Source organism: Dermacentor albipictus, chromosome 1 (assembly GCF_038994185.2).
Source record: "Dermacentor albipictus isolate Rhodes 1998 colony chromosome 1, USDA_Dalb.pri_finalv2, whole genome shotgun sequence".
NCBI classification, from domain to species: domain Eukaryota; kingdom Metazoa; phylum Arthropoda; class Arachnida; order Ixodida; family Ixodidae; genus Dermacentor; species Dermacentor albipictus.
In genome coordinates, this window is record NC_091821.1 from 128,853,282 (window position 1) to 128,906,305 (window position 53,024).

Here is a 53,024-nt window from a genome sequence, read left to right on the forward strand (position 1 = left end):
CCTTAGATTCTTAGACACCTTAGAAGAAGCGGGGCCTTATTGACAAAACTGCTTTTACGTAACAAAATTGGCTCATTGGACGGCGTTCGAGCGTCCACCATTGTTGATGGCGATCGATATGATGACAAGACGGTCGCCGCGACGATAGCCAGTAGTGGACTACGCAAATGTTAGTGAAGATTCGTGAAGACAGCTCTAGGACGCATACTTGCAAAGCAGCTGGGGGCCAAATTCACAACAGTTTGGGTTCATAAGAACATGTAATACCTGGCCGTCTGCCTTCACTTCAAATATGTTTACTGTCACTATTCGCCGGCACATGTTTTTTTATGAACCGCTCTTCTGTACAAACCGAGAGAAAAAAAAAGCAAACTCGACTAGTCGAGAACGGAAGATATCCGCAGCGGTGATTCAATGGCCTTCGCGCGTGCTGCTGGGCACCAGGTTGCGAGTTCAATTCTCGGGTGCAGTGGCCGAATTTAGATGGGCGCAGAATGCAAGCAGGCTCGTACACTCTGCTTTACGTGCACGTTAAAGAACCTCCAGGTGCTCAACATATGTATATGCTGTTCGTTGTCCTGTCATTGGTTACGACCATTTGGTGCTCATAATATTGTAAATAGTTCCTGTACATATACTATTTGATTCATTGTAACAAATGACATGTCAGAAAGAAAAAAAGTGATTGCGACCTAGATTCAAATCTAGGAGCCGGACCCACTTATTTTGTCGTCGTCGCTGTTGTTGTTGTTGTTGTTGTTGTTGTTGTTGTTGTTGTTGTTGTTGTTGTTGTTGTTGTTGTTGTTGTTGTTGTTGTTGTTGTTGTTGTTGTTGTTGTTGTTGTTGTTGTTGTTGTTGTTGTTGTTAAGGGTGAGGAGGAATCGGCGAGAACATGACCAGCTACCGATCGACCGATGTACTGGGAATCGGTTTGAGCGAAGGTTTCATTGGTGTGAAGGGTAGAGATTTGGGCATGTTGGCAGTTCATGTTAAAATAAGAACAGCGCGAGAGAGAGGGACAAACGAAGAAAGAGACACACACAACGCTATGTGTTTTGGTTTCAGAGTTTATAAATATTTCCAGGTGGGATCTTGAAAACGACTCATCGACCCCGAAAAGCAAGAAGCATTAAACACAGCAGTTGCGTCATCACCTGCGCCCTAAGTATTAATTTACACAAACACTGAATTTGCAGAAATGGTGCAAGGCGATTTCAAATTTGAAGGTAATCTCAAATGTCACGCTGCCGACACGTCGGGCATGTAGGTGCTTAGACGTTGTTCCACTGAACTATGGGAATAGAAAAGTGACTGTATTGCACAATTTCTCGAAACTTGTTACACTGACCACAACCAAACTCACCTTGATAACACACAAAAGAAACCAAAATAAACATGCTGCACCAGCATAATCTGAATCAAACATATTCGAATGGTAGAATGTTGAACCGTCTCGAACAAAGAAAAGGAATTACCGTAAGCCTTTGAGCAATCGCTCCATAAGCTGTATACCAAGCTTAAGTATACTATGCTCCATAAAGCTATACATATCTAATAAATAAATCTATCCTATTTCAACATGGTGAGTCTGAGAGCGCTAAAGTATATTTATGTACGTAGTTCAAATTCCACAACATGTATTACTAAGTCATAGAGACAGAAATCATCGCACGTCAAAAGTAAGAGCATGTCAAAAGTTAACCCTCCAATCTAAAGTATTCTTTCTTACTATCACACAGTTATAATTACCGCCTAAATGTGATAACAGATATCACTCTTTTTTTCTTACTTTCAATTAATAAATATTTGTACGACCACACCCTCCCCCATAGCCAACTGCCCTATAACCACTGGTATCTTGTCCAGTTCTTCGTACTAGGTGAACCCACTCATTTAAGAAACATGTAGGCAAGAAAAAAAATAAGATGGTGTTCGTCAATGTGGGAGAATGCTGATGTCGCAGTGCATGAATTCAGTGCCAAAGGTGTCACTGAAGCCCGCTGTTACACCCTGTTCCGTTTTCCTTTATTTGTTTGTTTTGTGTTTGGAATAGAATGCTATAGGAATATAAGCTGAATGTACGTATTAATGATTTCCAACCTTATGAGAAGGTGCCTGGTTGTGTGCACATCTGGTAAACCGTAAATTAAGCGAAGAAGTATTTTCTATACGAAATATATTCTGAATGGGTTTATCTCTAGTCGTGGTGGCCAGCACAAGCGTGCAATAGTTTATATGAGAGCAGAACAATGAATTGTATTTAACCAATAACGATGACGCAGCCTCAAACAGCGAGGCTTCGCGCGCTCTGGCAGTCTGCGTTGCTCAGACCTGCAGCACCAACTCTGGCCCGTCCGGCGAGCCGAGAAAGCCGCCAAGGGCCAACAGCCCTTGGCCGAAACCTAGGCGAGGTCCAGGCCCATCCCACCAAATCGCAGGGCACTCAGTAAAGTTATTTGAATGAATGAACTTTGTCTCAACTTTGTGGTAAAATACTCTCGTGGCGCAAGAGCAATCCTATTGTTCCAGATGCTTTTAATCAAATGTGAGTTACATGCTCGTCCAGCTGCATTGTTTACAAAATGTACACCAAGTGAGCTGAATAATGTGACGATTTCAACAGGTTCGGATTTATGTGAAATAGTAATGACCGCATCACGTGTTTTTTTTTTTTAGGATGAAAAAGTGTTGCTTCAGATTTTGAAGTACTTTAATCCAAAGCAAATTTGCGTCAGGCCACTTTTCGAGTTTTTTTTAAGACGAACCCTCTCGGGCATAAACCCAATAATATGAATTTTGATATCGGAACAGTGGACTGATCTGAAAAACATTATGCTGATAGAACTCGCCCACTCTATGTTAACATTTCGTCACATTCGTTGGTGCTTGGGAAAAACGTATTACCAATATATGCAGGTATTCTCCAATAGTTCGATTGATATAGTACGTGGAGCAAGTGCAGCAGCGTTTCCGATTCCAATCACTTTCCCCAACAGAGAGGGGGAAAAAACTTCCTCTCAGGATCTCGCTCTTCGAGATCTTCGAAGGCCAATTATGTTGTGTCGTGAGGTACAGAGCCCTCACCATACATTCCAACCATAGCTTCGGTTCCGCGCATAAGGCTCTCACGAAGGCAGCTTACATATAGAAGAAAATCTTGTGCCAGAAATGGACATCTGCGCGTATGCTCCGTTGCGAAGCTTCAAATGGTATGCGTTGTTTTCCCACACACAACGAACTGTTTACACAGACCTGCGATTCTCACGCCTCTTTTTCGAATCCCCCAATCCATGCGATATTTCTGTTTGCACATGTATGCGCAAAACAACAGTTGAGAAGCAGCATCGAATAAAACTAGGGAACAAAGGAGTGGGCGTTGAGAAACGCCACGCTCATCACGCCGAGGTGAAAATAATATATATATATATATATATATATATATATATATATATATATATATATATATATATATATATATATATATATATATATATATATATATATATATATATACATACATATATATATATATATATATATATATATATATATATATCTATATATATATATATATATATATATATATATATATATATATATATTAAGGTAGCTACAGCTTACGTTCGTCGACCTCCAAAGCTGCAAACTAAGACCCGGGTTACATCGACCTGGATGTATGTTCATTCGCGAAACCGCCGTGGGGCCACCAACAGACTGAAAACAATTGCTTTTGGAGGGCGGACAGGTTTCGCAGCTGGGTCAATGTTGTAGTAAAAAATTTAGTAAAAAAAAATAAGAACAAGTGCGCACGAGGTCAACACCGCGAACATGTGTCAACGCTCTGACAGCGCGCGGCTAGAGATACTCTCTTAACGCGGAGGAGAGTACGACGACCCTGCCCGGACATTTTAGGCTGTTGCTCAAATAGTCGTGCATTGAACCGCTTTCCTTCTCATTTTCGGGGTAAGCCGCTAAGCCTCGGCCCGCCTGTCGTATCACGAAAGCACCTCCGTGTGGTTTGGATCATGAAGACCTACTGTCAGCATTCGTTCCCTCTTAGGAAGAATTTCCAAGTTCACATTCTTAACACAACGCATTCCGAAGGGTGTGCAACATAAAGATGGAAATTTACCGAACTTCTGCTGCACGTTAAATAACCCCAGCTGAACAAAAGTTATGCAACGGCGTCTCTCACGGCATCTGTGCTGCCTTCAGTGCTTACATCCCATCACTCACCAATGTGTCCCTTTTCTTTATTCCCTGTCGAGGTTTGAAAGCACCGAGCATAACGGTTTTTTTTTTCTTCCGCAAAGTTCGGCGGTGTCTGCTACAATAGCTATTAAAGTATTTCATCTAGTTCGCGACTGTCTGTTGCAGCACATATATATATATATATAGCCAGGCTCCTGCTGCGGTTCAGTAAGCAGAAACAAAATTTTCACCGATTCGCTGAATAAATGAGCTTTAGTTAGGTTGTTATTTCTTAACCTAAGTTCACATATTCTAACTGCGAAATTGCAGTCGAGGAATTGTGAAGAGTATATATATATAGTCATATAATAAGAAGCCAACAAACACTGACACCAAGGACAACATAGGGGAAATTACTTGCGCTTAATAAATCAAATAAAGAAACTATAAATATTTGGAAATTAAAGTGGATGAAAAAACTTGCCGCAGGTGAGAACCGCACCCACAACCTTCGCATTTCGCGTGCAATGCTCTACCAATTGAGCTACCGCAGCGCCGTTTTACCATCCACTTTATTGGATGTGTCCTAGTAGAACGCTTGGGTGTGTTAGCCAGCGCCATCACTCACAGACCTTGGCGGCGGGCGTGGATCGTCCTTTTTGCCGTAAGCGTCACGAGGACGTGATCATTTTGGGTGAAGGCAACTGGTCAATAAACCCACATATGCTATCTGAAGGCATCAATGTTGCCGGATTCGAGACCTTCGTTATGTAAAGTTTATTCAATAAATTCAATAATTTATAGTTTATTTCATTTATTAAGCACAAGTAATTTCCGCTATATATGTTGTCCTTGGTGTCAGTGTTTGTTGGCTTCTTGTGATATGACTACTAAAAATCGGGCCCCTCGGTTAACCCCCTTTCTTCTTGTTGATATATATATATATATATATATATATATATATATATATATATATATATATATATATATATATATATATATATATATATATATATATATATAGAGAGAGAGAGAGAGAGAGAGAGAGAGAGAGAGAGGGGAGAGTTTTTTAGCTGCACCAAATTTTTATAATTGTGGCAAACAGCCCAATTACAGCCTTTGAGTGAAATTATTCGCTGAGTTTGCCATTACTTCTACGAGAAATCAAAATACTTAACTGAATAATTACCATAATTGCAATAATTATCTTCTTAACTTTACGGCACATATTTCAGCCTATGAATTGTAGCTATAGTGAGTTTGCAAGGCATGTCGACATGGAATGAATCCTGAGGATGACACCAGTTTCGAGATAGTCACCGTCAAACTTGCGGCAAGAAATTCACTCTTGTTCCACTTACCTTTTTAAAGAAAATGCTGATTTGTTCATTGAACCACAAAAGTAACTCGAACGTTAATGCATTTCGCCGTACACATTGAAAAGTAGTATCTCAGAACTGCTATAGCCCCAAAAATCCATCCCAAGTAAATATGCCTTGCGAACTCACTGGCTACAATTCGTAGATTGAAATATGGACCGTAACGTAATTATTTTAAAGTTAATTCGTTCGATTATGTTACTTATTCAATAAGGCATCTTTAATTTTCCCTAGAAGTAATGACCGCCTCATTGCGCAAATCTAGCTGTAGGTTTAAAATCCTGCTATCTGTCACGGGTCATTTTTAAAACTTTAGTGCAGCTAAACAAAAAGAAACGCCTGGTATGCGGCAGGAATAAGAACAACTTTATTGATGAACAGAACGCTGAATGGCTGGAGCCCCTAGAGAGGCAGGAGAACTGCAAGTTGACCTAAGTACTGCGATGCAGCACACCTCTCTCGTGCGTAATCAAGCAATAAATCATGACGTACAGCATCTACCTATATGATGTCGCCTCATAGATATACCTAATGCGCACAGGCCTCTTGATGGAATGGCGGATGATATCCAACAGCTTCGTTGAAATTACGCGCATTTGAGCTACCCCTATCCCTACTCTGCGGCCAGTGTGCATTGTGTCACTGTCACAAAAGGGGCATAGGAGTCTTAAATGCACTTTCATATCTGTACCGGGACACGTGCGTCGTTCTTCTCCCTACACGCACCTGCCCTCCCTATTTTTCCGACGACAAGGACCATGCATCGGCTGGGTCCACGTGGCATCGCTGTGTCGACGTCTCATAGTATGCGTCAGTCTGAATGTTAGCAATATTACAACTGCTGAACGGTGTAGCACATAGACATCAAAATTGAATAAGGTTACACGTTGCACAAAATGAAAATAAAGGCAATGTACCCATCGCATTTATTTCTACACCGTTTATGTACCGCTTCGCGGCAGCCTCCATTCACCTGCTATCATGGCTTGAAGATATGTAAATGCCTGAAGCGCCAATTAGACAAAATATAAGATAAACGCTGCCGCAGCGTCATTGGCCACTACCACCGAGCTCGTTTGCCGTTTAATGCGTGCGCACCCAGTACGATGCGTTGCAGGGAAATAAAGGACCTCCGCAACACACCCACTTACCCTCCCCTGAGCTTCGGGGCTTCGTGGTCTTTAGTCGCCTCCATTGCCCCGACAGGCTCCCAATCAATTAAAGTACAAAATTCGGAGGAATGGGTGGTCCGTTTCCGACCCAGATTTCAATATCCCTACTGGCGCACCCTAATGAGCCTCATTAGGGAGTTCCCAGCGCTAACTCTCAAAAACGAAAATGAACAAAGAGCCAAGTAGAGCTTCGCAACTGGTTCAGTAAGATATCTTCTTTCTGTCCCTTAAACGCTATTACCCGCCGCAGTGACTTAGTGACTATGGTGTTGCGCTCCTAAGCACGAGGTCGGGGGATCGAATCCCAGTGGTCGCCGCATTTCCAGAGTGTAGAAATGCAAGAACGCCCGTGTCCAGTGCATTAAAGGCACGTTAAAGGTCCCCTGGTGGTCGAAATTAATCCGGAGTACCCCACTACGGCGTGCCTCATAACCAAATCGTGGTTTTGGCACGTAAAACCAGACTATTCCTTCAAACTCCATTGCCTTAAAGTACATGCTATCAAACCATTGGACGTTTTTCGAGTGACTAAGCATAACGACAAAATTCGTTCACAGTCACACCATGTCACGCCTGCAAAAAAAGGTTGCGTATAGCTCGGCGTGTATCGCGGGCGCCGCATGCGCTGTATCGGGCGAGATCGAAAGGTGAAAAAATGTACGAAGAAAGCAAGTAAACGGTTACAACGCTGCATACCTAGATGTTTCAAGGTAGGCTAGGCTCTTGCATTACACATTTGAAAGCGTTTCCAGGGCTCGGCACTGACAAAAAATCCAAGTGATAAGCTGATTTTTTTCTTTATTGACTGACGGCTTCGCGACATGACTGCTTCAAGTGGCGGACCTCGTAGTCATGAGGCAAAATTGCATTATATTTCTGTACAAAAATCTGAGCTTTTGGCATGTTGAAATTTTCCGTGGCATGGCTGACACGCATACGCGCGACTCCTGTGGGACCGAAGAAACTACTGAGTACGGCCCGCGCTTTTGTTCCCGTTATGTCGTCCAGCGCCGCGCTCTTCGGACAGCATTAAACCGGCTGGACTCAAGAGCGCTTTCAGAAGCCAAGGTGCTCAGGCCATGGCCGTGCGCGTCGCGGACGCGGAAAGCAACAATGGCGTTGCTACAGTACTTGAAGTCGACAGACCTCTGCTACCGTTTACAGACTTGGTGGGCTTCTATTGCGCCCCCCCCCCCAACTAGTTGTTCTTTCTCTTTCATTCCTTTTTTTTTTCTCGCGTATGTTTACCCTTTCCCCGGGGCAAGGTAACCAGACGTGAGTCTGGTTAACCTGCCTGCCCCTTTCCTTGCTTCTCTCTCTCTCTCTCTCTCTCTCTCTACAGCACTAACTCTTACTGGCTCACTCCCCCGGTCGTGTTGCTGTCCGCCAGTGTCCGCCGCTGGAATGCTACAGTGCTTTGCCAGAACTACAAAAGAATAGTAAGTGCCCCACGAGGATTCAAACTCCGGACCCGCGAATTGCCTGTCAGAGATTCTACCTCTGAGCCACTACGCCTCTCTTTATTGCTTTACTCCTTTCCCATGCATCAAACAATATATCAGAGTAAAAAAGAAAAATTACATTGGAAAAACAAAGCACTACAAGACATGAAGATAACTAAGTACAGGCACCCAAAATTCTAGCGAGCTAATGCAACGTCCGGAGGTGGTCCTTCAGCTCCGTTACACACTACGAACATAAGCAGCAGTTTTCAGAAAGAACGACCGAGTGCTTCGTGGTTCTTGAGCGTGCCTGTCACGCATTATACTGCGCCAAAGGCAATGCTAACCGAGTAAAATAGATGTGCCATATGCTTTGAAGTGCACCGTGACAAGAAAACATGTCATCAAGGAAATGAGCTGAGTAAGCTTTTAGATATTCCTATAACACAGACACGGCTGTCAATGCCTACAGCAGATACTGCGCCTGACCTCTCGATCGCTCTGGAAATGATTGGTTGACGCCACACACTGCAACTTCCCTGTACACCAGCACCGAAGTGAACGAGCATAAATCTAGCCAGGTGCAAGAAGTGAAAGGTAACATACGAAAGCGGAGGAGGAAAAAGCCGTGTGTCTCCGCTTCTCAACCGCCAGATGTTCCACCTGCGCAAATTAATTTATGAAGCACTGAAGTAGTGGTGGAAAAAAAGTGTCGGAGATATTGATAGGACCGGATCCATTACAGACGAAGGTAAAGGTACAACGTACTGTGCGTTAATTGTACGCGCTGATAGTGACCGGCTGTGGTTGTATGTCAGTGCTTTGATATATATATATATATATATATATATATATATATATATATATATATATATATATATATATATATATATATATATATATATATATATCTGTCTCTACTTTCTCATCTCTTTACCTAACCCTCCCCTCTCTCCCCAGTGTAGGGTAGCAAACTGTTTTTTCCTTCTAGTTAACCGCCCTGCCTTTCCTCTCTCTCTCGCTCTCTCTCTCTCTCTCTCTCTCTCTCTAGATCTAAAAATTTAAGGAACATCAAAAATCCGCCCCCAATCCACCCTGTGAAAGTGTATGTACAATGAAGCTGTTGCCGACCTTAGACAAGCACAACCAACGTTAAACAAGTTTAATGGCCCCCGCCATCTGCTATTGAGTTGCGCTGATTGACGTCAATTCACAAGCCGGCAACTGCAGGTCCGCTCTGTCTAGTCACGTCAGCCCATGCACCCCCTTTTCCAGCTGTCGTCTGAGATGTGTCTGAGCGACCACGGCCGTTAGGGGGCGGTGCTGTTTTTGGACGGTGTTTGCCAAAATGTTGATCACTGTCGCAACACACGCTGTGCGACAGATGGAACGCGCAGAGCGTCCACGCATCAAGAACAGATACACTGAGTGCATGCATCTTCACGCACGCACGCACGTGTGCGGAAGTGCATCATACATCTTCATTCCTTTAGCCCCTCGATTCGCCAAGTGCAAATGCCTTACTGAAACAATTTAATTTTTCAGAGCAAATTGCGTCAGAAGATTTGTAAAGTACGACATAGACACACAAGATGTAGGAATGATAGCTTCGGATTGTGATTAGAATATGCGAGAAAACATAATTCTGTTACGCGGAATCTCAAGGAGCCCTTTTCCAGCTGTCGTTTGAGGTCCGTCTGGATGGCCGCTGCCGCTAAGGGGGCGCCACTGTTTCTGGCTGAGCACGAGCTGTCGTATAAATTCGGACCAATTAGAGGCCAACAGATCCGGCGTAAAAAAAAGAATGAGGATATGTGGGCAAAATGCTAAATTGAAAAGCACGTATAGCATAGCTGATCAGCTATGCAAGCTAGGTGAATATTTGTCATCGCCTCGTATCAAGGGGAATGCCAATAAACCCATCGTCAAGATGACTCGGACTAGAGCATCACTGAATAAAATTTTCTCCTTCTTCTAGAAAGGTAGTTTGCTCGCGCACACCAGCGAATGTTTACTCTAACCAACAGCCCCCGAAACTGTACATTACTTATTGCGCATTATATTGCGCCAGCTGTAACGTCACTGCTTCACACTAGGGGCGAAACTGCAACTTTGTTGTTTATTTCAGAATACTCAGCCACTTTTTTTAACCATCAGCGATAAACCAGCCTCCACCAGTCGCTTCCAAAATATGTGATGTCGCAGCTATCTGCCTCGCAAATTGCAAGCAGGTGCAAGCAGCCGACCATTCTTATTCTTACGCTGTTACGCAGTTTTCTGAAGTGCCATGCCCCTCGAAACTTAAGAGCACCTACCTGCTAATAGAGAAATGCAACCTAGCACTATTTCTTGAATCTGTTTAATGCTCCTTTAATCCCGATCGAGTTACCTTAGAAACCTACAGCTCCCCGCAGCTTCTTTGTTCTTTATTTTTTCTACCTTTCTTGCGCCTTCCTTATTTATCCGTAGGCTGTGTTTTGGGCGCGGTGGCCATCTCATGCTCCCCGAAAAAGCCTGAAAAAGGATTTATGCTGAGAAACTCCAAAACGCAGTGACCTTTGAAACAAATAGAGTATCTTCTACATGCGCCGCACCTTGTAATGCTCATTATACGTTCCTTTGGTTCTCTTTTTCTTTTCTCTTTTTTTTGTATTACTGTTCTTGATGTCAGCATCATGGAAAGCAGCACCGTCCAGCTGGAGCTTGCAAGACCAACTACGGCTGGTGACGCGGCGAGCGGTGGCAGCTTCTGGTTTTGTGGACTGAGGAGTCTGCTCACCGACGGGCGAAGACCACTTTCTCCAGCCGATCCCTTACCCCTTAACGGTGCAATAAAGTTTAATACTACCACTGTCAGCTTTATACAAGAAGCTGAAATGTTATTGCACGTACAGCCGACTTTACATGCGCGTTTGACGACAGCTCGTGGTCCGCAGGTCAGCTCGAACCCTGTCCAGACGGCGCCAATGCCATCTTGAGGTAAGAGACGATATGGAGCACATATTGGCGATCGGTGTTTCGGAACATACAGGAGAGATGGCGGCTGAGTCGGTCAACAAAGGGTCGCCTCCGCCTGTGCTCGCGCGCGTCGCGTCTCCCACCGTGCTTTTCTCTCTCTCTCTCTCTCTCTCTCTCTCTCTCTCTCTCTCTCTCTTTTTTTTTTTTTGCCTGGCTGCGCTTTCAATTGCATTTGCACCTTCGTAATAGAGCACAAATCACGATATATTTTTCCGTCGTGTGGGAAGATGAATTGACACGCATGAACGGGCACACACGTCTCTCCCACTGCAAAAAAGAAGGGGACTGAAGAACTCTAGGGCGATACTTCCCTTCCTTTCGTTTATTGTTTTAGGTAAACACTTGGGGCCTATTCACGCTGCGAAACAAATGTTCCACAACAGTGGGCCAACATGTTTGTCAACACTGTCACACTGAACAGCAGCGTTGGAAACAGCAACGATGTTGCCAGGAGAGGATGCCTCAGCAACAAAAACGAGCGACAGCGCTAACCAGAACGTGCGAATATTCTTTTCTTGCTATATTTTTTTCTTCTATCGCACACTTTGAGGCTATTATTACTATTATTATTATTATTATTATTATTATTATTATTATTATTATTATTATTATTATTATTATTATTATTATTTATCTACAGCTGCATAAAAATGGCCCTGCCGCAGCTTGTAGCAGTTCAGGATGAGCTGCGAGTTCCCGCTGTGGTACGCCTTGACTAACCTCGGCGGTATTAATTTGCGGCGAGTCCAGCAAGCTTCACAAAGCATCGCATACATGTCACTTCGTTGGGATGAGATCCATGTTACAGTCATACTTAATTGTCACGGTTACCATGGCAAAACGGAAGGAAACAGGAAAACCTCCCTGGTCAAGGAGAAACAGTGGTATCGAGTTTGTAAAAACCAAAAAGTCATAAAGCCACTAGCCCATATCTGTGACATTTTACTAAGAACAACCTCAAACGGTTGTTTAAGAAAACTAAATAAGACCTATCATTCCTGTGCGAGCGCTGAATTTCTTATTGTCTTTAACATGCTATACTGTTTCACCTGTAGAGGAAGAAGATATGATAGCAATTATGGACAAACGCCGGTTCGTACTGCTGGTGTGTATGCATCGAATAGAATACGAATAGAGTATTTGATTCGTATTCTCTTCAGTTTCACAAATTACTCTTCGAGCACCCATAATAACGTCCAACACTACATATTGAATGAAACAAACACCTCAGAGATCATTTCAAAGAGGCATCTAGCTTTGTTTATTTTAATTGTGCTAATAATGCACAAAAAACTGCACACATTCCCATGGGAGACAGAACATAACTTCTTTTTTCTTTTTGCACAATTTATTCATTTGGCCCTGGCGGCTAGCTTATTGGAGTGCCCGAAATTGGGAAGTTAGAACATGATGGAAATGGTCTTATTTTGGGAGCGCACACTTACCGTAAGACGCATAGAAGCCAAGTTTCCCGTCTGTCAAGCACTTCCGACACTCCAGAAAACCCATGCGAGAAGGGTAAGCGTTCGTGTGCGTGTGCGTGTGTGTGTGTGTGTGTGTGTGTGTGTGTGTGTGTGTGTGTGTGTGTGTGTGTGTGTGTGTGTGTGTGTGTGTGTGTGTGTGTGTGTGTGTGTGTGTGTGCGTGTGTGTGGGGAAGGGGGGGGGGGGCGAGCGTGATAATGCGCTAGTATAAGTCCCGGAAACTGCGAGCTGTAAGGAAGAAGAAGTGCGCCGTGCAGAGCTCCGCAGCCGGATCGCCAATGCTACTGAAGTGGGGCTCGGGCTAGACGCTGTTCCTGGTGTGACGGGCTAAGCCTACACTGTTGCGTCTTGTCCGCGTCCATCATGCCGTCCACAGCCGTGTCGTACTTCTTTGTCATAGAGTTTTTATTAGACCCCCAACGTCCTTATCAAAGCCATTCCATTCCCCCAAGTGGATTAAACCTGGGTGGTGTCCGTGCGGTGAGTGCGTCGTGTGGGAACCTCGTGTGCTGGTGTCTTCATGGACGGTGCCTTCTAAAACGACGCTGTCTGTTTCTGAGAGAAATCTCGGCGACCTTGGCCCGTAAAGGGGAAATGTCTTCCTATTCGACGAGTTGACAAATTCAGTCTTCCCATGGGCAAGTGTTTCCTGCGGAATTATATTAGCGACGTCCTCTCAAAGTATATTTCCTCTCGTTTACTATCAATCCGCGTCGTTCAGCCCCCCCCCCCCCCCCCCCCCCCCAATGAAGTATGATTTCGCAAGGGCAACCAGCTCGTCCGCTGGCCATTCTGCTACTGTGGACACGCCGCGAGCGCACTTAATGCGCCTTCCGTCTTTCGCGGACCACGTATCGATTTCGCGGAGTAAACTAACGGGAGCCGGAGAAAGAAAGAGAGAGAGATAAGGGAAGAAGAAAGAGAAAAAGCGTGAGCGCGTGGCAACCGCAGTCTTCATCAGCCATCTCGAACCATTGCGGGCGCCGCTATCGAACATTATTGGCAGCTCTCTTAATGCGCCAAGTAGCAGCAACACTGTCTTTCCAATTAATGCAAGCAGAAAGCTTTCATTCAATTAACAGGCGGTGCTGCTCGCAAACTATTACTAGATATACACAGTAGCCCTAAGCTGTCTTTTCTCTTCTTTTTTTTCTTTCTCCAACATAACAGTTATGTTCGCTGTTTGTTCATCGCCTATTCCTGAGTGGCCTCGTCACGCGTCAAACTTCAAGCAACTCGATAGAATGGTCACAACCGAGAGTATGGTAACACACAAACAACCAATGCGCACAAATCTTTATACACTCGCATGCTGTCTGATTTCGTTCTGGGTTTATTTACTTTTGACCAGTTCTACGCGCACAAAGACGTCTTTTTTTCTCGACTATACAGTTCGACGAACAGTGTGCTATACTCCGAAGGGATATGTACGCCCCAACAATTTCCTCCCCGGACACTTCCCGTAGCAAAGAATCCCACAAAATGCAAAGAACAAAGTGTACATCTGAAACACCCGGTTACTGAACCGCCACTCTTTACTAACTCGCCGCCTGCAATAAAACCAACGAGGAGAGGCACAACCCAAAGCAAGAAATAAATGGCTCTGTACCGTTGCACTTCCTCTTTTTTTTTCTCTCTCTCCGTTGATCTCGACGGTACTCAACAAATGTACTGCACTTTAGGCAATCAGTGTAAAGCATGCTCGTGTCACGACGTCTCCGCCCTTCTTCTCTCTTGGGGAGTGTTTTTTTTTTCTTGTCTCTCTCTTCCACTGTAATGTGGCAGTGTGCGGTGGAGCGTGAAATTTTTGCAGCGTGCCTCTTTGCTTTCGACAGAATTATCTAGACAGCTTGGTGCTGCGTGAATTTTATTTTTGCAACAACTATATACGGCGCGCGGTTCAGTTTGGCTAATAGCGGCGAAAAATACGTGGTAGCTTTCCTCTTTACCGTAATCTCCGGACTAGCTGGTTGTAATGATTATACAGCAGGTTGCGATAGTCGTAAGGGCCTCAAATTGCTAAGATGTTGATGATGACCACGAGACAAGTATTGAACGCCTCGTACAAACTCATGCAGATGCAGCCCTTGCATCTCACTGATCACTGTATAGTTTGTAACAAACAACGGCTACAGGTCTTCCTCGGGTTGTGAAGTCACAAAACCATTCGTACTTACATGCGCAACAAAAGCTCGTCAGGACGGACGCCGGACAACAACGACAGCCCGCGAGTTAAGAGCGTCCACAGTAGCCAAGTCACCATCCACGCTGTAAAAAAATAAATGAAAGAAAAGGAAGCTCTGCTTTGTTTTACTGCAGTAGCAATTTTATGGACACTTCAGGTGAATTTTCGCCGTCGCCGTGATGCTCCATATAAAGTCCAAGTGCGATAACATCGCAGCCGCGCGCTCTATGCTGTAGTTGCGAGCGAAAGCTTGCGAGGGTGAGCGCAAAGGGATGGTGGCTCGATCTCGCGCGCGCAAGAGAGGAAGTATCTTCCTTATCTTCCATCGCACGCAAGCCTGGAAGGGTTACCCCTTCGGTGGCTGCGCATGGCTCGGCTGAGCGCGGCCGTATGGGCCCCATCTTGGGAACTATTTGCGGTGGGTACAGAGTCTAGTGTTATCCCCGTCGCTTAGTTCGCAGTGAAGGTAGCCGCAGCAGGCAGGGCAATTCGCTCGCTGCTGCTGCCGTTCTTACTCGCGTCTACCACAGGTAAACAGAAAGAAAAATGCAGCAGAACCCATCTCGCGATGACTGTCGGTGGTAGTGCGATTAGCATTGAATCAATGCTACTACACACCATATTGCTGAAGTCACGTATATTTAAAATGTCTTGTCAAACTTATTTCGTTGCTTCGGTTATATGCATCATACAATGTATCCGGTATCGACCGACAGCTACGACACTCGCTTGTGAAGGTCGCCCATGAGCGTGGTGGCATGTCGGCGACAGAAAGAGTGTGAGGAATGCATGCAACTCAAAGCGCTTGTAGTTAAGCAAAATGAGCAAATCAGCGCGCTTCTTGCACGCATGGAGGCATTAGAAAAATCGAAAAACAGCGAGGATGTCACAAAACGCAAAATTGCCAAGAGGGACGCTCAACCGGAGCCCCCGGTAACAACAATGGAGGCAGAGAAAATTGAATCGAGTCCGTCTGAGGAACCGGCGTGGGCCAAGCCCATTGAAGCCCTCACCGAGATGGTCACACAGCTTGCCAGCCAAATCGGCCTGATAACTTCCAAGATGGCCAAGTTCGACGCGCTAGAAGCTAATGTCAACCAGCTTATACTAACCACTCAAAAAGCTAAAAAGGGAGCCCCGTATGGGAAACCGTGCATGGCGAGTAGTCTCACGACTACCAACCTGAGCCAAGATGGCGGCCAGGCGTAAAAATAGGAAGGAAGATACAACGATCTTAGCCCAATGGAACTGCCGAGGAATTAAAGACAAAATAGGCGAATTACAGCAATATATAGATAATGCGGAACACAAACCGGATATCCTTGCAATTCAAGAAACGAACTCGCGACCAAAACTCGCGGGGTACGTCACATACACCGATCCCAGTGAGAAAAGCACAGCCATCCTAGTCCGAAACAACATAGCTGCAACGCAGCACATTACCATTCAGAGAGGGTGTGAACACGTTCTCTTGGAAATTCACAGCAGAGGCATAGGAAGCAAAAACAACATCTTTATACTCAACGCATACTGTCGGCCCTCCAAGAAGAACCTCGACATAGAGGGCACATTACTAGACAGCAAGAGAGAGGCGGGCAGCCGACCCCTATTGATATTAGGAGATTTCAATGCGCCTCATACAATATGGGGTTACAAATTTTGCTCCAAGAGAGGCAGGGTGCTGGCGAACCTCATAGATCAGCACACATTAGCCCTACTTAACGAACCAGACACTCCCACCCGCATGGGCACAAGTACAACCCGGGACACCACTCCAGACCTTACCCTGCTGAGTGGAACCTTGGACGTGTCGTGGCAGAACACAGGCGCGAACCTGGGGTCGGACCACGATATCCTCAGTATTACGATCAGGGGGCCCGCCTTCAAGGCCCGAATGGGAACAACAAAGATAACTGACTGGGACAAACTTCGAAAAAGGCAAGCAGCCGATGAAGACGAGGACACGAACAGCACCAAATCGTATGGGGAATGGGCTAAGGAACAACTCGAGCTGGTAGACAAATACACCCAGAAAATTGCGACCACACTGCAGACACCCTGTGTGGACGCAAAGCTTGCCCACCTTTGGGAAGCACGACACAGCCTCACCAGACGCTGGAAGAAACAACGACACAACAAGAAACTTCGCAAACGCATCCATGATCTCAACAAGCAAGCAGCTGAATACGCGTCCAAGCTGTGCAGAGAGAACTGGCTGAGCGTGTGTGATGGACTACAGGACACCCTTTCTACCAGGAAGACGTGGTGCCTCCTTCGTCACCTGATCGATCCTCTCGGCAGCAAGAGCGCCACTAATCGAAGCCTCACACGCACCCTCAACAACTATACTGGGGGTGCCGACAAACTCATCAACGACCTGAAGGCCAAGTACCTGAAAACGGAGAAAGGTGATATCGCACCTCCCGACTACGCAGGACCTACCAATGAAGCGTTAGATAAGCCATTCACTGACACCGAGTTGATCTCGGCAATCTCCGAGAGCAACAGGGGCAGCGCGCCGGGACCCGATTCCATTACCTACAAGTTACTTAACAACCTCGAGCACAAAGCCCGCAGACAGCTGCTCGAGTATATGAACCGGGTCTGGGAGTCTGGCAATCTTCCACACGAATGGAAAGAGGCAGAAGTCCGCTTCATACCCAAGCCTGGGAAGACACCTCACATCGACAACATGCGACCGATATCCCTCACGTCCTGCGTGGGGAAGGTCATGGAACGTATGGTACTCAAGAGGTTGCAGCGACATCTTGATGCCACCGATCAGATGCCAGAGACAATGTATGGCTTTAGGCAACACCTGGGCACCCAGGATGTTCTCGTACAACTCAACGAACTGGTAATTAAGCGAGCAACGAAGCAGGCGCCGCGAGCGATACTAGCGCTAGACCTCACAGGGGCCTTTGATAACGTCACACATGAAAGTGTCCTCCGCAACCTGCGCAACACGGGTTGTGGAGTGAAAACTTACAACTACATCCGAGACTTCCTTCGTAACCGAACGGCAAGGATCAGAATAGGAGAGGAGACATCCCAACCGATCTACCTGGGGGATCGAGGAACGCCTCAAGGTTCGGTCCTTTCCCCCCTCTTATTTAACATGGCTCTCCTGCCGTTGCCCAAGCTTCTCGAATCAAGAGATGGTCTGGGCCATGCATTATATGCCGACGACATCACCCTCTGGACTGCGAGGGCAGGGTCGGATGGCTGGATAGAAAACACGCTCCAAAAAGCGGCTGACACGATCAACAGCTATGTGAAGACATGTGGCCTTTGCTGTTCGCCTCAAAAATCGGAGCTGACCATTGTCAGACCACGTGCATCACGTACACAAGCAGAAAATATAGAAATCACTTTGGAAGGGAACCGGATCCTCCCGGTACCACAACTCAGGATCCTGGGCCTCCTGATCCAGGCAGACGGCAAGGCAACAGCCATGATTAGAAAAATGAAGCTCACGTCAGACCAAATCTTGAACATGATCAGACGAGTGGCCAACAGGTGGAGGGGTCTGAAGGAATCGGACACCTTGCGCCTCGTTGAGGCCTTTGTTATATCACGAATCGTCTACGCGGCGCCGTACCTGCAGCTCCTCAAGAAGGACGTCTCACTACTTGACGCAATAATCAGGAAAGCCACGAAGCAGGCCCTGGGTATTCCCATAAATTCATCCACGACAAAATTACTTCAAATGGGAGTCCACAACACAGTAGCCGAGCTCATAGAAGCCCACCTATCCAATCAAAGGGTACGCCTTAGCCAGACCAAGGCGGGCAGAAGCGTCCTCCGCAAGCTAGGATGGCAAGAATCGCACTACACCCGCCACGACCAATTACCCGAAAAGTTGAGTGAGAAGTTGGAATGCAAACCACTACCACGCAACATGAACCCCACAAGGCATGCCGGACGACGCGACGCCCGCGCAAGAGCCATCTCCAGGACCCTGGAGGAAGACGACACTGTTTTATATACAGACGCCTCTCTATCGAAACGCTCCACGAGGGCAACAGTCGTGGTCACCGGGCTAGAAAAGCTGGTCACCTGCGCATCAATCTACACTCCGTCTTCGGAGGAAGCAGAAGAAGCAGCGATAGCTCTCGCACTCCTGCAACCAAACGTCACCAAGATCGTCACGGACTCACAAGCTGCATACAAGAACTACAGATCTGGCTGGGTGTCCCTTGGGGCACTAAAAATTCTTGGTAAAGCTACGCCTCCTAAACAAGCAATCGAATTAGTTTGGGTCCCAGCTCACTCCTTAGTTGAGGGCAATGAATATGCTCATCAACAGGCCCGAGCGCTAAACTCCCGGGCCAACGAGGAGGAGGCAAGGGGATGGCAACCCATCACAAATTACAGAGATATAGTCAGATATTACAGGGACGGCAGGAAGACATTCCCGCACCCCCACCACTCCTTGACCAGAGCCGAACAAACAATATACAGGCAAATCCAGGCAGGATCCTTTCCCCACCCCTGCCTCCAGAACAAAATGTACCCAGAGAGATATAAGAACACATGTCCTCACTGCAATGCATTAGGCACCCTTCGGCACGTCATAGGAGAGTGCAATTTTTCCATAGACCACCCCCCACCTATACCCATAACTAACCCCCCTGCTATCCCCACTCTTTCCGAGCGATGGGAGATCATGCTGTCCAGCTCCGCCCTGGAAGACCAGCTCCGACTGATCCACAGGGGCCAGGCGGCCCTGGAAGCATATGGAGCCCGCGAAGAGGGAGCCACCCCATCAGACGCTTAACGCGTTTCAGTTCATAATGCACCAGTAAAGTTGTTTCTCTCTCTCTCTCTCGGCGACTGTATGATGACGCAGCGACTACGATGGAATGACGTCAATGGAAGGACAAAGGCGCTATGACAACCACAATATGACAACAATAAGATGACGATTCTTAATGATGACGATTGCATAATGACGACAGCGTGACGACAACGGCGTGTGGACAATGCGTTGACGACGAGTGTACGACGATGGTGGCTGGACGACGACGGTATGACGACGGCCAGGCGACGAAGTTGGAATCACGACGAAGGCATGACCACGACGGCGCGACGACGACAGGATTACAACGAAAGCGTGACAGAGACTGTTTGACGACGGCTCCATGACGACGATGGCATGCCAACGGCGGCATAATCACAGTTGAATGATGATGACAGTGTAATTACGATAGCATCATGACGAAAGAATGACGTCGATGGAACGGCGAAGGCGGTATGACGATGAGGGCAGGACGATAAAGCTATGACGTTTCTGAAGTGACGACGATGGTAAAACGACAGCGCGACGACGAAGGCAATCACTAAATGGTATGACGACGACAATGGCGTGAAGACGACGACGGCATGATGAGAGTCGGGTGATGAAGTTACAATGACGACGACGAAATGATCATGACGGCATCACAACGACTGTATCACAACGAATACAGGACGAAGACGTATGACGACGACGACCGCACGACAACAATATGATGAAAATGAGAAGACGAGGAGCGTACGACGACGATGGCATGACGACGACTGTATCACGAAGACTGTATGACGACAAATGACCCATCCGCCATGGTTAGGCTTAGTGACTTTGTCGTTGCGCTGCTAAGCACGAGGCCGCGGGGTCAAATCCCGCCTGCGGCAACCGGCTTTCGATGGAGGCGAAATGCAAAAACGCCCGTGGTACCGTGCATTGGGTACACGTTAACAAAAAAACCCAGGTGGTCCAAATTAATCCGGAATATCCCACTACGGCGTTCCTCATTATCGGACCATCGTTTTGGCACGTATCGCAGAATTGTTTTTTTTTATTACGACAATGGCGTGACAACGACGGCATGACGTGAGTCGGATGACAAAGTTGGAGTGACGGCCATTAAATGATCACGACGGCATGACAATGAATGCATAAAGACTGTGTGACGACGACGGTGTGACCAGAGTCGGATGGCAAAGATGATGGAATGACGACGATGAAACTATAACGTCGGCATCCCTACCGCAAGCAGATATCTAGTGGCTCAAGCTATTAGGCAACTTGAGACATTGGGTCGGCCTAGAAGGCATGACGACGACGGTGAGAGACAGAGAGAATGAGGATCACCACGGCTGAGGATCAACGGAAGACACCTAAGCCTGAGATGGTCCCTTACGTACATAAACTTTCCCCCAATCTTAAGAAGGTGGCAAGTAGGCACGGCGTGCCAATTTGTTTCTCTGTCCCAAATATGCTGGGAAAATCGTGTCCACGCATCTGCGACGCCAGAAAACGCGGATGCCAGAAGAACCACCACCCGCCGTTTGTTAAATGTTCCATTGTAGTGGTGTATTTCATTCCCATGTCATGTGCATGTTGTACGTCGGCGAAACTGGTCGCTGTGTCAATGACCGTTTAGGGGAACATGCTCAAAAACTGAAAGAACTAGATGATAAATACGCACATTTAGTTGCGCACGTTAACAAGTGTACCGATTGTGTGGCCCGGCTGAAAGAAACGACGATTCTGGGAAAGAGCAGTGACAAGACCGCGCGCATCAGTTTAGAAGCCTACCACATTAGAAAGTTAGGTAGCAAGTGCTTTAGCACTCCTTCCCTTGCTCTCTTTGATGCTGAATTTGATCTTCTGGATGCGGTTGTCGGGGCGAGGGGGTGTTCTGATTGCAAAGAAAAAGAAAATAATTGTTTGCATTTTGTTGCGCATGTTTGGATGCATTGCGCTTGCGCTGTTGACACGCTATCACCCTTCACGTGTTTTTTCCCTTCATTTCCCTTGCTTCATTCCGGCATATATATATATAAGGTGTGCTACCCTTTCCACTAAAACCAGTTGTTAGCGCTTGTGTGTGCGTGTCTCCGTTCTTACGGTCGTCTGTTTGGGCTATTACCCATATGTTTCAAGATGAACCAACTCACCCAAAAAGAAGTATTGATGATGTGTGAGAGGCTGTGATAATAGGCGGTGATTCAAAAATGACAATGCGCAAGAAAGCAGTAATGGAAAGGCGATCACCAGGTGCAGGTTTGAGCGTTTTCCGGGCAGACAATTAATATAATGTATATCATGGAAGCGAAACGGAAAGAATCGTAGTGGGACCGCACACCTCAATGTCGTCTTTGTGGCGGGTGGCCTAAATGAAGCATTGAAGGTTAAAGGCCTCATCGTCAAAGAACTAGGCCACAACTTAGCACCGCCAACTCTCTAATGTGTGACGTCCCAATGGCGGCACGCATCACCTTGCACAATCTCATTTATGAAGGTGACGTTTCTATGCCTCGTAGAAAAGGAATTGGAAAAACAAAGGAACGAGCCTGACGCAGAAAAGGAATTGGTTGTGAATAACCTCGACTGGAAAAAGTTGGAAGGGTTAATGCCAAAGTGCACCGCGCCCCGGCTGGATAGGATACCCACGAGGCTAATTCATGAACTTGGACCAAAAAGGGCAAAGAAGCATTGTTGGAATCATAGGGGAGAAAACGTACAGAGGAAGCATATCTCAGATAGTTGGCGGCAGAGCAGAGGGACATTCATTTACAAATAAAAGTTAGGTAGGATCAAGAATTAGCCCTACAAATCCATTACTAGATCGTCAGTATATGCATATACAGTGTACCGAATAACAGTGCAAGTCATGAAATTCATTTGAATCATAGGCTACGGTCTAAGCTTGCAGTCGTGCTCACTGCCTATTCGTAATGGTCACGTTTGTTTTGCACTCTCTTTCTGGTTACTCCGAGGTGGGGGGGGGGGGGGGGGGGGGCTGGAATGGGGTTTTACAGGTGAAGAGGGAAACTAGAGGAATTCCGGATCAAGCTACAGAACAGGTATTCGGCTTTAACTCAGGAAGAGGACCTTAGTGTTGAAGCAATGAAAGACAATCTCATGGGCATCATTAAGGAGTGCGCAATAGAAGTCGGTGGTAACGCCCTTAGACAGGAAACGAGTAAGCTATCGCAAGAGACGAAAGATCTGATCAAGAAACGCCAATGTATGAAAGCCTCTAACCCTACAGCTAGAATAGAACAGGCAGAACTTTCTAAGTTAATCAACAAGCGTAAGACAGCGGACATCAGGAACTATAATATGGATAGAATTGAACAGGCTGTTAGAAACGGAGGAAGCCTAAAAACAATGAAGAAGAAACTAGGAATAGGCAAGGATCAGATGTGTGCGTTAAGAGACAAAGCCGGCAATATCGTTACTAATATGGATGAGATAGTTCAAGTGGCTGAGGAGTTCTATAGAGGTTTATACAGTACCAGTGGCACCCATTACGATAGTGGAAGAGAGCATAGCCTAGAGGAATTCGAAATCCCACAGGTAACGCCAGAAGAAGTAAAGAAAGCCTTAGGAGCTATGCAAAGGGGGAAGGCAGCTGGGGAGGATCAGGTAACAGCAGATTTGTTGAAGGATGGTGGTCAGATTGTTCTAGAGAAACTGGCCACCCTGTATACGCAATGCCTCATAACCTCGAGCGTACCGGAATCTTGGAAGAACGCTAACATAATCCTGCTAGTAACAGCGCAAAATGTAGACAAGGCACGAGACAAGAAGACACCACAAGCGCTGATTGTGGCAAGACGAGGCAATGACGAGGCAAGAAGGCACCAGCGCAGCGCTTGTGGTGTCTTCTTGTCTCGTCCCTTGTCTACATTTTGCGCTGTTACTAGCAGGATGGAAAACCAACAAGCCCAAGCTGCTATTCTAGCGAAATAACATAATCCTAATCCATAAGAAAGGGGACGCCAAAGACTTGAAAAATTATAGACCGATCAGCTTACTGTCCGTTGCTTACAAAGTATTTACTAAGGTAATCGCAAATAGAATCAGGAACACCTTAGCCTTCTGTGATCCAAAGGACCAGGCAGGATTCCGTAAAGGCTACTCAACAACATACCATATTCACACTATCAATCAAATGATAGAGAAATGTGCAGAATATAACCAACCCTTATATATAGCTTTCATTGATTACGAGAAAGCGTTTGATTCAGTCGAAACCTCAGCAGTCATGGAGGCATTACGGAATCAGGGTGTAGATGAGCCATATGTAAAAATACTGGAAGATATCTATAGCGGCTCCACAGCCACCGTAGTCCTCCACAAAGAAAGCAACAAAATCCCTATAAAGAAAGGCGTCAGGCACGGAGATACGATATCTCCAATGCTATTCACAGCATGTTTACAGGAGGTATTCAGAGGCCTGGAGTGGGAAGAATTGGGCATAAAAGTTGATGGAGAATACCTTAGCAACTTGAGATTCGCTGATGATATTGCCTTGCTTAGTAACTCAGGAGACCAATTGCAATGCATGCTCACTGACCTGGAGAGGCAAAGCAGAAGGGTGGGTCTGAAAATTAATCTGCAGAAAACTAAAGTAATGTTTAACAGTCTCGGAAGAGAACAGCAGTTTACGATAGGCAGCGAAGCACTGGAAGTGGTAAGGGAATACATCTACTTAGGGCAGGTAGTGACCACGGATCCGGATCATGAGACTGAAATAGCCAGAAGAATAAGAATGGGTTGGGGTGCGTTTGGCAGGCATTCTCAAATCATGAACAGCAGGTTGCCACTATCCCTCAAAAGGAAAGTGTATAACAGCTGTGTGTTACCAGTACTCACATATGCGGCAGAAACCTGGAGGTTTAAGAAAAGGGTTCTACTGAAATCGAGGACGACGCAACGAGCTATGGAAAGAAGAATGATGGGTGTAACGTTAAGGGATAAGAAAAGAGCAGATTGGGTGAGGCAAAAAACGCGCGTAAACGACATCTCAGTTGAAATCAAGAAAAAGAAATGGGCATGGGCCGGACATGTAATGAGGAGGGAAGATAACCGATGGTCACTAAGGGTTACGAACTGGATTCCAAGGGAAGGGGAGCGTAGCAGGGGGCGGCAGAAAGTTTGGTGGGCGGATGACATTAAGACGTTTGCAGGGACAACATGAGAGGCCTTTGCCCTGCAGTGGGCGTAACTAGGATGATGATGATGATGATGATGATGATGATGATGATGATAGCAAGTCCGGTAGCGACTGATGAATGACAGCGCGTTTCTGGAGCAGAAGTTTTTACCTTGTAGGATGCAGAAGATGAATCTACCCGCCCACTTTTAAATGGTTCAACTGTTTTGACAGGTTAACGTGGCAAGGATCGTATATAGGGCTTGGCTCATTCAACTTGGGCCCATGAAAGCTTCAAAACGAGGAGTTTCATGCGACAATTAAGTCACGCTCCTGAGCTACAATGACACTACATATATTTCTTGAAGCCAGCAACGTTCTCAGTTTCTGTTAATTATTAGAAGCTCAAATAATGGCATTGCCTATGTATATGCTAATCCAACTTTTGAATCTGTGCATATAAATAGTTGTACCTTGACTTAAGCCAGTCTTTGTGACCTAGTTCAGGTATCGCCATAAGTAATCCAACTTCGGGCATCGTTACCTGACCTTTTTTCTTTTTTTCAGTGGCCTCATTTTCTTCTGCGCTGCATTGCGCTTGGGCCCCGGTGCAGCACAACAACCATCACCCTCCTTGCCCTGATATACTTTGTACATCTCGCATATAAGAGCCACTAATGTCGGTACTGCGTCGAGATTGTTTCATGCAACTAGAAAGGTGAGCGACAGGTACAAAGCAATCGCGGAGATGACGCGGACAGAGCAGTTGCGCAACTGCTGCGCAGGGAAAACAGATTAGTATGGCTGTTGCTAATACATGTCATTTGTCTCATCATACCTAAAATAACACGTGACAGGAAGACGGGAAGTCATGCTGCTGAGTATGCACAGCCCTGGTTAATGTCCCCTGCCTTTCCTCCCCTTCCCCACTCTCTTGTGAACAATATGCGCGTGTACATTATACGACCCCGCACTTTGCACAGAAAGTTGGCACGTGGAACAGGCACCCCGAATCTAGCGAAGGAACTGAAGGGCTCAAGTCGTTTCATAATTTCGAAAATCGCTTCATACATCAGCACTTTCTTAAGGCATGGGCCGTATTTGTAATGATACGCTTCGTTTTCCCGTCTTTTCACTTTTCTCCGTTGGCTCGGGCCGTTTTCGCTATCGTACACACCACTCGACTCGACGCGTGACGGGAAAAAAAAGTAATGGTTAGAAAAATTTAATGTAAGTAAAAAACAACTAAAAATAAATATACAGTAATATAAAGTAAGAGGTTCCCAAAGTAAAAATGAAACAGATCTTATAAAAGCCCGTCTCAAATCACGCATGACCAAGCGCGAAATTACTCTAAACACCACACATTTATCAAAAGAACTTATGCAGGTTGGTTGATACTTGCGTTACAATGGCTTCCCCAGATATATTTATCAGTGCTATGAATTGTAAGTTCCATAGATGTGTCGACCAAATCAGTTCGAGTTACGTTAGGTCCTTTCCCACCCCAGCTAGAGCACTGCGTGATAACACCAAAATATAGCCCGGAACTGGTGCACACCGCGAAGGTGATGCTACGACAGTCAATAAAGAACGTTTAAAATGCCAGTTTAATGCTGTAGCAAGAATAGCAGACGAATATCGCACGTAATTCCGCGCAACGGGGCGAATGACGGAGCAGTCAGAAACTGAAGAAGTTGGCCACTAGGGCAAGGCTGTGCGCTTTTAGGTACTTCAGTTACAAACCGAATTGGCGTAGAAGTGGCTTTCTCCCATTCCCATCTTCTCTAGAAATTGTTAGTCTGCTAGAATGGCCGGTACCGGCTTACATAAATTCCACATTGTGTGTTAACGGACGACGCCATTCTGACTCCTTCAAGCGAGCTAAATTCACGAGTGCCCCAAGTGCCCGTCCCTGTTCGCAAAGCCCAGTTTAAGCCATTTGTTAACGCATCTATTGCGGCACTACTGTAAAATTACGCTTTATATAACGTTTAGGCCACCGGCATGCACTATTGGGTATTTGCAGCGAATTTCAGGGACCTTATAAGCGAGCCTGCGAAACGTTTACGCAACATGCTTGCGATCTTGTGCGATACGTGCCCGTATTTCGATATGTTATAACTGTCCGACACTGACTATTTGTGACGACGTGCTTGGAGTACCCTGTTTTTTTTTACTGTCGAGGCCCTGCACTATAAGCTTACTGTGTATAGCCATGTCGTACCGGAGCTATTTACGTTTTCTTTACAGGCACCGCCGTGCAGCGCTCTCCACAAGGCATGGAAACTGCTTTTGAATGCCCCCACAGCCACGTTCCGGCTTTGTATCGGTCCCCGAAGTCGGGACCCTGGTCCTGGTCAGTCGTGACACTTTTGGTCGCCTCTCTTCTCGCGACACGGGCGTCTGCGACCGTCGGACTGCTACGGCAAGTGGAATATGCTACTAACGTCGCGCGCGCCGTCAAAACAGCGTCAGAGACACTCGGCGGGGCCGGCAGCAATGGAGTGTTCATAAAGACAATGCACGGCCGAGGCTGTCTCGATTCCGGCTGCTGTACAATAGACTGGTGAGTGCTGCTTGTACGTGCGACGATCTCCGATCTTCTCCTTAGTTTTTTTTTTCTCTCTCGTTCTTCGTCGTCTTTGTCGGATTTATGAGGAGCCGACACCGCCTTGCGGGCTAAGGTTACTAATTTACTCGGCGTCTTTTTTTTTTTCATCAAGTTCGCATCGGAATGTCGCCGACACGGGCAGGAGCAGAATTAATAACCTCTATTATAGTGATTGCCATGCCGAATCGTACAGACGCGAAGACACCCCGGCGGACGTGAAACAAAACTAGCAGCCAAATTATTCTTTAAGTCTTAGAAAACAGTAGTTGATGGATTTGCGGGAATATGTCAATAAATACAACTGTCTTAGATGGCGCATTTTCGAAGGCAAGGACGGGAACAAGACATTGGGTCTTGCGGCAAAAAGACGAGCGCGGTATTCTAGTATGACGTCTTATATCGACGTTCGGCAATTTAATTATTGCATCTAGGACCTGTAGTACACGTCATAGTGGCTCGATATCTGCGTCATTCCGGTGCGTATCGCTAGGTATCGTGCTCCAATATCGGTCGCAATGGCCGCATCCCGGTGTGCGTGTGGATGCGAAAACGATAGTGTAACTGATATCTTGGAGTGCGTTCAAAAGGACCTTACGTGGTAAAAATTCTTCTACCCAGCCCCCTCCCCCCCCCCCCATCAAATTAAGGTACCCGTCGTACTTATAAATTTATTTATTTGAGACTACTACCTTACTGGCCCGGTTCAGGGCACTGAGTAGAAGAGGTACCAAGAAAAATAAACATCAGTGAAAACAGATGAGCAATAAAATAAAACGGAAAGCACACCAGAACAAGTGTAGAGCAAAAAGCAGAAATAATACATAAGCGATGTTTAGTAATTAACGTAACAATTAGCAAACAAGGCATTGATATACAACACTCGAGTGCAACACGGATACAAGCGTATTATGTAAAACTCTTGCTTGGGCTAGTCGGTTCATGCTTGAAGTAGTAAAGGCAAGGCGTCCTGTCGTTTGTGTTCTTCTTGAGTCCTGGTCTTCTGCGCCTTGCCTGTAGAACAATCCAACCTACGTTTTATTGAAATATTGCCCCAACTAGCAAACAAATCATATAAATAAAATACTTGAACAAAAACACGCTATCAAGGTCAACAATGGTAAAACTAAGTAAGACAAACCCCTGACAGCTGATAATGGCATATTAAATGGAGGGTTATATCGAAGCATTCACCAAACGCTAGAAAATTTTACAGGCAAGTGAGAGGGCTTGTATGATCAGGTGGTGTGAGAGGGGTTAACGTAAAGAATGCATGTGAATGAGTTGTCGGAACGTTTCTTTGGTCGACGGTACTGTTCGGGAGATCATTCCACACGCGAATGGTACATGGAAGCGCGGAGTATCTAAATGCGTCCATACTGCCATATTGGCGGCGAGGAGTTACGGAGTCGCCCTCTATCGGAAGCGCCTCGCTGGCGTAGTATGAGGGATCACGTGGCGCACTCCTCATAGGTTTTGCTGTCAGCGCTCACTGAAAACACCACGCGCGAGCTCTCCTGGACATTTCTGTAAGTACTTTCGAAACAAGAGAAGTTTCTAATTACTGTCTAAATAATAATCTTGGGCAAACTGAAAGCACACAATCGTTTACAGCCGCTATCTCTTTACCGAATACGTACAGTGAACGCCACTGCGCGCGGTCGCCGCGATGGAGTCTCCCGAACCGGCTTCTTGCGTGAAAGGTAGATAAACGCTGAGCGCAAACCGTGTGAAATATGTTCTTATAGTGTTCGTATAACTAAATGGAGCGTAACAGAACGAAGCCTCAATGCAGCGATCGCGCAGATTCGCAGCGACCGACTGCGCGTCTGCATGCTTGTCCGCGCACTGTTTCGCTTTCTCCGCCCGCGCGTTTTCGCACCGTGCCATGAGCTTTAGGCCGCAGAATATGAACATTTGACAGTATACAAGCAACCATTGTTCCGTGGGCGCTATCAGAGCTGTTCAAAAATAATTTCATTGTAGAGACTTCGACGCCTACGGGGACTGTGATGTGCCGTCGCGACGATTCAATCTTTTTTTTTCTTTTAAATTCTTTGATCTTTCGATACTATTTCTCGAGTTGTGTCGCACTGTATGTTTATCGGCGTTCTCAGTGTGCAATTTCCCGCTGCTCCTTTTTTGTAATCCAGTGCATTAATTCATAACATGAACATGACCATATGCCATGCTTTCTTTAAATGTGCTTCTTACCGCTGCCTTTCCACTCCACTGAACTTGCCAGTATCTATAGTATCGACAAGCTCATAGACCAAACCGTCATGACATTAGTCGGGCAGCGGACTCGGGCGTGCGTCTCAGTGCGTGTTTTCAGAACATCGCAGACCGGGCGCCGTAGCAGAAATCTTCCTCGCGTCTGTTCTTGCTGCATACCCGAGTTGTAGCCGATGACTGTTTGCCGGTTTTATGTTTCGCGAGCCAAGCTTCACGCAGCTTCTTGTCCTACGGGTACGTGTGAATGAGGCTGACACCGGCCTCCGTTACGTGCGTCCGGCCCTGCGGCACCGAGCAGTAGCCTACCATGTCGCGCGCCTTCAAAAGCAGCCACTACCTATTGTAGTGCTTTCAACCGTTGTAAAGGAGACACTCGAAGCGGGTAAATTTCGCCACTAAATGAAAACCGCGGCGTACGAGGGAATTTAAACTCGTTTTCAGCTCGCTTCGGCGCGCCCGAAGCAGCCGACGCGTCCGCTATGTCCACGTGATCCCTCCTAGCACGTCACGCCGACGGTGGCGCCAGCTTTTCCAGTGGTGGAGCTCGAGGCCAATAGGCGAGTAAATCACGGGCGGTTATCAAGCCGCCGCCGCGACGACGAAGATGTGAGTGCCAGTGGTAAAGCGGATGACTTGTTGGGGTTAACGTATTTGTGAAGCAGATACAGAAATTTTATGCCACGGCGACTGCTTACCGAACCTAGTAAAATATCGAGTTCAATTTGAGGTATGCTTGATTGCCAGTTCTAATTTCAAAGCCGAAACTACTGGCCCTTTTTTTTTCAATAGATTCTTGTATATGTAGATTAAAGATACCAGATCGAAGAAAGTTTTGGGTGAACAGATATTATAAATGTCAATGTACGAATATTATATAGATTGACGATTACGTAAATTGCGGCGAAGATATCCTAATGTTTTTGAAGCGGTACCACGGATGATCGCTATGAGATTAGCGCTATATTCCAGTGCAGAGTCCCATATTTGATCTCTGACGTGCATAAAAGATTCAAACCACACGTTTTAGTCCGCGTCTTCCTTTGTGCGCGACCATGGCCGAGGCGCCAGTGATAGAGAACGCAGCATCCTTTGAAACGAAAGTAACCTCCTTCGATCAAGACCCAAATTCAAGTACCATATATAGACTCATGTATATAAGGGTCGTTTTTTTTCACAATTTTGACGAGATGCGGTCCTTAGACAGGACTGAACCTTTTGTTCAATATGGCACCGGCGCAGCCGGTGACTACTACACGCCCCAGATCCCACATTGTACCATTGCATCATATGTTAACCCGCAGCTCTCGCCATCTAGTAGCAGCATGCGCGAGCACGCAGCGCGCGAAAATTCGCAGATGCCCGCGCGCCGCATCGGGGCGCCAAACGCTATTTTGGATTGGATTTTGGATTGCCAAGTCGGGAGTGCGCCCTTACGCGGGCGCGGCTAGCTCTTAGACGAGTCTATACGGTATGTGGTTTGTCGCCACGACAATGGTCTTCGTGTCAGCTGTGCGGTCTTTGCTTACACGAGCTATACCACCAAGCGGAATTTGTTCACTAACTTTTCGCTATGCCGCCGGTGTTAAGAGATTTTCTGCGCAGTAAAAAAATAAACTATCCAGCTGGTAATCGTCTGCCGTTGCCATTTTATGCAAAGTGCCATAAATCTTCTTGCTGGTGTCGATGCGGCCTCCCTAATCACCCGCCTTTGACTAAAATCCCCCGCTTTCGCCGTTGAATTGAAACGTGCCGTGCGTACCCCTCAAGCGAGCAACGAAAGGTTTGCGTCATGCTTTTGCGCCGTTCCGCTTTGCAGTAAAACACGGAGCCCGCAAAGCAGGAGCTACAGCCGACGCAGCTTTGTTCCCACAGCCATTTGTGTTCCTGCACTTGCGCAAACCTATAGATGCGACCACAATGACCTCAGCTGACCGAGGGAGACATCTGCGAATAAAAGGGCGAAGGCGCACTTATGTCAATGTGTACATCCTTTCTTTCTTTCCTTCCTTCTTTCTTTTTTCTTGTTCAATTGTCTTTCAATCATGATGGATATAAGTGCTCCGAATGGCCTTATCGCTTTGCAGCTGTTTTAGGGGAAAGTTTCTGCATCGACCATCAATTTCACTATGCGCAGAACTTTTCGAAAGGGTCGACGTATTATGCCATGCCAACTCCAGCTTTGTCGTATACAAATCCACAATGTTTTCTTTCTTTTTTCTTTTTTTATGTTTATAGACGGTGACAGGCTAGGTGGAGCCATGTTTCCATTCGCAACATTATTCGAACGATGACCTCTCCATGGCGGTGTTTTGTGCAGCGCAAGAATGATTTTAGGAACCCTATCCATTTAGAACCTAGTTAAGCGTATACTTAAGTTTTTGTTGATTATTAACTCGTTCAGTGCAAGTGACGTGCCGTTACGTTCTCCACTCACTCCAGTCGGATGTGCCGGAGTTGGCCAATTCTGAGGTAGTTCCAGCATGTCTTGTATACTTGTAGAAGCATATTTTCTAATCTCTCTGGGTTTGCTCAGTCTGGGTTTTCATTATCGCAACGAGGGACGCGCCCCTTGGTGGTCGTGGTTTCGCCGATCACAGGGGTGCTCACGAACTTTGTACACCGCTTCCACGGCAGTTCTTCACACAAATATTCGCGCCGTAGCTCAAGCACCGCTCTTGCGTGTTTCTGCCATTTGTTCGTACGTCTATAGCAGTTTATTTTTTACCTGGGATGGCGGCGCTATCGCGGGAGCATGCGCGTCAGAACGAAGCTAGATAGCAGATAAAAATAAAAAGGCGCAGTTTCACTCGAAAGGTGAAGCATCGATTGCGATAGTAAATTAGACAGCTATACGAAGTAATGATAGTAGTTGTATCAGTCGTATGAACTTATGAACATTCGCTTACTTACTAAAGTAACAAGTATGGTGTCACGCGCGCCGAGGCAAACATTTCACTCGATGACCGCGGGCACTCGCTGTAAAAACGATGGCGTGAGGAAGAGCGGCAGCAGCAGCAGCGAGCGAATTGCTTTTTGTGCTGCCTCTCGCATCAAGGCTAAGTGGCGAGAACACAGTGCACAGGAAGCTATCAGCACTCGACACGCCTAGACTGCACCCACCACAGATAGCGTTCGAGATAGGGCCCAGGCAGACGCGCTCAGCCACGCCATACCAAGCCGCCGCCGAAGTAGAACGCCCCTCCCCTTATCTTGCGCGCGATGGAAGACGACGCTCATCGCCACCGCCTTCCTCCCTTGCGCATGCGAGATCAAGCCGCCATCTTCGGCTCACACTCGCATACTTCAACTAGGACCCACAGCACGCGCCCTCGATGTTATCGCACTTGGACTTCACACGGGACATCGCGGCGATGCCGACGGCGACAGCGGAAATGCGCCTGGAGTGTTCGTATATTTGCTATCGCAACAAACACGAAGATAGAAATGTGTGGACCATACTAAGAGTGCAGTTGCCATTATCCCTGTCATTCTTCCCTTCTGAATAACCAAAACAAACCATTGTTCATATTATCCGAGAAAAACCGGCAATGAAATGTTTAACATCAACAGTATGGAAAGTTTCGCTACTATAGAATCCACGGTCCAAAATCGTATAGCCAGCTAGCTTCCACTGAAAAGAGCAGCTATTAAAGGGGACCACAGCGTTCCTTCAGCCCACTTTGGTTCAAGCACGGCACACCATGATGGAAACGATGAATATCCAACCTGGGATCGAAACAAAGCCCTTGCGCGTTGAAGTCAAACGTTCTAACTACTATTCGCTGTAAATTAGTTAATGAATCAGTCACTGTTGCCTAGTAATTTCTTTTATTCTCCGCTGTAAAATTGCCGAGTGAAAGAGGACAGCCGACAGTCAATTTTAGTAGATTTGTGAAGCGGGAATTAGTCTCGGCATCATCTAGGCTTTTAAATATCGCGGCAGCAATGGTAAGTTTTCGTTATAAAAGCACCTCCAACAAAAAATGCAATCAACACTACAGCTGTCACTAGCAATGAAGTGTTGTTTTGACGCGGAATTTGGCAGTGGGCTTCGTTTGGTACTATTTATGGATGCAGTACCTGCAGTATAGGACCAAATAAGAATACGTTGCATTGCAACGTACTTGATATAATAGTGGCCCTATCAGCCGCCACCATTCCAACTAAACCAAGCGACACTTTTTTTTTTTCTTTTTTTCGTGAAAGTCTGCAGCGCGTATTTCTGAGTTAGTCGCGAAGGCATGCACGCACACTAATTGGCCAACAAGGCTGCATTTCTACATTTTATATGAGGATACATGAGTGCTTATGGTCCGAAGAGCCTTGAATTTGTGAACTGATTAATTTGTCCTAATGCTTCTGTTGTGATTTTAATAAAACGCGCTTTCTACTGTGCAGCCTAATGACAAACTTTTTGATGTTATTAATATCAGGATGTGAAATTTTTTTGAAGATAATGGCGAGAAGATTGTACGTAATTCTCAAACTGCTAAAAAATATTGGATTCGATTTACTCTTGGGACTACTCCATTTGTATTAGATTCGATTTGCTTCTGGCACTATTCGATTGACATCCTATTCGGTCTGAAAAACTGCTATTTGCGCACGTCTGGTTAGCCACATATGAGCCAGTTTTCACTTTCGGTACGCGATGAACAGTATATCATACAAGCCTTAACCGCACCTTACTTTTTTTCTTTTGTGGTTAAAGAGTTACCGAGCTTAGTGGTCGCTGCTATTGATTTAACTTCGCCAGAAGCTAAATTTTCTAGTTTCGTGGCTGTAGTTGTGTGTTAACGCAGGCATTGAGCTCGCTGTTTCAACTGCCTCAGGAAATGAAGCTACGAGCACTGTTTAATCGCAGTCTGCTATGGACGTGCCTTGATTTCTCTGATTTTCAGTGGCACCTTTATGTTCGTGTGAGCCGGCTTCTTTGCTGCAGTGCTTAATAAAGTCGTTACAGCGCTAACACATGCATCCACAAAGTACCAAGTAACAAGGTGTCTCGTCCTTGTTACATTGTGGATGCATGTGATAGCGCTGTAACAATTTTCAAATCAAGTATGCACCAACTCGCCCAGAAAGAAGTTTTAACGAATAATAAAGTCGACCGGGAGCATTTGCACCGCCATCAATTTGAAGCGCATCGATTATTGCCCTTAGCAGCTATACAGCAGCTTGACGACTCCTGCTGAGCTCTAAGAAACAGCAAATGCGAAAGACAAAGAATATCACTTAAACGAAATTTCTGAACTGCAGTAAATCGCATGTCGTGATTTAGTTTTAAGTTTCTACGTCGGCTGACTGCTTTTCGCAGTGAGGACGAACCACGATAATTATGATGAACACAGCTTCGTTTTGTTGCCCGCGCTTGTTTCGTTCGCGTTCCCTTTGCTCGCTTTAGTGTGCTGCTTGAGTTTTACTTTGTCGAAACCCAATAAAAACCTGCCTCCTTTACTTCTCGTTTTATTCAGAGGCGTTTCTGTTTTATTTACTCTTAAATTGCAGGTTTATTTCTTTGAGCAGCGGAATACGCCATAGTGACGCACACGCTCTGACTCTCTCCTGGATATCTTAATACACACGATAAATTTCTGGGAGCACCATCGTGGCAATGAGAGAGTGGTCAAGTGTCGTTTATTCCAAGTTGTGCGCGCTGAAATCAGAAAATATTGCTCGCTACGCTTCTTCTCCCCGTTTTACTTTCGCGGTTAAATCTATCTGTACCTTAACGTAATTAATAAAACCATACTAAGATAATTATTTACTCATCAACACTTACAGAAGCTAAACCGAGACGTGCTAGCTAAATAATTTTACGCAGTCTATACTGACAGCTACAAAAAAGTTAGCAAATAGCAACCTTCACCAGTGTATACGAACCTGATCAACTGATAGCTCCATAACAGCGAAGGATCGACATTTGGGCGAGTTGTTACTGGTCGAACATCTTGAAGGGGCAGCGCAAGATGACGAAGACAGAAGGCAGGAACGCACAGGACAGCGCTGAACTCACAACTAAGTAACTTTGCCTTCTGTCTTCGTCATCTTTCGCCTGCCCCTTCAACATGTTCAACCATAACAGCGAAGCTGTGTAAGTGACTTTTCGCTCTCTGCGGAAGTACTAAGCGTCTGTTTGTTGGCGGTTCTTATGATGACCCATCGCCGGCGACCTGTTCATATACAACGGCCGCATCGGGGCTCCCAGGCAGGTGAAGTTGCTGGACCACGCCACGTCTTCATCACCGCAACTGTACAAACTACTAGCTGACTTCCAACGAGGAGACGGTAAAATGCGACGCGAGAAACAAAAATACCTGAATACTGGTTTACAAAAGCCGCGCATAGGTGTCTGCTCGAATGAGATACACGCTAGGTAATTTTTGCATTATAGTCGTTTATGCTATGTTTCAAAGCAAATTCGGGGCTCCGACACACGTTGCGTGGCTTTTGCGTTTAGTTATCGGTCGCGCCGTCGCACGCCAGCCTTCACCGCCACACGAGAACCTTAATCCTTACTTGATGAAATGAGCGCTACGAATACGCGGACGAAAGAACACATGTACGACAGACAAGGCGCTACCGATGGTAGCGCCTTGTCTGTCGTACATGTGTTCTTTCGTCCGCGTATTCGTAGCGCTCATTTCATCAAGTATGCATAACCAACTCACCCACATCAAGCTTCTACTTAATCCTTAACCTGAATCCTTAACAGCTTCACTGCGAAATTCGCGTGCTGGGCTTGCGTCACGCAACGCCTGAACGGATGCGATGGTGAGAGAGCGTAGCAGTGCGTTACATGTCGCAGGTCGCAACGGCTCCGAGTGAACTCCAACTGTCCCGCATGGGGCTGGCTCAAGTGGAACTCCGACGGCCCGCTGATCGTGAGCCACCGTCCGCTGTTCCGGGGCTGCCTGGAGTGCGAGAACGCCGAGCCGGGATGCGTGGCCCACGTGTCCCGCTGCAGCGGTCGCCTCGACCAGCAGTGGCGGCTCAAGTTCGCCTCCAACTGGACCACGGCGTTCGGCGAGCCGGTGTTCGCCATCGCGAGCTTCGACTCTCCCGGTCGCTGCCTCACGCTCGTCAACGGCGGCGGCGACGGCGACTTCTACGCGCTCCAAGAGTGCGCCACGCCTCGGCCTTCGGAATGGCAGGGCTTTTACGTGGTGCGGAACCCCCTCGAGCGCTGACGATTGCACTCGCAAGCCCGTGTTACGCACTACAGTGCCGAATAAAGTCATCACATCATCTCCCCCCCCCCCCCCTGCGCCAAAAACGATCGAATGTGCTCGCGCAGCCGAAACGAAGATTCTCATTCGAAATCCTCGCCACGTTTGCACGCGCACGCGTCGCCGCGGTGTATTCGCTGTCCACACTCGTGTGTCTTTGAAACGGCCTGCCTCGGCAGCGATCTTTTTCCGGCATGATAAATGCTTTTTGTATTGGCTAGAGTTTCGAGATTTTTTCCTGCGGAGAGTTCAAAAGCGCGACCGACTTTTTGCTTCTACTATAGCGCGCTCCTATGCTTAGTTAACTGGACAAATGATCTCACCATGTTCAGCATGTGTGCTTTCGACTTCGTGCATTATTATGCGATGCGTAATGGCAGGAACTGGGGCGGCCACACAGAAGCAATGACAGAATGGGTGCTACGTTTTAATTCAGTCTAGTATACACCTACAAATTTGCACGTAGAAATCAATGTATATTACGGTCCACTGTTAAAGGAGCACTTAAATAGTAATAAGCAAAATACTGCAGGAACATTTCTTTAGCTTTATGAGTAAATATGGTTAGGCAGATATCTGTGCGCGAAACATTCCAGGCATTCGTGCCATGTCACTGCTGTAAAAGAGTGTACCACACTGTGCGTTATGCAAAGACAGACCCCTCAGTTATAAACAAACAGGAATTCCCGTCTGAGGTGTTCGCATGCGTAATGAGGATGTGCATTTGGTTCCCACCTGTGCTGCGGGATAGGACCACTTGAAGGAGCTGCTCGTTTGTATTAGTACCGGGCAGTATTGGCAGCAGAGCAGCGGAGTGGCAACCCGTGAGTTGAATGTATTCCGGAATCATTGCACATTTTTAAACAGCCGGGATGGAATGAGAATTTAATTATGGCACTAGTAGGACGGCTGGAATTACGATTCCACGCATTGCCTATATACTAAGGAGGAAGTCACCAGCCGTATGTACAAATATAGTAGCGATCAGGTATATGTACCAATAATCTAGTGGTGAATAGTAGTGAATAGCAGAGATCAGCACTGATCTCTGCTAGATCAGTGACAATCAGTGGTATGTGCGTATTAAATCATTGTCATAACCACCTTGGTTTCAAACTCTTGCACCATTCCTGCAACTGGACACAAGATGGTGAGTAGGCTGGTGAAAAAGCAATTCGCATTGGTATAGTGTCAGTACTTCGTGAAACCTTGTTTTCTTTTTTTTCAGCACCATAGCAAAACGTACACACGTAAATTATCTGTTATCACCATACATTTTTTCTTACATGCGCCTTATAAGAATTGCGGCTTCTATATAAAAGAGTGAACCCTTCTTGTTGCCCCATCACTAAATGACATCCGTTTGGCAAGAATGTCGGTTGCATAAATTTCATAAATTGCCAATTTCCGTTAGCAAAGCTGGGAGCAGTCGCAAATAGATGTAAGTGCGAAACATCGGCTGGAAAGCTCAGCATGGAGCATGGAGATACTGTCTTCAAGCAGTGTCATTGTTACTGTGAGGCCCTCCGTGCGGCAGCTCAATGTTACCTAAACGATACATTGATGTCATCAATACTCGCCGATAAGCCGATCTGAATACAACAGGTATGACCCAAGACCGAGAGAGAAAAGGTTACACTTAAGAAAAAAAGACAGCGTGAAGACGGGACACAGGGAGCAGGGACCAAACGCAGGTAACTGCCAATTAACTGAACTAAACCATTGTTTCACTGTTTGCCCCCTGATTTCATGAAAAATAAAGGGGCCGCGCAACGAGGAACGAAAGGGCCATACTGCTCCATCAAACACGTTTCTATCAACAATGTCTGGGTGAAATATGTAGAAGCTCTTTCTCGTGCGAATTTAGTCACGGATCTTTTACACACTTATCACCCATTGGCGTTTCGAGCTGCATAAGCTTGTGTGGTTCAAAATATCAAGATAACGGTAGTAACGTACATTCCCGAAGTGGCGCACATTCTAAGGAAGATAGTCGCAAAAGTGAAGTGAAGTGAAGTTTATTTCCAACACCGAGTCGGAGGTTCTTTGGCGAAAAGATGTCGCAGACATCTTGAGAGTGCCCAAGGACCCATTAAATAGCTGCAGGCAGATTGCGAGAATGATCATCTGAAACGCTGTACAAAAACATAGGCATGAAATATAATACACGCAACGCAACACTTTTAGTGCACAACTTAATTGCATATAATGCAGATGTCACAAAATCCTTATAAGCACTCGTGCAAAGGCAAAAAATAATTTTATACATCAAAATGAAATATATACCAAATAGCAAAATAAAGATGATGTTCGAATGATTCTTACATGTTTAAAAGCATATTTCGCACATGTTTCTTGAATTTATATTCTGGTAGTTCGAATTTGGTACAAGTTAAGAATTTGTTCAGTATTGCTGGTAACTGGTATTGAAGAAGACATTCTCCGTAGCTTGTACGGGAAAAAGGAACTGGTAAGGGTTGATTACGGAGAGAGTATCGGGGGGAGCTATCAAATGAATGCTCATAAAGCTTCTTTTTTGTGTAAAGTAGTAGTTTATATGTATAAAGATCACTTGCTCTAGTAATATCGTGCTTTATGAATAGCTGATGAGTACGCAGTTCGCGAGGGTGCCCATAAAAATTTTCAAATATTCTGAGAACCTTCTTCTGCAACACTTCGAGTCTGTTTAGGTTTTGAACAGTCGTTTTTGCCCATACTAGCGCGCAGTAAGACAAGCGAGAGTAGTAGAAATGGCCGTAATATATAGCTTTCTTTAGCCATAATGGAACTAGGTTTTATAACCTGTACAGACAGCCTACAGTTTTGCCCAATTCAGAAGCAAGCCTGGACACATGGGTATTCCACGACATGTTTTCCTCGAACCAAACACCAAGAAATTTTTGCTTGCGAACGCACTCTAATGTTGTGCCTTGAAATGAAAATTTCAGATTAATGCATGGTTTGTTCGTAGGCCTAAAAATAACGTATTTTGTTTTACGTGCGTTTAATGCAAGTTTGTTTTCATTTAGCCACACTTCCAAATGCCTTAAATAATTTGTTACAGTAACTTGGAGACTTTTCATTGAATCAGCACTAAAAAAGACATTCGTATCATCAGCATACATAACTAGTTTTTCTGTGTAAGGGATATTACATATATCATTAATATAAACTATGAATAGTAAGGGTCCTAAGATCGAACCTTGTGGGACGCCTTGCTTAAGTTCAATTTCTGCTGACGTTAAGCTTCCGACTTTAACATATTGTTTTCTGGCAAGTAAGTAGTTTTTAATAAGTTGAAGAGCAACACCGCGTATTCCGTAGTCGAGTAATTTTTGTTCTAGGATATCATGTTTTATACTACCAAAGCCTTTTTCAGATCAAGAAACAATCCAACTGTATACAGCCTTTTTTCAAAATTGTTTAGTATCTCTTCTTTTACGTTTAATAGGGCTAATTCAGTGGACTTGCCTTTCTGGAATCCGTACTGAGCATTGTTTATTATGTTATACTTACTAAGAAAGTTCCTTAGTCTGCAATTTATGGCAGATTCGAACACCTTCGATAGAACGGGCAAAACAGAGATTGGCCTGTAATTCGAAATGTCATTTAGAGCACCGCCTTTATGCACAGGGCATACACGCGCAAGCTTAAGATCGGAAGGGAAAACTCCAAAAACGAACATACAATTAATGATATGAGCCAGGGGCTCCGAGATGAGATCCGCAACATACTTCAAGGGCGCCGCACTTAATTCATCAGAACCTGTTGCGACATTGCTACGTAGTATATTTATCGAGCTTAATACCTCAAACGGTGTCACTGGGGCTAAACTAATTGTGTTAGGCTGTCTTACTCTACGGCAGATTCTTTCCCGCGTACTCTGTTCAGAAGGCGGCAAATAATCGCCGGAGTGGGCAAAATATTCATTCAAGGCCATAATAGCCGCATCATCGCTCATGTTTTGGGAGAAGGCTTTGACGTTGAAGCGCGTTGAAGTGGTTGTGCAACACGTTTTCAATGCTCCAAACAAGCTCGTAGCACAAAACTTAGAAGTGAGATGCAGAAATATATCAAATGTGAAAAAAAAATTAAAAAGAAAGCCCACCAACTAATACGCCGAATGCAAGAGTGTAGTATGGCTTATGGAATCCCGTTGTCAGGCAGCCTATGCTATATAATGCCGAGATGTAGATGTTTAAATGAACGTCTGCGCGATCACGTTTATTCACTAAATGACGAGCACGGAAGCCACTTAGCTCGTCATTGCAGAGATTGCAGTTGCTTACCAAAATTTGAGCTGTTCCGTGTCTTAAGAATGTACAGGAAACAAAAAGAAAGAACTTGGAAGCGTATATGAGTTTACTACAAGTGAGTAAGCGCGCTGTCCCTAAACTTGCATGAGAAACAAGTTCTAAATCTTACAGTTTGATACTGTTGATAGGCACGTGTTTGATAGAGCACTATGGTCCTTTCTTCCTCATTGTTCGGCGCTGCTGCTTACATGAAAGCAGCAAAGAAGCAATAAAGCTATGTTTGTTAGTTCAGCAATTCCTGCCCCCCCCCCTTTGTTGTGTCTTACCTTCGCACTGTTTTTTTTTTTTTTGCTGCCTTTTCCAGAATGAACCATGTACCAACCATCCCAAGGGAACACAATCCCAGGAAAAAAGAAGGAAAGGCAGGGAGGTTAACCTGACATACGTCCAGTTTCCTACCCTATGCTATGACAAGGCACAAGTTGACGTTGCTCGGTTGTCGTGGCTTCAGAATCTGCTTTGAACCATGGTGCAACTGCACCTTTTTGGGGGACTGTATTTCTTGCCTCAAATGAAGGCACGTTCTTTCAGCGCATCGTATCCCCACTGAGAGCATCGTTAACTCTGTCGTCTCTTTTTTCTTTTTTTTTTTCTTTTCTTTTCTATGTCGACCCTTACCGCTAAATATCGACGACGACGCGGCAGCGTTAGTTACTACATAAAACAATAAAAGTGAATAGTTCATCTCGAAATGCTCCTCCTGCACGCCTTGCTCAGATCTCCCCATCCCATTCTCGTAGTCGGTCACGTGCGTATGCCTCGACGGGCATACTCCAGCGGCGTACTTTTCACCTACCGAGGAGCGCTGTTCTTGATGGAAACTTCGCAGCGGTGGAACCATTTCTGCGGCAAGCATTTCTGCGCTAAGTATGCGACGTTTACACCTCCGGCATTCGTGAGGCAAAATATATAATAGAAGCCAGGCACGGTACCCAGCACGAAAGCCGCGGAGCTGCACCAGCGCACTTCCCTTCTGGCTGCCCGCGCCTCATTTCAGCTCAAATGAGGTTGATGTCCGCGAGAGAGCTCGTAAGAGCGGACGCCAGCTGCGGCTTCGTGAAGAAAGTTCGCCCGGAGCCCGCATTAAAGCGGATGCAAAACGACAGTTCGGAATGTTCTCGGCAGGCCGCGTGGTGCGCCGTGGCACGGCTCTCCTCGCGGCCAAGCCCTTTTAATTGCCACCGCACGTAAGTCCTCGTCCAAGCGTATTTCGCAGCTTCCGCAGCGTAGCAGCCTGCGGGAGCCACTCAGGACCGTTTGTCACTTTTGCTTTCTATCTGCTGGTAATTTTTTTATGCGCCTTTCTCGTGTGACGCTTCTTTGCTGGCAAAGTCGGTACCGAGGTATATGCGCGGGGCTAACTAGAGCTAGGTGCTCATGATACGCGCCTGCTTAACGGAAACTAATGATGCTGGAAAACACGGAAGTGAAACAGTCATCCTTAAAGGCGGCGCGCCAAATATCTACCGAGCAAGAATCCGCCGATGTCATAGTATCGCAGTCGTACCACGTGCATTGCATCCTTCGGGTCATCGCCCAACAAAATCAAGAGATGTCTGCTGAATATTTGTACATACACGCACGCACGCACGCACACACGTATATATATATATATATATATATATATATATATATATATATATATATATATATACTTTAACGCAATTGAGCACTCAACCGAATATATTCAATGATAATGCTGCGGAATTCAAATAACATAACACATGTAATAACGCTATTTGCGTTCTATAATTATAGCTATCTGAGCTGCCTTTGAGTGGTATTGCTACTAATACATTAGGATTTAGCAGCTAGGTACTGTTACTGTAGTGATATATCGCAAGCTGTCTCATTACGCCTTATCAACAGCCTCGGAGTATGATGCCTATAGCGTACATCACTCGGGAATTCCCTAATCTGGGGAGCAATTTCTGTGCCTCCAGGGCTTGCTTCTATGCCTCAATGACTTTAGCTTCATTACGCCATCGACATCACGTCCAACTTGTTTCAGAAATTAGGACATATTTACCGTTTCGTCATCGAATCCGGTCATCGTGCATATATTTAATGGGTGCCAGGTCAGTGCGGCGTCATCTGTAATAACCATGCGGACAAAATCGCCCGTTGTGCTCATGATCGTGTCCGATGTATACCTGCATTCCACTCTCAAGAGATGCTTTAAGTAGTTGGCTTAAGCTGACTCATGGAACCCAATTTCACCAATTTACGTCTACATTCTCTCGACCTATGCCTGACTTTCGACTTCCTTCGGGTCTTCTACGATGGGAATCAACTCTCCTGCGTCGTCTATGGCTCGGCATAGCGCTTACAAATACCCATGCGTTTTGCAATGGAGTGGCAGACAGCCGTACTTGAGAAGTGTATGGTAGTGATGAAACCGTCAAAGCAACTCGGTGTGCGACACTCGAGGAATGTTTATACCCCATTGGTTGTGCGTCTAAACGTGATCAGGCCCATCGCGCCATGCTTACCTTTCTAGATTTAACTAACTTATGTTCACGTTTGTAGCGTCGAAATTATTCTATCCAACATTCTGTGCTAGCGTGACCTTCAGTGACCGGCCTTACTGTGTGTGATCTGTACTGTGTTCTACTTTAGTCTTTAGATTTGTCCTGTTGCTCTTCCTTTCCTCTTTCCTCACCTCCTTTCTATCTTCCACTTCTGTGTTGCTGTCACCTCCCTTCAGAAGAGTAGGCAGGCGTTGTGCCCCTTCCGGTGGCAGTTGCCAGCCTGCTCTTCGCTTTCCCTTTCCTGTTAACTATGTATATGTGTTCAAAACAAATAATAATAATAATAATAATAATAATAATAATAATAATTATCTCGCCTCTGACTGTCCCCGGTTTTGCTAACGGAGACGGGCGCTTTATCCTCTCCGCCTTGTTTGACAGTCGTCCTCTTTTACAATGAGGAGACCTAGGCTAGGAGACCTAGGAGACCTAGGTCGTTTGCGGCGACGAGGCATCGAGAGCCACCGATAGTATCGTGATAGTGCCTTGATAGGTGTCTATAGCCGTTGATAACCTGAATATCACACAGCAAATCTACCGCTATTCCACCTGTATAGATGCGTCAGCCAATTGTGTTCGTCATATTTATGACGTAACGGCGAAGGAGAACTACGTAATTGCAAATTCGATAAGGCGTCATTTGCGGCGACGAGGCATCGAGAGCCACCGATAGTGTCGTGATTTTTGTGTCCCCTAACCATGTTGCATCACAAAGTTGTCCGAACGTGCTTCAGGTTCGGCCTTAGAATGTCTCTTTCGATGCAATGAAAATTTGGAAGTATACCCAGACCATAGGAAGGCATACCCATACGCCTGTTCGGAGTGCTTTCGCCCACCATCGTTTCGCCAATCTGGAGGTGCAACACGGCATGGGTCTTCTCGCATCGCTCGCTTGCTCCATGCAGATTCACCTGGATGCGGCGGCACGCACCAAATCTCATCGTGTCCATTCGCCTGCAATGACACGAATTTCCAGCCCTCGTCGAAATGTTGGACGCTCGCCTGTGTTATACCAGTGTCACATGGGCCCTTTCGTTTGCAATCGAGCCGATCGTGATCAATTTTCTCAACCACGACTGGCTCCCTTATGCAGCTTATTTAAAGGAGCCAATCGCGATCACAAAATTCAATTTTGTTCGGGCTCGATCACGATCAAAAGTTCACCGTGTGGCACCCGCATTATGCTCCACCGCCAGCGAAAGACTTCCCATGAATGCCCGTATTCATGCTCGTTCAGCGCTTGCAGATAACAATGCGGGGATTGTGGCAATCTTTCTTGATCTGTGTTGTGCAGTTCCCCAAAAAGAATGTTTTCAGTGCGGACAATGTCTTCAATAAATGGCCGACAAAGCCCGCTCACGTGACTGACTTCGAAAATAAACACATCAGGTGTGTAGAATATAGACTGGACGAGTGACGAGCATTCCGTTCAGCCGTTTCATGTATCCTTGTGTTTATTTGCATAGTCGGTCATGGTAACCGAGGTACGTCTACTAATCCACCACGATGTCCGAGTGTATAGAGCCCTTCGCGTTAGTGGTGAGTAACTTGTCTGTAATACTCTCGTCTCGCGCTCAGCGCACGAACGCTTTACATGCGAAAATGAGTAACCAATGCTCGGCGAAATATATCAGCTTACGTGATAACTTGCAAAACTAAGCTAAATTATGGGGTTTTACGTGCCAAAACCACTTTCTGATTATGAGGCACGCCGTAGTGGAGGACTCCGGAAGCTTTGAGCACCTGGGGTTCCTTAACGTGCACATAAAAATAAGTACACGGGTGTTTTCGCCTCCATCGAAATGCGGTCGCCGTGGCCAGGATTCGATCCCGCGACCTCGTGCTCAGCAGCCCAACACCATAGCCACTGAACAACCACGGCAGATCAAAACTAAGTTCAAAGCATTCATTGTTACCAAAGTGCGGAAGTAACACAGCCAGTATAATACCGGTGCCACACAAGCACTTTTGATCGAGATCGATCCCGATCGGACCCGATCAGTATCAATAGTTTGACCCTGTGTGATCCCGATCGAAAGTGTCCGAGTGACACCGATAAAAATGTTTCTCGGGATATTTCTCGTGTGTTTATGTGATGTGTGCGGCCATCGTAAATCTTAAACTTTGATTTCTTTCACTGTTGCATGACACGCTTTATTTGATGTTACATACACCTTTATTCTGAATCCCCAGTATTGATAGTGCTGCTTGATTCATTTGTTTATTACGGTTTAGAAATGTTCGCAGCAAGCATAATATGTTTTAAAAAATTAATTATGGGTTTTGGGTTAATTATGGGTTGCCTCAAATTAATTATGGGTTGCCTCATAATGAGATCGTGGCCACGATCTCATTATGAGGCACGCCGTAGTGGGGGACTCCGGGTTAATTTTGACGACCTGGGGTTCTTTAACGTGCACCTGAATCTAGGCTCAAGCGGGTTTTTCCATTTGGTCCCCTTCGACACGCGGCCGCCGTGGCCAAGATTTCATCCCGCGACCTCGTGTTTAGCAGCGCAACACCAAAGCCAGTAAACACTGATCACGGCACGTCACAATATGTCACCGGATTCTCCACAACTATAGATTGTTACCTGAATGGCTGGTCATGATTATTGAAATAAAACATTAATTTCTTCGAAACTGCGCCACAGAGACACGAAGTAAAGCGTTACAGCTATTTCTCTATTTGTATCTGATAACTGTGCTTAACTGAGCATTCCTTTGGTGCCGTATTTAGTTTTTCCTCATTTCATTTAGTTTTTCTTTTTTTTTCCTTAGCGGACTTCGACCTCCTGTTCTGGTTCTTGAAAACGACTGGCTTAGATGAGAACCTGTGACCCCGTGCTAGTGTGTGTGTGTGTGGGGGGGGGGGGGGGGGGCACGGCAATAGCTGCAGTCTGATTGAGAATCTCAATGTAGGCCGGAGATCGTGCCGCTTGTCTATCTATTATAAGGACACGGATGCACGTCACCCTAGCATGCAAAAAACGGGTGTCACGCCGGAAAGCGTGACACCCGTTCTTTTAATTCTGCCATAAATATTCCGGCCGAAATTTCCGGAAATGCATGTTGCAAGCGCACATGCGAGAGGCTTCCCCTTTGCTGGCTTTCAAGCAGGTTTTGCGGCGACAGCTGTGAGGGGACCCAACATAAATAAAAAAAATGAGCAGTTACATTTGGGTATTTTTCTGTCCTGTGTCCTCTGACCACCAGTCGCGCCGTGCGAGGTGACGCCCTCACCTTCACACTTCGTCTCGTGCCTCGCACCTTCTCGCACTTCATCTCATTTTCAAATGACTCAGCCACATCGCAAGCCAGAGCAAGAGACGCCACAGCAAAGACCATATTCGCGGTCGGTTACTTTCAGGGATACTTCCACATTTGTGTGGCGTAACATCCAGCGTCAGGTCTCATTGGAGGGATCGATGGGTACTCGCTGGCTGAATCACTGAACGCGCTCTTGAAGCAGTGTCTCTGAAAGTAATTGACCAAGAATATGACTTCAGAACACAAACGGCGCCACAAGATAATCTACCATCAAGCGGCACCCAAGGGGGAGAGAGTTGCCCGACTTCAGAAACCACACATCGCGTTGCAAGAAGACAACAGGCAGAAACAGTTGCGCATAAGCGTTAGCTCTGCGAGGTAGCATTCATGAAGCAGGTTCCCGCGAGGTTGCTCCGCGGACGTGGTTCGGTATATATGCCGAGTTCACGCACGAGTCATGTAGATGACCTTACAGTAAACGACCCGGGCAATAGAAGCCCGAGGCGAACCACGGGCTGGGAGCGGGTCAACCGTATGGTCTTAATCTATAGCGCAAGATTAGCCTGGACGAAGGCACCGTCACACAAGATGGGCGCGACAGACATAAAGCCTAACGATAGCCGGACAGTAGACGCATTTTGAGATTGCGCAGCGGCGGCACTAATTCAACGCATTCTGAAGTCCTGCTTTTGCAAGCACGTACGGTGCTTATTTCTTTCGTATATGCGAACGGGCACGTGGTAAGTACAGACCATGAGTTTCAAGGGCTCTAAAATCGTTACCAGAGTTTCATGCGATGCCGCATGCTGCGGTACCCGATGAGGATGCGGAACCTCGAAGCCCTATAGGTATTCATAAAAGCACTCCTCCACGCTCTCTACATGATCGCAGCGAGACATTTGAAATAAGGGCTATACGTTATTTCTCATACGTTTGTTCAATATGGGGAATTCGCGTGATTATTTCATTTTTCGGCAATAGAAACCACACATAAGGAAATCCACTAGGTTTTTCGGAGCTGGTAGCGCTTTTTTTTTTCTTTTGGCCATGCAACCCACACATTACTAACATCAAAAGTTGCTAATTTGGCTTCCATTCAGGACCGCATAATGAACCATTATATTTAAAGACGTTGAAGACGCTCCAGCCGTTGTCTTCGAAGTCTGCCAGTTGTCAGCACATATATAAAGAACCAAGGCCTATATAGCTTAATTTTTAAAAGCTAGTGTACGCCTCCTTCCGCTCATTTGGGTCAATAATAGTTCCATGAACTGACGTCTGTCGTTTTTAGTTAATGCCGTGTGTGCTTCTGTCAAGTTAGCTGGAGGAATAAGAGCAAGTTCAATCTTTTTTATTTTTTTCTTGCGCGCGCTGGCTTTTTTTCCTTTCTTTTTGTACACGTCCGCTTGAGTTAGGAGCTCTGTTTCCCATTTAAGCCCTTCTCTTCCTGCGGTTTCCTTGTTCTAATACTTTATGTACTTCTTCTCTCACCAGCGGCTGTGTACCCTGTCAGGCCAAAATGGAAGTGCGGCACTGGCGAAGCACACGGAACGCCCGCTCTAGGCAGCGCGCATAATTTGGGTGGACGGCGCGCGTCGGGCCCTCGCGGTTCGGCGTTTCAGCGGGGCCTCTCCGCGAAGGCGAGCGCGCGTGCACAGATAGCTGACCCATCTCCGCGGCACCCGGTCACGGGCCTCCGTCGTGCAGCAAAGCCGCAAAATAAACTCCGCCCGCGCCTCGAGCACGCAACTGCAAAAAAAATAAAGGCAGAGAGACGGAAAGGAATGTCGTGGGATGTCGGGCGACGAAATCGTGTTCCACGCTGCGCCAACTAACTCCCATAATGTAGCCGCGGCTTTAGACAGAACGAATAAAAAGAGTTTGAGGAGGACGAAAAATAGAGACTTGTTTCTCGTTGAGACCCCATGGCGCCGGTCTAAGTTGGCGCGCACGAGAAGGTTGCGGAACAATTATTCTGGGAAACTCGGTGCGGCGTTCTTTGGCACGGCGACGTCACTGCGTATTATAGCGCGCGCTGTATCCATGCAGCTGTCTTTCCTAAGGCAACACGAGCCGTTGAGCTCGCGTGCTTTCACCTGCCAGTGGGTGAGATATCGCGAATGCGCTCCTGCACAGCGCCAGGCGAAAGCCGAGCCAGCGGCCGGCGTTGATAGCGCAGCTGCGCGTTGCGTCCGCGCGCAAGCCGACAGCTGCGAACCGCGCAGTCACATGCGTACGGCGTGATTTGCAACTGCTCCCTTCGCGGAGATTCAAGCTCCTCTTTCTTCGGCTGCTATCCGGTAGCTGCATGAAACACCCACCCTTTATCCTTCTCCTTCTTCTTCCCGAGAAATCAACAAAAAAACGCGTCGTACACGCCGCAGCAGAATGATCCTCGACACCTTACACGTGGACCATCTCTCCTTCGTTAAACTGAACCGACGTTCCATTTCTCAGGAACGCCTTCTCTCAATAGGTTTGTCATGTTGTAGAGCGAAAACACACGTTCTTCCTGATAGTATACGTGCGAGAGAAGGAAGAACGCGTAAAGGTCAACACAGTCTAGCTCTGTCTCCGGTCAAAAATGCACCGAGTTTGTTCTTGGAATGTTCAATAAACCTTTTTTTTTTTCTGAGCACTTACAAACACCCCTACTCGCGAAGCGCAGTTTTTTCGTTTCACTCTTGCCCCAGGTCACTCACGTTCTACCAACCCGCGTCTCGGACAGATCCGACATAAAACATGAAGGTGGCCAGCGCGCGATGGCTTCAAAATTTGCACATCTGCGAGTGGTGATAGGTAAAGCCCTGAAGTCTATACAAGCCCAGAAAGACTACAGCCGCAATAAAATGGCAAGTTGGGCGAGTTGGTGAAAGTGCATATTGCAACAGCGCAAACGGACAACACACAAAAACGAAGAAGGTCATGGGACAAGTGTGGATGTGCACCTGTCCGGTGTTCTCACCTGTTCCTTCACAACCGTAAGCTCCCATCCACAGCCTATGGGTCCGGTCCTGAAAAGCATAAACTGGATGCATCCAAGACGATCGCTCTTCTAAAGCTTTTCAATTTTCTTTTCCTTTCATCATCATTTTTCATCGCGTTGGAAACAACTTTTTCTTGTACGAGATGTTAGGCATTATTCTATCACTGGGGCCCCCTCAGTGTTTCTAAAATTACTTGACGGCTTCGAAGCGACAAAAAAGGAAGTCTCCATTCTTGCTTTCCTGTTTAGAATAAAATATGGTGCCCGTTTCTGAATTTGTGTTGATGACAAGTTCGCAATAGTTGCAAGTGCGATAGCAACGAGACGTACACATTGCTTATGATGGCCATGACGCAGTGGCTCTAGTATATGCGACACCGAAAAGGCCAGAGCACGCTACGCATTGCGTATAGTAGCACACACAGTGCAGGTGTAGCCAGCAAGTCCTTACATTACAGCGCCCTGTCCTTGCTTCTCTCTACCCGCCGTGGTTGCTCAGTGGCTATGGTGTTGGGCTGCTGAGCACGAGGTCGCGGGATCGAATCCCGGCCACGGCGGCCGCATTTCGATGGGGGCGAAAACACCCGTGTGCTTAGATTTAGGCGCACGTTAAAGAACCCCAGGTGGTCAAAATTTCCGGAGTCCTCCACTACGGCGTGCCTCATAATCAGAAAGTGGTTTTGGCACGTAAAACCCCAAATATTATTATTATTGCTTCTCTCTCTCTCCCTCTTTCTCTCTTTCTTGCTTCCTGGAGCACAAGTCGAGCATAATCTTGGTAAAAGGCACTCCTTGCTTATCGTAATTTTCGACTCACCTGCAGAGTCGTATCCCATTTGAATTGATGCAAGTTATGCTAACCGCAGCTAAACATGATTGAAAGTGATACCGTCAGGAACCAAAACGCGCGACGCACGCGATAATTGTTTTGTTTTTTTTTTCTTTTCTTGGCATGTTAGCAGCCGGTAACAGAAGAGGGGTCAAGCAGCATTTCTCAATGAAGGAAAGCGATCCTTTGGCTTCCCTGTTCGACTTGACGAAGTGACTACACAATATGCTAAATCCCTCGAAGTGTGAGCGAATTGCCTATCGTTCAATAAAAGTTTGAAAGTTTGTTGAAAAAGGCTGAAGCAGTAAATTATGTGCACGAACACAGTTTGGTCAAGTGGACAGCTAGCGCGCGAATTCCTTGTTTCACAAGGACATAATTAATTACCATGAACATTTATGTTACATATTTGAAGGTAATGGTATGAAGGTTACACAGGGCGAAATAAGGCAACGATTCCTTTACAGTTCTGTGTTTCCAGGCTTCGTCATTATTCCTAGCGGCGTACTGCCTGCGTAATAACCAGGGGCGTAATTCCTAGAGTTTTTATTCATAAGTGATCTGTGCCACTGCCCGGCCGCTTTCAATAATAACATGTTCTTTAACGTGCACCAAAATCTAAGTACACAGGTGCTTTCGCCCCCATCGAAATGCGGCCACCGTGGCCGGGATTCGATCCCGCGACCTCATGCTCAGCAGCCCAACACCATAGCTACTGAGCAACCAAGGTAGGTTAATAACATGTCGAACATTGCGATACGCTCGAATATGCTCTTACAAAGCGTTTTACCGTAAGAACGTTTCTTTTTTTTTATTACGGGTCCCAGGGCCGAATTCACAAAGCTTTTCGTTCATTGGTGCTCGTTAATAGCGATTGGCCAGCTGCCTTCGCTAATGATATGTCCAGCATAAGGATCCGTGGGAATTTAGTCCTTCTAACAATTCTAGAGCTTTTTTCCTAAGTACGGGACCAGGAGCGGTATTGTCCAGTGGTCCCTTTCCGGGATCCCATCACTTTCGGCAGATTTCATGTGGCTCGGCGCTAATTGCGTTGAAGTATGCGAACGACAAAGTTCCTGGCACTTAGCGAAGATAGCGAGCTCAGCACAGTGTCAGGATTGCTGTTTGTCTTTGTCCTGTTTGCCTGATGCGTCCTGTGCTCAGCCAACACGAATTCTCGCAAAAAGTGCTCATATCATCGTATCCCCGAAAGTTATCGTTCAGGAAAACCGCCCCACGATTAGCCGCTTCGGAGCGGGTGGATGATAGGAATGCAGGCCAGGTAAAATATAAAAATTTATTGCACCTGATTTCGTTGCTTTCACAGAGACCGGCCGATCTCTGTGATAACGTTGGCTTGGCGCCGCCCGGACCGTTGACGGAGCACGAGAAGGAAAAGAATTAGAATAAAATTATTAATTACACTGGCCCAGTAGAACTCGGCAAGAAAAGTCGGTACATTATACCATTCTTATTTTGTAGTTATTTTTAAGAAAACGCTGTTTTATTCATCGAAGCACAAAAGTAACTGGAACACCAATGCATTTCGTCGGACACTTTGAAAATTAATATCTCGAAACTGGTGCAGTCCTGAGAATTCGTCCAAGTGAATACGCCTTGCGAACTCACTGGCTATAATTCGTAGATTGAACTAGTGGCCATAATGTTAATAATTAATGGGTAGATTGACGCAATTATGTTAATTATTTAATAAAGTATTTTGATTTCTCATAGAACTAATGGCCTCCTGATCGAGTAATTTAGATCAGGGATTAGAATTGTGCTATGTGCCATAGGCAGTGCAGCTAAAAGAAAACACCTTGTATAACGAAGGTGATCTCTCGCACGGTTTGCCAGTACGGGACATTGTAAAATCCGGCACCGGATACAATGCGAACCGAGCCGCCCATAGACGGCAGCTGGCGTATATATGCGCGGACGCGAGGTCTAACACAAACACCCCGTCTTCGTCAAGCCGTCGGCGTCGTTTAGGCGGCCATCTTCCCTTTGTCGTCATTACTGTGTAATAATTTCGTCGTCATCTTACGATCGTCGTGATGGTACGACGATGTTTGCCTAAGGACTAATCGTACCGGAGCAAATATTCGCAACAAGATGAGGCATGTGTATGCTGCAGCAAAAATCCGGAGGCCCCTCAGCACATCCTAATGGAATGCGAAGGGATTCACCCATTGAGACCTGGAGATAAAGTACACC

At 46.3% G+C, this 53,024-nt stretch overlaps 1 protein-coding gene and 3 long non-coding RNA genes across 6 annotated transcripts in view; 2 read left to right on the forward strand and 2 right to left on the reverse strand.

Moving 5' to 3' along the window:
- Positions 1 to 8,148, forward strand: part of LOC139055814 (uncharacterized) — a 136,128-nt gene extending 127,980 nt beyond the window's left edge. The window contains exon 3 of the long non-coding RNA XR_011511920.1: positions 8,085 to 8,148. This is a non-coding gene — a long non-coding RNA (uncharacterized lncRNA). The remainder of the gene's footprint in view (positions 1 to 8,084) is intronic.
- LOC139055801 (uncharacterized) overlaps positions 1 to 14,924 on the reverse strand; it is a 46,610-nt gene extending 31,686 nt beyond the window's left edge. Inside the window, exons 1-2 of the long non-coding RNA XR_011511918.1 lie at positions 14,862 to 14,924; positions 8,791 to 8,847 (exon numbers count right to left, since the gene is read on the reverse strand). This is a non-coding gene — a long non-coding RNA (uncharacterized lncRNA). The remainder of the gene's footprint in view (positions 1 to 8,790; positions 8,848 to 14,861) is intronic.
- An 11,451-nt stretch (positions 14,925 to 26,375) lies between these two features.
- Positions 26,376 to 37,098, forward strand: LOC139049792 (uncharacterized). Of its 3 annotated transcripts, none has more exons than XM_070525596.1 (3): positions 26,376 to 26,530; positions 27,055 to 27,370; positions 36,456 to 37,098. In XM_070525596.1, exons 2-3 carry the CDS (start codon positions 27,084 to 27,086, stop codon positions 36,835 to 36,837), a joined length of 669 nt encoding a protein of 222 aa, XP_070381697.1. In that variant the 5' UTR covers positions 26,376 to 26,530; positions 27,055 to 27,083; the 3' UTR covers positions 36,838 to 37,098. The 3 variants fall into 3 exon arrangements, with proteins under 3 accessions (XP_070381697.1, XP_070381693.1, XP_070381699.1); XM_070525592.1 differs by having other exon boundaries at positions 26,457 to 26,597; XM_070525598.1 differs by lacking the exon at positions 26,376 to 26,530 and adding an exon at positions 26,537 to 26,820.
- A 1,756-nt stretch (positions 37,099 to 38,854) lies between these two features.
- LOC139055807 (uncharacterized) lies at positions 38,855 to 52,444 on the reverse strand. Its single transcript, XR_011511919.1, has 3 exons — positions 52,114 to 52,444; positions 49,958 to 50,006; positions 38,855 to 39,011 (listed from the first exon to the last, which is right to left on the reverse strand). It is a non-coding gene; the product is annotated as an uncharacterized lncRNA (long non-coding RNA).
- Positions 52,445 to 53,024: the final 580 nt, after the last annotated feature.

Excerpts from the sequence above, each read along its gene's own strand:
- LOC139049792 (XM_070525596.1), top strand. The coding sequence starts at position 27,084 with ATGGAAACTGCTTTTGAATGCCCCCACAGCCACGTTCCGGCTTTGTAT. Across the intron at positions 27,371-36,455 it reads GGCTGCTGTACAATAGACTG|GTCGCAACGGCTCCGAGTGA; the intron begins GTGAGTGCTGCT and ends TACATGTCGCAG.